Source organism: Panulirus ornatus, chromosome 11 (assembly GCF_036320965.1).
Source record: "Panulirus ornatus isolate Po-2019 chromosome 11, ASM3632096v1, whole genome shotgun sequence".
Taxonomy (NCBI): Eukaryota; Metazoa; Arthropoda; class Malacostraca; order Decapoda; family Palinuridae; genus Panulirus; species Panulirus ornatus.
Window position 1 is genome coordinate 52,318,948 of NC_092234.1, and position 60,948 is coordinate 52,379,895.

The following is a 60,948-nucleotide window of genomic DNA, read 5'->3' on the forward strand; positions in this document are numbered from 1 at the left end:
AGAGATGTGTGGAAATAAAAAGAGCGTGGTTGAGAGAGCAGAAGAGGGTGTTTTGAAATGGTTTGGGCACATGGAGAGAATGAGTGAGGAAAGATTGACCAAGAGGATATATGTGTCGGAGGTGGAGGGAACGAGGAGAAGAGGGAGACCAAATTGGAGGTGGAAAGATGGAGTGAAAAAGATTTTGTGTGATCGGGGCCTGAACATGCAGGAGGGTGAAAGGAGGGCAAGGAATAGAGTGAATTGGAGCGATGTGGTATACCGGGGTTGACGTGCTGTCAGTGGATTGAATCAAGGCATGTGAAGCGTCTGGGGTAAACCATGGAAAGCTGCGTAGGTATGTATATTTGCGTGTGTGGACGTATGTATATACATGTGTATGGGAGTGGGTTGGGCCATTTCTTTCGTCTGTTTCCTTGAGCTACCTCGCGAACGCGGGAGACAGCGACAAAGTATAATAATAATAATAAAATATATATATATATATATATTTTACTTATACATAATTGTTGTTTGCTGCATCAGCGAGGTAACACCAAAAAACAGACGATAGGGGATAGGGGAGAAAGAATACTGCCCATGTATTCCCTGTGGGTCATAGAATGTGACTAAAAGTGTTTAACTTTTCCAAGAGAAGGAACATGGTCCTTACACTACCTCGCCAATGCTGGAAATGGCAAATATGTATAAAAAAAATTATATGAAAGATGTGGACATGTACTTGGGTTGCACCACTTACACCAGGTTATTATATAATTATTGCAAGTTTTCTGCAATAAAAACAGATGTATAGATATTTTATGAATTGACTAAAGGTAAACAAAGAAAATTTTTCACCATTGACAACATTAGATGAATACTTACTCACTGAAATACTTTACCAGAAATTATTTTGTTTCATGATTTGATAAGTGTATAAAGACAATGAAAGAAGATAGACGGTTTTTAGTGTGGCATTTAAAATATGAATCAGACCTTTCTGGTTTGATTAGTCCTTAAACATTGCCTAGCCCGACTGGTTGGACATATAAAGAAAGACACAAGTTATTAAGTTATTTAGCATTGTGACACATGTATAAGAGCATAGTGTCAGATTTGTAACTCTAGTACAGGTTATGGTTATGGAGAATGGGATAGTATCTGGTATTATTCTTCAGAATACTGCATCCATCACTTGCATTTGATTTCTTTCCAGACCCATTTAACATTCTCAATTAAAAAAAAAAATCTTAATATTTTTGCACGAGTGTCATTATTGGTGTCACTGTTTTCACCAGGTAACATCATTACTGGGTAAAAAAAATCCTGATTTAGCTTGAAATAAAGAAGACATTGTTGCAAGGGTACATGTAAGTGGCAGTATGGTGTTATATTTTGTCTGATTGATGGTCTTGTTATATATAACAGAAAGGAGTGTATGGAGCACTTATGAGCCCTTTGAAAGGACAAACATTAGGTAGCAGCAAGGTTTCCATATGTGGGAAATTTCTCAGATTTTCAGCATTAATCATATCTTTGGATGTGGGGTAATAAGTTATTGTGGACTCAGGACCTGGCTATGATGGTAATACCTTGGGGTCAAGAGGTTGTTGAATATTACTTGAAGAACTTGTAAATGTTAAAATCTTAATGAGGACAGACATTAAAAGATGTAGATGAAATTTTTTGTCCAAGATTGCATTCTTTAATTTGTCACGATTTTTTTAATGCTGTTCATTAGTTTAGGTAGTATGTTAACTGAGTCTTACATTAGATCTCTGTAATGGATTTTTTTTTTTCTTTCCTTTTAAAGTAATAGCAATAATTAATTCTAGTCTGAAGTAATATTAGGAGTTGAGACTCATCAGATTTTCATGGATATGTCTGTTTCACGGCACCACAGACAAAGCAGTCATGCCTGTAGAATATCTTGTACATTTCCACTCACAAATATCTTCACACCAAGTGTTGTACACCTGACATGATTACTTAGTGTTTGTCAAGTTTTTCTCTGTTGGCTAGATCATCAAACTTATGAAGCAGTCTCCATTTGCTTGTACTGAGAAATCAAAATTTTTAATGTTGTGCTTGTAGGTAATACAAGGGAGAAATAGAAGGTAACATTCTTTTTGGAGGTATAATTTGATTTTAAGAATTTGTGGTTAACAATTAAGCGGGCTGAAATATAGAAGTTGCTAAAAGAAATTCACTGGAAGAAAAAGATATGGAGATGGATTTCAATAAAAAGTGTGATTATGAAATTTTAGATATTTTTTTCTGTGGGTGAGTGAAGTAGAATAGGTGTCAGGGCAAAGCTTCACAGGGCAAAGCTTCACTTGCAAGTTACTTCACACAGCCTGGAATATGTCTGCCAAGCCACTGTAATAAGATATTGAAATTTATTTAGAAAAAATGTCTGGTATTGAGACATATGTATAATTTTCTATAGTAGACAGAAAGTTTACAGGACCTTTATTGGCCTCTGTGTTGGAAATGTTTTCGATATTTTATTGGAACAGTTTCATTTAACTTTAGGATTAGACTTTTTATTGGAATACTGTGTGCCACTAACCAGACATAACTACATAACAAGTAAGTAGTATATTGTGTCCTTGGAAATAAATATGCATTACAGTAGCAGTCCTTCCAATCATTTTATCTTTATTATTGAACTTTTGGCTCTTTCATATATGGTACACTTGTATTCTCTTTCTACTTATGCCAAGTATGTGTAATGTATCTTAGTTTGTGTTTGATATGCATACTTTAGTGTTTCAGATGCTTATGTTGATCAGGAATTATTAAGGTGCAGACTATATTTCTTCATGGTTCATGGATTGTGTTATCAAATATGACTTTTCAGACTTTCTGGACTCAGACTTACATTCCTTTTGAGCATATCTTACAGTCTAGTAAAGCTTAGCATTCTTTTTTCTGTTCTTTCTATGACCTTATTGTTTAATTTGTTGAAGATGGAGGAAAACAGCCATCTCCCTTGACAGGTGCAACTACGGAAGGATTGCCACCGGGTGTGCTATACCGTGTGCGTGCGACCTACAAGTACACACGCGAGGATGTGGATGAAATCAGCTTCGAAATTGGTGACATCATCCAGGTGGTGGAGTATGATGATCCAGAGGAACAGGTCAGTAGAGTCTAGTCTTAAAAGGTTTTTGGGTAGTAACTTACTCCTGCAGTTAAAAGTTAAACAGAAGTTGAATACAGAGGCACCCCAGTTTATGGAAGACTCAATTGAAATGATAAGTAGCACAATGGAGGGATGCATTAGGTGGGCAGTCTCTTTCCTAAGGTGCGTGTCTTACATAAAGTGATGCTGTTATAGTAGTCCTTGAGCATCTTCGCTGCATTGTTTCAGAACCTTCGTTGACTTTTATGGTGTAAATATTGCCGGTTTCAAACTTACAATGACTTGAAAACAACCAAGTGATGATAAGAGTGGAGTACCACCTTACAAATATAAAGTGTTGGTTTAGAGATGAAAATTATAAGGAAGGCAGGGAAACACTCTTCCGTTATGCATGAACTCGGCTAGGTACCTCATCAGTGGTCTCAGTGTTAAGGACAGTGAGTGCATTTAGGAACACCTTTATATCATGTCATAACCAAGAAGCAGGCTGGTGCTATGTGTGAGTTGGAGAAAGTACTAACTTGTGTATGGAAGATCAGATTCAGTGTCATGTCTGCCAAATCTCGTGGTGATGCAAGCAAGGGCTAGAAGGAAAGTACTGTAATTTTTGGCTAGTCATGGATGGTTTTGTAGATTCAAGGCTTGTGTGCTAATTCTCACAGTAATAAGGTGAATGGTGAGTATGATTAGGGTTAAGGTAAATGGATTTTTTTTTTCAGTTTAATAACTTCCTTTTGTCTGTCTGTCTCTCTTTTTTAAGTAATTTTTTTCTCATATTTCTATTGCTCAGTGTGGTGGACTATTAAGTATGTTGGTGTTGCAGTCTGGTTTATAGGGTGTTGTAAATGTGGTGGACTACTACAGTGCAGTGTGCAGCTTACTATAGCGATAAAAAACAGGGGCCTGCATGATGTGGTACCAGAGAAAATGAGCAAGTAACCAGGGTTGGTGAAATTCTATGGTTTTTGACTTTAGGAAATTTCATCTTATGCACTGTTATTAGGAATGTAACCCTTATGCAAGTTGGGGAGCCTCTGTACAAAGAAGATAGTGAAAGTGGTCATTTTACTATTTTGCTTAGATTGTAATCATCACTTCATTACTGATGAATACCAATTATTACTGCTCAAGAGGTAAAAAAAAATCTCCAACTGGCTTTAAATCATTTTACTGAACAAGGAGTATATTATGTAAGAATTTAATTTGAATTATTCCAAACTGGAATGCTCTTTTACATTCACTTATTAATTCAGAACCCTGAAAAATCTGAACTTCAGCCAAATTTGAATTGTATATTTGATAAAACATGGTAACATAAGTGTGTAACAGAAAGGAATGATTTGAACATGTATTTTGTTACAGGAGGAAGGATGGCTTACTGGAGTCAAAGAGGCGACTTCAGAGAAAGGACTCTTCCCTGCCAACTTCACCCGCCCCATCTAAGCTTTGTTCTCCCTGAAGTACTTATGAGATAAAAATAAAGAACTGATCCCACTTGAGATTGTCTTGTCTCGAGATTCAAAGGTGAAGAGACAGGAAAACTTAAGTTTGGGTTGGCTAGCAACTAAATGCTAGTTATGTTCAGTGTGTGAGATCAAGGAAGCTGATGAATTATAGCTCTGAGGATGACCTGAACTCAGATACAAGACCTCTTATGAAAATATTGGAGCCCATGTTCATGTGATTATCAAACAACCCAACAATGAATTTTTACACCAGTCAGTGCCCTTAAAGTTTTACTGTGTTGTGAGATTTTTACCCCTCTTATCCTTGTCATTTGTCAGCACTGTAGTGAAACTTATGATCCCAGTTCTTGTAGATATGACTGCTATAGCAATATCCTGTTACAGTAGTAATTGCTCATGTATATCACAAATGAATGTTATGATATTACCCAGTCATGACTCGTTTGATAGAAAACTCTCTCCAGTGTGTTTTAAGAGCGATGGAAGTTGTGTGAATGTATATATCAGCGATCTGCTATCAGTTCATCGTAGAACTTTAAACCTTCCATCTTATACAGTTAAAGTTTTCATGCCCTATTATTGATAATATGGTTAATATGAAAGGTTTTGATTGATTGTTGATAAAAAACATAAATATGCAGCTAATTTTTTATGACTAAAAAATCCAGCAGGTAGCTTGGGTTAAGACTGACTGATGTTTTTTTTAGAAGTGTGTATGGACTTCCCTTAATGACCACTGCTTCTTTTATTTATTGATTTAATTAGTTATTAAGATATTTGTTGTGTTTGTGAATGTTTATTACATGATCTGATAGCTAAGAACTTTAATTAGCATATTGTATTGTTTGCAACTGGAAAGTTGAATTGGTAGAAAGGCCAAATCATAAAGTATTGCTTGAAGGCTACCCAGTTTGCACAGTTACCTTACTTTTTGGTTAATCTGTGCAGTCCTCATGTCTGTGCTGCATCACCATTTACTAAATTCTTTAAATTGAACCCATGAGTATCTGGAATATTTGTCAGTGTTTCATTACTGAAGTCTGTCATGCTTGGAATTTAAGATTGGATAATCAAATGAAGTTATGAATAAAAATATTTTCATCTTGCTAATTGTAATTTTATGGGTTCATCAGGATGGTTAATATCAGTGGACTGTAGTTGTAATTTGCCACTAGACTACCAAGCATGCTCTCTTGTTGCTGCAATATTTACTTGTATATTCAATCAAGATTTAGAGTTTCTCATTTGCTTCATCTCTTGCATTGCAATCATTTGGATTGTAACACTGGAGCAGTACAGTATATGTAAATACTCATGGATAAGAATAAACCTCTGTAAATAGTTTCCAGTTGTAAATAAAAAGAATGAGATGGAGTATGTCAATATGTAAAGATGAAGGTCTCTTGATTATGTATATAATTTCGATTGAGATCCAACATATATTAAAAGATCAAATTATATTATTAATTTCTGAAGCAGTGAGTTTGAAGGCAGAATGTTTTCATGCTGCCTATCACTTATATTGCACTCCAAAATCAGTAGATGTAATATACAGCATACAGATTATTATTATTATTATTTTTTTTTTTTTTAATGAAACAGGAGTTCCTGGATGGGACAGACAAATGTGCCATGAACCCACAGAGGTACTTAATTATTTACTAATAATGTATGTAGTATGTATTGACCTGATTTCAGCAGGTGTTCCCGGAAATGTGGAAATATTGCTCACCCATCATACCCCTCTGTTTTGAATGAGCTTTAGGTTATTGAAGTAAGTTCTTCCTGTCATAATTGTTCCAGTTATGGAATTTGTTAATGACTCAAAATAAGGTGCCTTTTATTAAATATAAGGCTTGTGCCTTACATAGCTGGGTAATTTTATAAGGAAGTTTTACTAATGAATGATGCCATGTTTGTGGTTATTAGTCTCATTGTCAACTACAGTAAATTTGCCACATAATGAAAAGCATGAACTCAAAAGTTAATCAGACATACAAGCACTTTTTAGTCATTTTTTCCCTGGCAGATTTAGGACTGTTAGAGAACCACAAGTAGCAAAGGCTCATAAGAGGGAGATATAAGCTTGTGTGCTTTACAGTCCGCCATAATAGGCTTTGCAGTTCTGTGCCTTGTTTAGTGTGTCACAGGCTTGAAATAAAAGAATATTTTACATCAGCCGTTACTTATGAGTCTGGCAGCATATCCGTCTTTGGGTTACAATCCTGAGACCACCACCCACCCCTTTGAAAAATTTTGGTAGAAAATTAATGTGATGACAGCCTGTGACCTTGAGGAGGATAGAGAGTATGTATGTTAAACATGCCTGGCAACAGCAGCATCTGTTATTGCTCTTATTTCCATCTTGGCCCTAATCAGGGACAGTAGAACAAAAGAGTATGTACACTTATACTTTAATACTTGTATTAACATCAGTGCTAATAAGTAAAATACAGATCCCAGGTATATCTGTTTCATAATCCTATCAAGAATAAAACAATTCCATGCTTTATATTTTGCTTATCTTCATAGATGTTACAAATTAGAAGCAAGAGTTGGAGGCATTTTTCTTTTCCTTAATCACTTACCTTTTGGTTTTATATCTTGTCTTATTACATTACAAAGGTCCCTTGCAGATCTCCATTATGTTCCTTGGAAAAAACCATGGTTGGTAAGGGGGTGGGGGGGTTAAAGGTAGTGACCCTTAAGAGGCATACCTTAGATCCTCTTCAGAATTGAAAATCAGCATTTTCTTCCTCAGAAACCATGTTAATTCCACAAAGGTATAAAGAAATGATGGATAGAATACTGTACACAACGATGGATGAACATTTCACTTGGTCTATACTAGAAAGCAACTAGTTAGCGTTTTTTGTTTTTTTTTGTTTTGTTTTGTCGCTGTCTCCCACGTTTGCGAGGTAGCGCAAGGAAACAGACGAAAGAAATGGCCCAACCCACCCCCATACACATGTATATACATACGTCCACACACGCAAATATACATACCTACACAGCTTTCCATGGTTTACCCCAGACGCTTCACATGCCCTGATTCAATCCACTGACAGCACGTCAACCCCGGTATACCACATCGCTCCAATTCACTCTATTCCTTGCCCTCCTTTCACCCTCCTGCATGTTCAGGCCCCAATCACACAAAATCTTTTTCACTCCATCTTTCCACCTCCAATTTGGTCTCCCTCTTCTCCTCATTCCCTCCACCTCCGACACATATATCCTCTTGGTCAATCTTTCCTCACTCATTCTCTCCATGTGCCCAAACCATTTCAAAACACCCTCTTCTACTCTCTCAACCACGCTCTTTTTATTTCCACACATCTCTCTTACCCTTACGTTACTCGATCAAACCACCTCACACCACACATTGTCCTCAAACATCTCATTTCCAGCACATCCATCCTCCTGCGCACAACTCTATCCATAGCCCACGCCTCGCAACCATACAACATTGTTGGAACCACTATTCCTTCAAACATACCCATTTTTGTGGAAGGAATTAAGAATATATGGTGTGGGAGGCAAGTTGTTAGAAGCAGTGAAAAGTTTTTATCGAGGATGTAAGGCATGTGTATGTGTAGGAAGAGAGGAAAGTGATTGGTTCTCAGTGAATGTAGGTTTGCGGCAGGGGTGTGTGATGTCTCCATGGTTGTTTAATTTGTTTATGGATGGGGTTGTTAGGGAGGTAAATGCAAGAGTTTTGGAAAGAGGGGCAAGTATGAAGTCTGTTGGGGATGAGAGAGCTTGGGAAGTGAGTCAGTTGTTGTTCGCTGATGATACAGCACTGGTGGCGGATTCATGTGAGAAACTGCAGAAGCTGGTGACGGAGTTTGGTAAAGTGTGTGGAAGAAGAAAGTTAAGAGTAAATGTGAATAAGAGCAAGGTTATTAGGTACAGTAGGGTTGAGGGTCAAGTCAATTGGGAGGTGAGTTTGAATGGAGAAAAACTGGAGGAAGTGAAGTGTTTTAGATATCTGGGAGTGGATCTGTCAGCGGATGGAACCATGGAAGCGGAAGTGGATCATAGGGTGGGGGAGGGGGCGAAAATTTTGGGAGCCTTGAAAAATGTGTGGAAGTCGAGAACATTATCCCGGAAAGCAAAAATGGGTATGTTTGAAGGAATAGTGGTTCCAACAATGTTGTATGGTTGCGAGGCGTGGGCTATGGATAGAGTTGTGCGCAGGAGGATGGATGTGCTGGAAATGAGATGTTTGAGGACAATGTGTGGTGTGAGGTGGTTTGATCGAGTAAGTAACGTAAGGGTAAGAGAGATGTGTGGAAATAAAAAGAGCGTGGTTGAGAGAGCAGAAGAGGGTGTTTTGAAGTGGTTTGGGCACATGGAGAGAATGAGTGAGGAAAGATTGACCAAGAGGATATATGTGTCGGAGGTGGAGGGAACGAGGAGAAGAGGGAGACCAAATTGGAGGTGGAAAGATGGAGTGAAAAGGATTTTGTGTGATCGGGGCCTGAACATGCAGGAGGGTGAAAGGAGGGCAAGAAATAGAGTGAATTGGAGCGATGTGGTATACAGGGGTTGACGTGCTGTCAGTGGATTGAATCAAGGCATGTGAAGCGTCCGGGGTAAACATGGAAAGCTGTGTAGGTATGTATATTTGCGTGTGTGGACGTGTGTATGTACATGTGTATGGGGGGGGGGGGGTTGGGCCATTTCTTTCGTCTGTTTCCTTGCGCTACCTCGCAAACGCGGGAGACAGCGACAAAGTATAAAAAAAAAAAAAAAAAAAAAAAAAAATACCCATTTTTGCTTTCCGAGATAATGTTCTTGACTTCCACACATTCTTCAAGGCTCCCAGAATTTTCGCCCCCTCCCCCATCCTATGATCCACTTCCGCTTCCATGGTTCCATTCGCTGCCAGATCCACTCCCAGATATCTAAAACACTTTACCTCCTCCAGTTTTTCTCCATTCAAACTCGCCTCCCAATTGACTTGACCCTCAACCCTACTGTACCTAATAACCTTGCTCTTATTCACATTTACTCTTAACTTTCTTCTTTCACACACTTTACCAAACTCAGTCACCAGCTTCTGCAGTTTCTCACATGAATCAGCCACCAGCGCTGTATCATCAGCGAACAACAACTGACTCACTTCCCAAGCTCTCTCATCCCCAACAGACTTCATACTTGCCCCTCTTTCCAAAACTCTTGCATTCACCTCCGTAACAACCCCATCCATAAACAAATTAAACAACCATGGAGACATCACACACCCCTGCCGCAAACCTACATTCACTGAGAACCAATCACTTTCCTCTCTTCCTACACGTACACATGCCTTACATCCTCGATAAAAACTTTTCACTGCTTCTAACAACTTGCCTCCCACACCATATATTCTTAATACCTTCCACAGAGCATCTCTATCAACTCTATCATATGCCTTCTCCAGATCCATAAATGCTACATACAAATCCATTTGCTTTTCTAAGTATTTCTCACATACATTTTTCAAAGCAAACACCTGATCCACACATCCTCTACCACTTCTGAAACCACACTGCTCTTCCCCAATCTGATGCTCTGTACATGCCTTCACCCTCTCAATCAATACCCTCCCATATAATTTACCAGGAATACTCAACAAACTTATACCTCTGTAATTTGAGCATTCACTCTTATCCCCTTTGCCTTTGTACAATGGCACTATGCACGCATTCTGCCAATCCTCAGGCACCTCACCAACCAGTCAACAATACAGTCACCCCCCTTTTTTAATAAATTCCACTGCAATACCATCCAAACCTGCTGCCTTGCCAACTTTCATCTTCCGCAAAGTTTTTACTACCTCTTCTCTGTTTACCAAATCATTTTCTCTAACCCTCTCACTTTGCATACCACCTCGACCAAAACACCCTATATCTGCCACTCTATCATCAAACACATTCAATAAACCTTCAAAATACTCGCTCCATCTCCTTCTCACATCACCACTACTTGTTATCACCTCCCCATTTGCGCCCTTCACTGAAGTTCTCATTTGCTCCCTTGTCTTACGCACTTTATTTACCTCCTTCCAGAACATCTTTTTATTCTCCCTAAAATTTAATGATACTCTCTCACCCCAACTCTCATTTGCCCTTTTTTTCACCTCTTGCACCTTTCTTTTGACCTCCTGTCTCTTTCTTTTATACATCTCCCACTCAACTGCATTTTTTCCCTGCAAAAATCGTCCAAATGCCTCTCTCTTCTCTTTCACTAATACTCTTACTTCTTCATCCCACCACTCGCTACCCTTTCTAATCAACCCATCTCCCACTCTTCTCATGCCACAAGCATCTTTTGCGCAATCCATCACTGATTCCCTAAATACATCCCATTCCTCCCCCACTCCCCTTACTTCCATTGTTCTCACCTTTTTCCATTCTGTACTCAGTCTCTCCTGGTACTTCCTCACACAAGTCTCCTTCCCAAGCTCACTTACTCTCACCACCCTCTTCACCCCAATATTCACTCTTCTTTTCTGAAAACCCATACAAATCTTCACCTTAGCCTCCACAAGATAATGATCAGACATCCCTCCAGTTGCACCTCTCAGCACATTAACATCCAAAAGTCTCTCTTTCGCGCGCCTGTCAATTAACACGAAATCCAATAACGCTCTCTGGCCATCTCTCCTACTTACATAAGTATACTTATGTATATCTCGCTTTTTAAACCAGGTATTCCCAATCATCAGTCCTTTTTCAGCACGTAAATCTACAAGCTCTTCACCATTTCCATTTACAACACTGAACACCCCATGTATACCAATTATTCCCTCAACTGCCACATTACTCACCTTTGCATTCAAATCACCCATCACTATAACCCGGTCTCGTGCATCAAAACCACTAACACACTCATTCAGCTGCTCCCAAAACACTTGCCTCTCATGATCTTTCTTCTCATGCCCAGGTGCATATGCACCAATAATCACCCATCTCTCTCCATCAACTTTCAGTTTTACCCATATTAATCGAGAATTTACTTTCTTACATTCTATCACATACTCCCACAACTCCTGTTTCAGGAGTATTGCTACTCCTTCCCTTGCTCTTGTCTTCTCACTAACCCCTGACTTTACTCCCAAGACCTTCCCAAACCACTCTTCCCCTTTACCCTTGAGCTTCGTTTCACTCAGAGCCAAAACATCCAGGTTCCTTTCCTCAAACATACTACCTATCTCTCCTTTTTTCACATCTTGGTTACATCCACACACATTTAGGCACCCCAATCTGAGCCTTCGCGGAGGATGAGCACTCCCCGCGTGACTCCTTCTTCTGTTTCCCATTTTAGAAAGTTAAAAAAGTACAAGGAGGGGAGGATTTCTGGCCCTCCGCTCCCGTCCCCTCTAGTCGCTTTCTACGACACGCGAGGAATGCGTGGGAAGTATTCTTTCACCCCTATCCCCAGGGATAATATATATATATATATATATATATATATATATACACATACACACACACACACACACACACACACGCACATATACACACACACACACACATACATATATATACATATGAAAAATGTAAGAAACAATTTAGAAAACTGAAACTTCTAGCTTGAAATGAAATGAAAAATGAATGTCACATACTGGTTCAACCTCTGGCTATGGAAAAAGGAAATGTATAATTTATTTACACAAACGTCAATAGTAGTTCTCATCAATTTAAGACTAGTTAGCTATGCCACACAAAAGGCTGCCACAATTTTCAAGGTTCACAATGATGCTTCACAAACACCAAAATGCCTGCTAATATGCACTGCACTATCATCATTAGCAATGCTAGTAAGTACAGATTGCTTTAAAGACATTTTCCTTACCTCCCTTCTTTGGGGTACAACTCAAATCACTAGGTTTATACTTAAAGGCCTTATTCAAGGGCAAAAGTACAGTAATTCTTCGAATGAAATGCATTTAGTTATGCTTTTGCTATTCAACTGTAAATAAGTTAGGTACTCATCACAAAATGTACCACATTACTGTTACTGATTAGGATTTACTGTGCTTTCCTTCCAATATGCTTAATTCTGTTACCAATGTACCCATGATCAGACTCACTCATTCAATAAACCTCAAAGTTTTACAAAAATGAAAATAAAGTGATAATATAGTAATGAAATAATGCTTGAGGCTTAAAAACAAGAAATTGATATACCTAAGTATTAAGTTAGATGCAAATGAATGGTACAAAGATAGTGAAAAAAGGATGAATATTAGCACTTAAAATTGACCAAAACATGCCCAAATAACAAAGTATACCATCAAACCTCCTAAAGCTGTGGTCATATATTATAGCCTACGAAAACAATGTTAGGTGTAAAATAATAGATTTGCAGCCACTAAAAGAAAACATTATTTTGCTGTAGTAACTTAGGAGATAGTAGGTGTTAGGAAGCCAGGGAAGTATATCAACAATATTACCTGCCTTGGTATTGGGAGGTGTAGTGATGGCTGCGTAGTAAACCAGCACCTCTCTGGTTATCAAGTTGCACTCCTCTGACTGAGGTAGCTGTCTTTTCTTTCTCTTTCATCCCCATGTGGAATGCAGGCACTCTGTCCACAAGCATGCAATCTCTCTTTTTCACACAAAACACTTAACAATACTTAATTCACACAACTCATTCCCTGTAACCTTAGATTTTCCTGTGGTGAGTGCTATGCACCATCCCTGAAGATATGCTTTTGGATATCCTGCATGGAACAGTAATCTTTGTAATTAGAATACCTGATATAGATAAAAGCAGAAACGATAGAATGGCAGGATGGTAAGGAGCTTTGCAGATGACACGAGTGAGTAAAACTGGTAAACAATGAAGACCAAGAAAAAATGCAAAGTGCATTATGGTTCATCATATACATATAGGGGAAGAAGAGAATCTAATGGAATTTAATGGAGAAATTTGAAAAAATGTCACTGAATATAAACATTTCAGCACCTGCATACAAATGGCCTTACAGGAAAGGAGAAAGTGAAATTAGTGTGAAGGATTTGGGGATAATTACAAATGCAAACCTTAAGATTAAGAAACTTTTTGATAAGATAATGTTCTCCAGCAGAATAATGAGTGGGATGACACTGAGAACATTTAAAACAAGAGAAAGAAAACTAAGGACAAAAATGTTTGATATATATATTTCTGTGTGTCGTAGAAGGCAACTCAAAGAGGTGGGAGCAGGGGCTGGAAATCCTTCCTTCCAGTTTTTACTTTTCTAAAGGAAAAGAGAAGGGGGCCATGTGAGGCTTTTTCCTCTTAGGCTCAGTCCTCCCTTCTTAATGCTACCGCGCTAAATTGGGAAATGGCAAATATGTAATAAGAAAATTATATTCCATACACATTCGCCATTAAATTTTAGTGAGAATAAAAAGATGTTTTGGTAGGAGGTAAATAAAGTGCGTAAGACAAAAAAACAAATGGGAACATTAGTGAAGGGGCTAATGGAGAAATAATACCAAGTAGTGGTGATGTGATAAGATGGAGTGAGTATTTTGAAGGTTTGTTGAATGTGTTAGATGATAAGAGTAGCAGATGTGGGGTGTTTTGGTCGAGGTGGTGTGCGAAGTGAGAGGGTCAGGGAGAGTAATTTGGTAAACAGAGAAGAGGTAGTCAAAGCTTTGCGGAAGACGAAAGCTGGCAAGGCAGCTGGTTTGGATGGTATTGCAGTGAAGTTTATGAAAAAAAGGGGAGACTGTGTTGTTGACTGGTTGGTGAGGATATTCAATGTATGTATGGCTCATGGTGAAGTGCCTGAGGATCGGCGGAATGCATGCATAGTGCCAGTGTGCAAAGGCAAAGGGGATAGAGGTGAGTCTTCTAATTATTTTATTTTATTTTGCTTTGTCGCTGTCTCCCGCATTTGCGAGGTAGCGCAAGGAAACAGAAGAAAGAAATGGCCCAACCCACCCCCATACACATGTATATACACACACGTCCACACACGCAAACCTACACACCCATACATCTCAATGTACACATATATATACACACACAGACACATACATATATACCCATGCACACAATTCACACTGCCTGCCTTTATTCATTCCCATCGCCACCTCGCCACACATGGAATACCATCCCCCTCCCCCTCATGTGTGCGAGGTAGCGCTAGGAAAAGATAACAAAGGCCCCATTCGTTCACACTCATTCTCTTCAAATTATAGAGGTATAATGTTTGTTGAGTATTCCTGGGAAATTATTATTATATTATATATTTTGCTTTGTCGCTGTCTCCCGCACTAGCGAGGTAGCGGAAGGAAACAGACGAAAGAATGGCCCAACCCACCCACATACACATGTACATACATACACGTCTACACACGCAAATATACATACCTATACATCTCAACGTATACATATATATACACATGTACATAATTCATAGTCTGCCTTTATTCATTCCCACTGCCACCTCGCCACACAAGAAATAACAACCCCCTCCCCCCTCATTTGTGCGAGGTAGCACTAGGAAAAGACAACAAAGGCCCCATTCGTTCACATTCAGTCTCTAGCTGTCATGTAATAATGCACCGAAACCACAGCTCCCTTTCCACATCCAGGACCCACAGAACTTTCCATGGTTTACCCCAGACGCTTCACAGGCCCTGGTTCAATCCATTGACAGCATGTTGACGCCGGTATACCACATCGTTCCAATTAACTCTATTCCTTGCACGCCTTTCACCCTCCTGCATGTTCAGGCCCCGACCACTCAAAATCTTTTTCACTCCATCTTTCCGCCTCCAATTAGGTCTCCCACTTCTCCTCGTTCCCTACACATCAGACACATATATCCTCTTGGTCAATCTTTCCTCACTCATTCTCTCCATGTGACCAAACCATTTCAAAACACCCTCTTCTGCTCTCTTAACCACACTCTTTTTATTTCCACACATCTCTCTTACCCTTACATTACTTACTCGATCAAACCACCTCACACCACATATTGTCCTCAAACATCTCATTTCCAGCACATTCACTCTCCTGCGCACAACTCTATCCATAGCCCACGCCTTGCAACCATACAACATTGTTGGAACCACTATTCCTTCAAACATACCCATTTTTGCTTTCCGAGATAATGTTCTCGACTTCCACACATTCTTCAAGGCTCCCAGGATTTTTGCCCCCTCCCCCTCCCTATGATTCACTTCCGCTTCCATGGTTCCATCCGCTGCCAAATCCACTCCCAGATATCTAAAACACTTCACTTTCCAGTTTTTCTCCATTCAAACTTACCTCCCAATTGACTTGACCCTCAACCCTACTGTACCTAATAACCTTGCTCTTATTCACATTTACTCTTAACTTTCTTCTTTCACACACTTTACCAAACTCAGTCACCAGCTTCTGCAGTTTCTCACATGAATCAGCCACCAGCGCTGTATCATCAGCGAACAACAACTGACTCACTTCCCAAGCTCTCTTATCCCCAACAGACTTCATACTTGCCCCTCTTTCCGATACTCTTGCATTCACCTCCCTAACAACCCCATCCATAAACAAATTAAACAACCATGGAGACATCACACACCCCTGTTGCAAACCTACATTCACTGAGAACCAATAACTTTCCTCTCTTCCTACAAGTGCACATGCCTTACATCCTCGATAAAAACTTTTCACGGCTTCTAACAACTTGCCTCCCACACCATATATTCTTAATACTTTCCGCAGAACATCTCTATCAAGTCTGTCATATGCCCTCTCCAGATCCATAAATGCTACATACAAATCAATTCGCTTTTCTAAGTATTTCTCATACATTCTTCAAAGCAAACACCTGATCCACACATCCTCTACCACTTCTGAAACCACACTGCTCCTCCCCAATCTGATGCTCTGTACATGCCTTCACCCTCTCAATCAATACCCTTCCATATAATTTACAAGGAATACTCAACAAACTTATACCTCTGTAATTTGTGCACTCACTCTTATCCCCTTTGCCTTTGTACAATGGCACTATGCAAGCATTCCGCCAATCCTCAGGCACCTCACCATGAATCATACATACATTAAATAACCTTACCAACCAGTCAACAATACAGTCACCCCCTTTCTTAATAAATTCCACTGCAATACCATCCTAACCCGCTGCCTTGCCGGCTTTCATCTTCCGCAAAGCTTTTACTACCTCTTCTCTGTTTACCAAATCATTTTCCCTAACCCTCTTACTTTGCACACCACCTCGACCAAAACACCCTATATCTGCCACTCTATCATCAAACACATTCAACAAACCTTCAAAATACTCACTCCATCTCCTTCTCACATCACCACTACTTGTTATCACCTCCCCATTAGCCCCCTTCACTGAAGTTCCCATTTGTTCCCTTGTCTTACGCACATTATTTACCTCCTTCCAAAACATCTTTTTATTCTCCCAAAAATTTAATGATACTCTCTCACCCCAACTCTCATCGTTTTCACCTCTTGCACCTTCCTCTTGACCTCCTGCCTCTTTCTTTTATACATCTCCCACTCATTTGCATTATTTCCCTGCAAAAATCGTCCAAATGCCTCTCTCTTCTCTTTCACTAATAACCTTACTTCTTTATCCCACCACTCACTACCCTTTCTAATCTGTCCACCTTCCATGCCTCTCATGCCACAAGCATCTTTTGCGCAATCCATCACTGCTTCCCTAAATACATCCCATTCCTCCCCCACTCCCATTTCGTCCTTTGTTCTCACCTTTTTCCATTCTGTACCCAGTTTCTCCTGGTACTTCATCACACAAGTCTCCTCAAGCTCACTTACTCTCACCACTCTCTTCACCCCAATATTCTCTCTTCTTTTCTGAAAACCTCTACAAAGCTTCACCTTCGCCTCCACAAGATAATGATCAGACATCCTTCCAGTTGCACCTCTCAGCACATTTACATCCAAAAGTCTCTCTTTCGTACGCCTATCAATTAACACATAATCCAATAACGCTCTCTGGCCATCTCTCCTACTTACATACGTATACTTATGTATATCTCTCTTTTTAAACCAGGTATTCCCAATCACCACTCCTTTTTCAGCACATAAATCTACAAGCTCTTCCCCATTTCCATTTACAACACTGAAGACCCCATGTATACCAATTATTCCCTCAACTGCCACATTACTCACCTTTGCATTTAAATCATCCATCACTATAACCCGGTCTCGTGCATCAAAACCACTAACACACTCATTCAGCTGCTTCCAAAACACTTGTCTCTCATGATCTTTCTTCTCATGCCCAGGTGCATATGCACCAATAATCACCCATCTCTCTTCATCAACTTTCAGGTTTACTCATATCAATCTAGAGTTTACTTTCTTACACTCTATCACATACTCCCACCACTCCTGTTTCAGGAGTAGTGCTACTCCTTCACTTGCTCTTGTCCTCTCACAAATATATATTTATTATTTATTATTTATTTTGCTTTGTTGCTGTCTCCCGCATTAGCGAGGTAGCGCAAGGAAACAGACAAAAGAATGGCCCAACCCATCCACATACACATGTACATACATACACGTCCACACACGCAAATATACATACCTATACATCTCAACATATACATGTATATACACACACAGACATATACATATATACACGTGTACATAATTCCTACTGTCTGCCTTTATTTATTCCCATCGCCACCCCGCCACACATGTAATAACAACCCCCTCCCCCCCTTGTGTGTGCGAGGTAGTGCTAGGAAAAGACAATAAAGGCCCCATTCGTTCACACTCAGTCTCTAGCTGTCATGTAATAATGCACCGAAACCACAGCTCCCTTTCCACATCCAGGCCCCACACAGCTTTCCATGGTTTACCCAAGACGCTTCACATGCCCTGGGTTCAATCCATTGACAGCACGTCGGCCCGCTATACCACAACGTTCCAATTCACTCTATTCCTTGCACGCCTTTCACCCTCCTGCATGTTCAGGCCCCGATCACTCAAAATCTTTTTCACTCCATCTTTCCACCTCCAATTTCGGCTTCCACTTCTCCTCGTTCCCTCCACCTCTGACACATATATCCTCTTGGTCAATCTTTCCTCACTCATTCTCTCCATGTGGCCGAACCATTTCAAAACACCCTCTTCTGCTCTCTCAACCACACTCTTTTTATTACCACACATCTCTCTCACCCTATTACTACTTACTTGATCAAACCACCACACACCACATATTGTCCTCAAACATCTCATTTCTAGCACATCCACCCTCCTGCGCACAACTCTATCCAACAACTCTTTTAACTTTCTAAAAGGGGAAACTAATATATATATATATATATATATATATATATATATATATATATATATATATATATATATATATATATATATATTCGCTTTGTCGCTGTCTCCCGCGTTTGCGAGGTAGCGCAAGGAAACAGACGAAAGAAATGGCCCAACCCACCCCCATACACATGTATATACATACACGTCCACACACGCAAATATACATACCTACACAGCTTTCTATGGTTTACCCCAGACGCTTCACATGCCCTGATTCAATCCACTGACGTGCTAGCACGTCAACCCCGGTATACCACATCGATCCAATTCACTCTATTCCTTGCCCTCCTTTCACCCTCCTGCATGTTCAGGCCCCGATCACACAAAATCTTTTTCACTCCATCTTTCCACCTCCAATTTGGTCTCCCACTTCTCCTCGTTCCCTCCACCTCCGACACATATCCTCTTGGTCAATCTTTCCTCACTCATTCTCTCCATGTGCCCAAATCATTTCAAAACACCCTCTTCTGCTCTCTCATCCATGCTCTTTATTTCCATACATCTCTCTTACCCTTACGTTACTTACTCGATCAAACCACCTCACACCACACAGTGTCCTCAAACATCTCATTTCCATCACATCCACCCTCCGGCGCACAACTCTATCCATAGCCCACGCCTCGCAACCATACAAAATTGCTGGAACCACTATTCCTTCAAACATACCCATTTTTGCTTTCCGATATATATATATATATATATATATATATATATATATATATATATATATATATATATATATATATATATATATATCGGAAAGCAAAAATGGGTATATATATATATATATATATATATATATATATATATATATATATATATATATATATATATATATATATATATATATATATATATTTTTTTTTTTTTTTTTTGCTTTGTCGCTGTCTCCCGCTGTCGCTGTCTCTTACTCGCGCATTTGTCCCTCTATACAAGGCTTTCACACCATCCAACAGTTGTCTCCTTATACCACATAATCTTAAAACACATCCCGCAAAGCATTCCACTCGACTCTGTCATTCACTTTCTCTAGATCCATCAAAGCTGCATACAACTTCTTACCTATCGCTAAATACTTTTCTACAGTCCTCTTTACAACAAAAATCTGATCCACACATCCCCCATCTTTCCTATAAAAAAAAAAAAAATTTCACTTAATCTGCATGCAGTCACTTCCATCACTCTGATATACTTAAGACTTATTCCACTATAACTGCTACACACATCTTTAGCACCTCCTCCTATGAATAAAAAACGATAATAGCGTTTATCCAATCCTTTGGCACAGCTGTGTCCGTGCTAAATTACGTATCAAATGCATCCGCTTCATCACACCTCTTCCACACTTGTGCACTTCAGCTGAAATCCCATCTACGCGAGGTGCCATTACTACCTTCCTTCTTGCTAAAAAGCCTTGGAATTGTATCCTCTTCCTTCCTTCCTCCATACCCATGCATGTAACAACTGCTGCCTCACCCTCTCTCCCCATTCACTAGTTCTTCAAAATACTCTTCCCATCTTCCTTTCACTTCCTCCTTTTGATTCAGCAACTCCCCTTCCTTACTTCTCACATCAGCATTTTCACTCTGACATCCACCTCTTTCTACTATAGTTTCGTATTATCCCGAAACTTTTCACTTAACTTCCTTCCAAAATCTTCACCTGGGTCTTTCTTTGCTTTCCTCTTTCAGCTTAAACATTCCGCTTACGTATTTTGCATCCTTCTCTCCCACTCCTCCTCTGCTAAACTTCCATTGGTACATTGCTATCGAGCCATCTACCATATGACCTTTTCTTCTCTTCCACAGCATTCCTAATCTCTTCTCTCCACCGACCACTGCCCTTATTATTCCTACATCCCACTACCTTATATCCAACCATCAGGGAGTACACTGGAGTACCAGTTATTAGGTAAATGATTAAAGGATTCGATCAAATTTGTTGTGTGCTTTTAAACTGAATTCTGAGTTGATAACCGGTTATTTATCACTCTAATATCATCTAAAAAAAAATCATGATTTCGTCTCTAATAAGTTTCGAACCCTTTCCCTGAAACGGAGATAAGACTGGTGGGATAAAGGTTTGAAGTACATTTTTCTACCTCATTTTTAGAAAACTGTGTGTTATAATTAGTAAAAAGGGGGAGATTGGAAGGGAAGAAGAGAGCAGGGTGGTATTCAAAAAGGTTAATAGTGGGAGGGTGTTGGTGAGGGTGGGTGGTAAGGGCTGATAGTGGAGAGAAGTGGTTATAAGGTAGGGTGGTTCGGCGCCGGGTTACAATAAGGGAGGGTGGTAATGGTGAGGGAGGGAAATGAGGAAGTGATGAGGGAAATGAAAGAAGTGAGGGAGGATGGAAGAGAGGGTTAGTGATGGATGGTGAAAATAAGGATGTAAATGTGGTAAAGATGAAGTAGTGAGGGGAAGGAACTTCGAGAGAAGGTTGTACTGAAGGCAGAAGTAATGATATGTGCATTACACTATAAGTATGGGAATGATCCGGGCGATAGGCTGAGATGTTGGACTGGATGAGGAGAAAGACGGAAGAATGGGTTGAAGTGAGGCGAGGATAGTGATGGGGGTGTGGGGGGGGGGGGGGGATGATGGAGGATGAGCGTGATGGTCGTGTCCAATAATGGAGGAATGGGTGTGATGGTACGGCAGGGTAATGGAGGAGGGGGCTGTGATGGTAAGGCGATGATGGAGGCGGAGGGTGTGATGGTACGGCAGGGTAATGGAGGAGGGGGTTGTGATGGTAAGGCGATGATGGAGGCGGGGGCGGGGTGTGAGGGTGTGACGTGAGTAATCCAGGTGCTCAAGCGAAAGCCAGAAAAATCCCGCCCAACACTTGTGTAATTCTCACGTGATATGATTAAATTATCAAACCATCCGCCAGGCAGTGACACTCGAGATAACTTGCTCTAACTAGACGACGAAGCCTCTGTCGCCTTGGATCAACTACCATGTTCCCAGGTACTTTTGTCAATCCCTTGAGTGTTTATAGCTCAATGCTCTCTAGCGTTTCCTTCTTCCAACCCATAGAGACGTCTCCACTCGCTTACACCCAGTCGTCCCTGCCTGACTTTTGAAAACAGGACAGGAGGTATGTAAACTACATCTGCCCTGGTAAAAAGTTCAGGTAAACATATATTTTTATTTTTCTTATCAACGACCCATTTATACCGCTAGTGTTGATATCTCAGTATCCATTACGATGGAAAAAAAAAAAAAAGCGTTCATTTGTAATAACAAAACAGATCACAATCAGTTTGAGGAATATATATTTGGTACGAAAACTCTTACACGATAACATGTTTTTAGCCGCCGGATACTTTGAAGTTCTATTACAATGTAATATATGCAAGGTCGTTATCCATTAGGTTAATTACATATTATTTTATAACTTCTTCAAAAGTATATATATATATATATATATATATATATATATATATATATATATATATATATATATATATATATATATATATATATATATATATATCTGGGAGTGGATTTGGCAGCGGATGGAACCATGGAAACGGAGTGAGTCACAGGCTAGGGGAGGGGGCTAAATTCTGAGGGCGCTGAAAAATGTGTGGAAGGCGAGAACATTATCTCGGAAAGCAAAAATGAATGTTTGAAGGATTAGTGGCTCCAAAATGTTATGTGGTTGCGAGGCGTGGGCTATAGATACAGTTGTGCGGAGGAGGGAGGATGTGTTGGAAATGAGATGTTTAAGGACAATATGTGGTGTGAGATGGTTTGATCGAGTAAGTAATGTAAGGGTAAGAGAGATGTGTGGTAATAAAAAGAGTGTGGTTGAGAGCAGGAGGGTGTTTGGAGATGGTTTGGTCACATGGAGAGAATGAGTGAGGAAAGATTGACAAAGAGGATAAATGTGTCAAAGGTGGAGGGAATGAGGAGAAGTGAGAGACCAAGTTGGAGGTGGAAAGATGGCGTGAAAAAGATTTTGAGCGATCGGGGCCTGAACATGCAGGAGGGTGAAAGGCGTACTGTCAATGGATTGAACCTAGGCATCTGAAGCGTCTGGGGGTAAACCATGGAAAGTTTTGTGGGGCCTGGATGTGGAAAGGGAGCTGTGGTTTCTGTGCATTATACATGACAGCTAGAGACTGAGCGTGAACGAACGTGGCCTTTGTTGTCTTTTCCTAGCACCAAAACCACAGCTCCCTATCCACATCCAAGCACCAAAGACCTTTCCATGGTTTACCCCAGACGTTTCACGTGCCCTGGTTCAGTCCATGGACAGCAAGTCGACCCTGGTATACCACATCATTCCAATTCACTCTATTCCTTGCATGCCTCTCACCCTCCTGTATGTTCAGGCCCCGATCGCTCAAAATCTTTTTCACTCCATCCTTCCACCTCCAATTTGGTCTCCCACCTCTCCTTGTTCTCTCCACCTCTGACACATATATCCTCTTTGTCAATCTTTCCACACTCATTCTCTCCATACGTCCAAATCATTTCAACATACCCTCTTCTGCTCTCTTAACTACACTTTTTTTTATATTTCCAAACACATATCTCTTACCCTTTCATTATTTACTCAATCAAACTACCTCAAACCCATATTGTCCTCACATTTCATTTCCAATATATCCACCCTCCTCCGTATAACCCTTTCAATAGCCCATGCCTTGCATGCCATTTTTGCTCTCTGTGATAATGTTCTCTCCTTCCACATATTCTTCATTGCTCCCTGAACCTTCGCCCCCTCCCCCCACCCTGTGACTCATCTGTTATTAAGTCCACTCCCTGATATCTAAAACACTTCACTTCCTCCAATTTTTCTCCATTCAAACTTACATCCCAATCAACTTGTCCCTCAACCCTAATGAACCTAATAACCTTGCTCTTATTCCCATTTTCTCACAACTTTCTCCTTTTACATACTTTTCCTAACTCAGTCACCAATTTGTGCAGTTGCGCACTTAAATTAGCCACCAGAGCTGTATCATTGGCAACTACAATTGACTCACTTCCCAGGCCCTCTCATCCCCAATGGACTGCATACTTGCCCCTCTCTCCAAAACTCCTGCATTTATCTACCTAACCACCCCATCCATAAACAAATTAAACAACCATGGGGACATCTCAAACCCCCACCACAGACCAACAATCACTCTCCTCTATTCCTACTTATACACATGGATCAGAAGAATGTTCATCAACCTCAGAGGCTTTGGCTGGGGTCTAAATGTGTAAATGTAACCAAGATGAGAAGAAAGGAGAGACAGATATTACATTTGATGAAGGAAACCTGAGTGAAACAAAGCTCAATATTACAGGGGAAGAATTGTTTGGAAAGGCATATGAGGACAAAAGCTAAGGAAGGTGTAGCCCTAATCCTGAAGCAGGAGTTGTGAGAATGAGCGAGAGGATAAAGTGTGCTCTAGACTGATGAGGGTAAAAATGAAAGTGGAAAGTGATCAATGCATGATTATTACTGCTTTATGCACCTTGTTATGACAATAAAGATCATGAAAGGCAAGTGTTTGGGAGCAACTGAGTGAGTGTCTTTATATTTGAAGCATGAGACCGGGTATTTGTGATGAGAGATTTACGTACAAAGAGGAGTAATGCGAACTCTACTACACACTTGACAGCTGCCCTTCCACTACAAGCTTGACAGATGCATCTCCACCACACTCTCGAGAGACATCTCTTCACTATACCCTCAAATAACACCTTTTTACTATACCCTTGAAAAGCATCACTACAACAACCTCTTCTCCATCTCAACCTCGACAGACAGCTCTTCACAACCATGGCAGTCCTGTTGTTCCTCTGGTACATACTGAAGGCCCTCTGGAGGAGCTGCAGGACCAGCATTATCTGTACTTAATGACCTTGAGAGCACGCCAGACTCTAGCTCTGAGGGCCAGCCAGATGGTGGATTAGACGACAACGTAGTTGACTCTCATGGCGACACTGCCTCTCGAGAAATTTACACACCTCAACCCAAGACCCAGCAAGATGGCAGACCTGAGGGCAAGGTAGTTGAACCTCAGAGCAACACTTCCAGACCCGAGAGAAGGTGGTTGACCCTCGGGGCAACACTCCTGGACTTGAGGGTGATACTACTGAACCCAAGGGCAAGACTACCAGACCCAATGGTAAGACTACCAGACCCACTGGCAAGATTACCACACACAAGCACAAAACTACCTGAACCCGAAAGCATCACTGTCAGTCTCGAGATCAAGACTACTGGACCCGAGAGCAAAACTAAAGGACCCAAGAGCAACATTTCCAGATATGAGGCCAATTCCATTGCCAAAGGCCCAAGGCAGGTTCCAAAGACAAAAGCAAAAAGTCGGCAATGGAGGACAAATTGCCAAAAGCCTCGCCTGAGGAAGAAGACTCACTGGCCCTCACAAAGGACGATGAATCAAAAGCCTCAAACTTAGAAAGCCTTGCTCAACAGTTCATGGTTCTGTTTAAAAGATGACTTGTTTCTCTTTCAATTCTCTGTATTTGTTAACATATATAACATACTATTATTTACAAACATATATAATAAACAGCATATCACTACTATACCCACCTCATCCTATGCCACATACACAACATAGACCCATAGCAACTCATATTGCAAAGTTACTCACTATCACTGTGAAACTTCGATAATTTCAAACATATGTTAAACTTTCTGTTCCCTAACATTAAGGCAACCTGATTCTTGAAACTCGATTGAGGTAAACGTTGTACCTACATAATCCTACAAATGTTGCTGGTTGCTTGGTTAAACTTTAAGTTTAATTTCAGTACAGACATTCTATAGTTACAGTCATGACTATTAATATAAATTTGTAATGGTGACACTGACATTAGCATGATTCTCTTTCAGAAAATATCAAAATTTTCTAATGTTTCTAGTTCAGGTAATTATTAATTAAAATGAAACAAATAATCATTAAAAAGAAGCAAATAATGATCAAAATGGAACAAATAATCATGATATACTTTAAAAGTATAATCATTTAAATTATTTCTTACAAGACTAAACGGCATTCAAAGAATTTTTCAAGACCAGAGTCATGTTTGGCATGAAAATTAGGTCATTTACCACTTATCAACTGAATGCTTAATACAAGACTTAATGGCCCAAAAAAACATTTTAGCCCCAAAATTGTATTCAGTATGAAAATTAAGTGCTAACTTGAGGCTCTGAAGCAAATCTGTCCTCCGAAGGGAAATAGTAAAATACTACTACAGAGGCTGGTGTCTTGAGCTTGGAAGTATGTGTGAAAGGAAAAGTTAAGAGCACATGTGAATAAAAGCAAGGTTAATATTAGGTTTAGTAGTGAAAAGACATTATTTCGAGTGAGTGTCTGAATGGAGAGAACTTGGAGGAAGTGGAATATTTCAAATACCTCTGAATGGATATAGCAACAAATGGTACCATGAGAGCTGAAGTGAGCCATAGGGTGAGTGAGGAAACAAAGGTCTTGGGTCCACTGATGAATATGTGTAACTGCTGTTAAGGACAAAGATGAATATATTTGATGATGTAATAATCCTGTGGGTATTGTATGAATGCAGTGCATGGACCTTAGAGAAAAATGTAGAAGACAGGGAGAATGTATTTAAAATGTATGAGAACAATGTATGGTGCAAGGAAGGTTGATAAAATAAGAAATGACAAGGTTAGAGAGAGGTGTGTAAGTATGAGGAGTGTGTATGAGAGAGATGAAAAGGGTGTGCTGAAATGGTTTGGACATATGGACAGCAAGAGAGAGGAAAGGATGACTAAGAAGGTACACATGTCAATAGTGGGAGGTACAAGAAAAAAAGGGGATTCCAAGGAGGACATGGAAGGATGGAGTGTGTGATACTTTGAAGGCTTGGGGCTTGAACATGCAAGAAGGTATAAGGTGTACAAGGAACAGAGAAAATTGATGAGATGCGACTTCCTGGGGGTGACATGCAGTCAATGGGAAAGCATAAATGAACTGGGGTTAAAGGCCTAGACAGGATGCTTTACAGTGCACCTTCCCCTCCTGTTCCAATTGTAACACATCTAAACCTACTCCATTGCACCCTCCTCTACTGCACTACAGTATGTGTAAGAGACACCCTTCCATACTATGCCATTTGTACTAATGTACCTTTTCCCACTGTGCTGTACAGTAATGCATCCTTTCCTAAATAAAATTACTGCACTTCCCCAACTCAGTTTTTCCTGTTATATCGCACAGAAAAAGGCATACAATACTGTGTCTGCAACATCTGTGCAAGTTAGTCCAACCTCAATGTAATAATCACTAGTTGATGCTATATTAGTACTACATCCCAAAACTATTCAAATATAAATAAGTCACCAACCAATGACTGGATATCACCTTATTCCCCATCAAATTAGAAGTGTTCCACAATCTGTTCCCTGTAGTGCAGCACAATTATCGGCAGTGGAATATAAATGGAAATTGTAAAAACATCTGTATTAAGTTCCACAGCCACTTTTCTACACGTCATCAAGCAGGTTAAGTTCTGTGTTAAACCATTTTATTAGGGGCCAATTACATCAGGCAAAGTTGGGACTAAAGTTATGAGTCTTATGCCATTCAAGTCTTTAGATGCTACAGTAAAATTCTACAATGTTCATAACTGGATAAAATTGCAAAGTTATGACTAAGGTCAACTTGCAGCTTGAGTTGTGACTCTAAATGGCAAACGGATGATGGATGATGACAATGATGGACAATGCAATCCCTAAGTCTGACAAACTATGCAGGCAACACAAAAACTAGAAGGGTGTTCCACAGAACATGTGTGTTGCCTGTATTGCTGCGTAATTATTGAAAATAAGCTGAGCTAAGAAGGATTGGAAATGTTAAGAAAATATAAATGAATTTTCATAATCTTTATGAAGTCCCACAGCCAAAGGTGTAATTTCCTTCAAGCTATGAGCCAGATTAAGTTTCCAATCAAAATTCTTTATTAGGGACCTACCTCAAGCAAAATTCAAACATGAGTTATGGGTCTCATGGTTTTTAATTTCTTAGTTGCTGGAAAATGATCAAAAGTTTCTTGACTATGTGAAATAGACTTTTCAAGCTATAAAACCAAGGTTATGTTGTAGATTATAGTATGACAGACAGACAAGTGATGAAAATGAGAAATAAAGCAATCTCTCAGTCTCTAAGGGTAAACAGATGACACAATACAAAGCACACACCTAATGAGATTAAGGTGCATAGGGATGCATGTTAACTAAGGAGGCAAGTAAAGGGTGGATTAAGGAAGGCAAATTCCCTTATATATCAAGTAAAGTAATCAAGAGATTTTTTTTCAGCTGTGTATACTTTCAACAGATATATGGTATCTCTGCATAATAATATCTCTGTTGATTTGTTCACACTTAAGCAAGGTGTAACCTAGCTGCTTCAAGACCTACGACGATTATGGTGCCCCTGGTGGTGACTATCATTTGCATCATCTACATGGTGAGTACAAATTGCATTTTACTAAAGATTATCTCTGTCAAAAACAGTCAACCTTAGATTTCCTATAGATCTCTACAATACAGCTTAGAGAAAAATTGAAATACAAGGAGGGGAGGGTTTCCAGCCCTCCGCTCCTGCTCCCTTTAGTTGCCTTCTACAACACGTGGGGAATACGTGGGAATTCTTTCTCCTCTATCCCCATACATATACATATCAACTTACACAAATATACATACACATACACAGCCATATATGCACATACAGATTCATACTTGCTTGCCTTCATCCATTCCTGGCGCCATCCTGCCCTACAGGAAATAACATCACCACTCCATGTTAGTGACTTAGCACCAGGAAAACAGAAAAAAGAGACACATTCGTTCACACTCAGTCTGTAGCTGTTATGTGTAATGCATTGAAATCACAACACCCTATCCACAATCAGGCCCCAAAGACCTGATTTAGTTTACTGTAGTTTCCATCACTCTATTCTCTGTTTCTGGCCCATTCTTAGTCAGTATTACAATCAACAATTCTTTTACATATTTACTGAAGACTATAGATACACTGAGGAAGATGGCAGAATGGTTAAACCCCCTTAAGTATGTCCAAGTACGTAAATGTAATTTCAGGCAATGAATATTGGTACATCATCTACAGATCTGCAAAGAGTGGAACAAACTTAAGTTTGGAATGGATGAGATGAAACGTCTGAGCGATCTACCCAACAAAACACATCTGCTGTCAACAAACTCCAATCCTGCGCATTCACACCTGCCACTCCAAGGTAATTCATTAATGTCTGTCCAGGATCAGCTCAGCTGCCTCTCCCGCAGATCCTGTCCAAGACCCACAAAAGATATTACCCAAAATGTTTTCCAATAATCACTTCAAAGGTCACTTACATGTTTACTAAGTCCTTAAGCTCCCAAAGTCACTACAGAATGACGCATAAAAGGCTCCAGGAGTCATCTTACAAGTGCTAAATTTCCCGGGTTTTGCATTAATCGTCTGCTAATATTATGACATCTGTATGGCTGTTAAGTGTCGATGTTTTCTTCAAAGACTCTGCAAGCCATCATGATGTGTAAATACATGGGTAACTGTAATTACTGAATTTGCATTATAGTGCTCTTACCCCCTTCCCATGCTACCCTATATGTGAATATATGTAAATATGTGTAAATACTAGTGATGCAATGGAAGTAAAATTTCAAATCTCCAGATGAGGACATCTGCTGAAGCAGGTGTGGAAGTGAATCTATCTATCTATATCTCTGACACCTGTTCCCTTCAGGGAACAGGTGTCTACTTCTCTTATCATATTGTTCCAAAACTGCTGAATAACTGTTCACTAGGAACATTAGAGGCAGTGCATCAGACTCCCCTCCAGCTACCCCTCTCATCACATTAACATCCAAAAGTCTCTCTTTAAGTGCCTATCAATTAACATGTAATTAGAGGACAAGAGCAAAGGAAGGAGTAGCACTACTGAAACAAGTTGTGGGATATGTGATGGAGTGTAAGAAAGTAAACTTTAGATTGATATGGGTAAAACTGAAAGTGGATGGAGAGATTGGTGATTATTGGTGCCTACGCACCTGGGCATGAGAAGAAAGATCATGAGAGGCAAGTGTTTTGGGAGCAGCTGAGTGAGTGTGTTAGCAGTTTTGATGCATGAGACCGGATTGGGGTGTCTAAATGGGTGTGGATGTAACCAAGATGAGAAAAAAGGAGATAGGTAGTATGTTTGAGGAAAGGAACCTGGATGTTTTGGCTCTGAGTGAGATGAAGCTCAAAGGTAAAGGGGAAGAGTGGTTTGGGAATGTCTTGGGAGTAAATTCAGGGGTTAGTGAGAGGACGAGAGCAAGGGAAGGAGTAGCACTACTCCTGAAACAGGAGTCGTGGAAGTATGTGATAGAGTGTAAGAAAGTAAACTCTAGACTGATATGGGTAAAACTGAAAGTGGATGGAAAGAGATGGGTGATTATTGGTGCATATGCACCTGGGCATGAGAAGAAAGATCATGAGAGGCAAGTGTCTTGGGAGCAGCTGAGTGAGTGTGTTAGTAGTTTTGATGCAAGAGACCGGGTTATAGTGATGGGTGATTTGAATGCAAAGGTGAGTAATGTGGCAGTTGAGGGAATAATTGGTGTTCATGGGTGGGTTGTTCAGTGTTGTAAATGGAAATGGTGAAGAGCTTGTAGATTTGTGAGCTGAAAAAGGACTGGTGATTGGGAATACCTGGTTTAAAAAAGCGAGATATACATAAGTATAAGTATGTAAGTAGGAGAGATGGCCAGAAAGCATTATTGGATTATGTGTTAATTCATAAGCATGTGAAAGTGAGACTTTTGGACGTTCATGTGCTGAGAGGTGCAACTGGAGGGATGTCTGATCATTATCTTGTGGAGGCAAAGGTGAAGATTTGTAGAGGTTTTCAGAAAAGAGGAGAGAATGTGGGGGTGAAGAGAGTGGTGAGAGTAAGTGAGCTTGGGAAGGAAGGGGAAAGGGGGAGGAATGGGCTGTATTTAGGGAAGCAGTGATGGCTTGTGCAAAAGATGCTCGTGGCATGAGAAGCATGGGAGGTAGGCAGATTAGAAAGGGTTGTGAGTGGTGGGATGAAGAAGTAAGATTATTAGTGAATGAGAAGAGAGAGGCATTTGGACGATTTTTGCAGGGAAATATCGCAAATGACTGGGAGATGTATAAAAGAAAGAGGCAGGAGGTCAAGAGAAAGGTGCAAGAGGTGAAAAAGAGGGCAAATGAGAGTTGGGGTGAGAGCATATCATTAAATTTTAGGGAGAATAAAAAGATGTTTTGGAAGGAGGTGAGTAGAGTGCATAAGACAAGAGAACAAATGGGAATATCGGTGAAGGGGGCTAATGGGTAGGTAATAACAAGTAGTGGTGATGTGAGAAGGAGATGGAATGAGTATTTTGAAGGTTTGTTGAATGTGTTAGATGATACAGTGGCAGATATAGGGTGTTTAGGTCGAGGTGGTGTGCGAAGTGAGAGGGTCAGGGAGAATGATTTGGTAAACAGAAAAGAGGTAGTGAAAGCTTTGCGAAAGATGAAAGCTGGCAAAGATGCGGGTTTGGATGGTATTGCAGTGGAATTTATTAAGAAAGGGGGTGACTGTGTTGTTAACTGGATATTCAATGTATGTATGGCTCATGGTGAAGTGCCTGAAGATTGGCAGAATGCATGCATAATGCCATTGTACAAAGGCAAAAGGGATAAAGGTGAGTGTTCAAATTACAGAGGTATAAGTTTGTTGAGTATTCCTGGGAAATTATATGGGAGGGTATTGATTGAGAGGGTGAAGGCATCAGATTGGGAAAGAGCTGTGTGGTTTCAGAAGTGGTGGAGGATGTGTGGATCAGGTGTTTGCTTTGAAGAATATATGTGAGAAATACTTAGAAAAACAAATGGATTTGTATGTAGCATTTATGGATCTGGAGAAGGCATATGACAGAGTTGATAGAGATGCTCTGTGGAAGGTATTAAGAGTATATGGTGTGGGAGGCAAGTTGCTAGAAGCAGTGAAAAGTTATTATCGAAGATGTAAGGCATATGTATGAGTAGGAAGAGAGGAAAGTGACTGGTTCTCAGTGAATGTCAGTTTGTGGCAGGGATGTGTAATGTCTCCATGGTTGTTTAATTTGTTTATGGATGGGATTGTTAGGGAGGCAAATGTAAGAGTTTTGGAAATAGGGGCAAGTATGCAGTCTGTTGTGGATGAGAGAGCTTGGGAAGTGTCAGTTGTTGTTAGCTGACTCAGGTGAGGAACTGCAGAAGTTGGTGACTGAGTTTGGTAAAGTGTGTGACAGAAGAAAGCTGAGAGTAAATGTGAATAAGAGCAAGGTTATTAGGTACAGTAGGGTTGAGGGACAAGTCAATTGGGAGGTAAGTTTGAATGGAGAAAAACTGGAGGAAGTGAAGTGTTTTAGATATCTGGGAGTGGATTTGGCAGTGGATGGAACCATGGAAGCAGAAGTGAGTCACAGAGTGGGGGAGGGTGCAAAAGTTCTGGGACTGTTCAAGAATGTGTGGAAGATGAGGACATTATCTCGGAAAACAAAAATGGGTATGTTTGAAGGAATAGTGGTTCCAACAATGTTAAATGGTTGCGAGGCGTGGGCTAAAGATAGGATTGTATGGAGGAGCGTGGATGTGTTAGAAATCAGATGTTTGAGGACAATATTTGGTGTGAGGTCGTTTGATCGAGCAAGTAATGAAAGGGTAAAAGAGATGTGTAGTAATAAAAAGAGTGTGGTTTTAAGAGCAGAAGAGGGTGCACTGAAATGGTGTGGTTACATGGAGAGAATGAGTGAGGAAAGACTGATAAAAAGGATATATGTGTCAGAGGTGGAGGGAACAAGAAGTGGGAGACCAAATTGGAGGTGGAAGGATGGAGTGAAAAAATTTTGAGTGATCAGGGCCTGAACATGCAGGAGGGTGAAAGGCGTGCAAGGAATAGAGTGAATTGGCCCAACCCACCCACATACATATGTATATACCCGAACCTGAGTTAGGAACTCATTTTATCAACAAACCCCAAGAGGAGGATGAACAGCTAGGTTGACTGAAGACAAATTGTCGCAACTAGGATTCGAACCTATGCACTTGACCGTGGGCAGCCCGTGAATGCGTCATGGTCAGGAATGCTCATTGCTACACCACAGAGGTGCAACAAAACCATTAAATTGTAACATACATCATGTGTTGGTACAACAGCAGCTGTGACATGAATCAGTACAATGGCAAATGTGGCATACATCACCTGAAACAAGATTTCTGTGCTAGTGCATTAATTTGCACTCCATGTGTAGCATATGTAAGCCACTTCACATGTCCCAGTAAGCCTTCTCACACCACTCCTGCTTTGGTCAGGTGCACTGTAGCATTTCTGTCAGCATGGAGGACTAATTCACTTCACCATCTCCTAGGGTCCCAGTACCTTCTACTTCCAATGGTACAGGTGGGTCACCATGGAAGTCTACTGCAAAGAAAAATTTTTAGTGTAGTATAAACTTCACAGTTATTCCTAGACAGACATGCTTACTCTCTTTATGTCAGTTACTCACTTTTTCTTGTGTTTGGATATCCTAGCTATGACATACATAATTTGTTGGGACAGATACTTGCTGTGGTGGTACAGGTGGTATGTGAGGGAAATGTTAGTAAAGAACAAGCTTTAAAGTAACTCTTAGATAAACTTAGATAAAATTCTATGCTGATTATCCGCTTTTTCTCCTGACTGGTTATCCCAACTGTCAGTAAATGACTAAATGTGACAAATCAAAAGAGACAAGATTTCTATGTCAGTATTTCAAAAATAACAAACCAAGTGCAATACTCTGCTCCCTGCTCCTTTCTCCTATACCTCCTCCTTGCTATGCACCGAGGTGCTTGAACGAGTGGCCTCCAGATGCTCACTTTAAAACTCCTCCATGGCAAAACAAGATAGATAAGGGATCTATTTTTCATTTTTCCTAATTCTGCATGCTTATCTTTAGTTCTACTAGAAAACTGAGTGTTTTTAAGAAATTCTCATATTTTTGCACATACAGTAGTAGCCAGGTTTTCTTGTAGCAGGAGTTTAAGGGTTAAAAGCTATTTTGTTGTACCAACATAGCATCCACCTTGATAATTTCCAATGTTAAAAGCTATTGTGTTGTACCAACATACCATCCATCTTGATAATTTCCAACATCTTCACATATAAACCACTTAAAAGCAATCTTGTCTTCTAAACTAGTATACATAGGTACAAAAACAAACAGACTTGCTCTGTATAAAGAGGTAGAAATACTAGATAAAAACATGAAGAACTGGTTGATTAAACATGACGTCATGCTAGAGAGGAAATGCAAGGAAATGAGGTTACTGTTTTACCTATTTCTGGCACCACCATGCTAAGCTGGGAAATGGCAAACAATTGTGAAAAATAACATAAAGTGCAGCACATATACATGTAGATACATACACATTCTGCTCCAAAAGTTAAGTCATGAGCAGGAAAAAAGTATAAAAATTATGGTCGAGTGGCCCAAAAAAATGTAATCAACACCCACCAACATAATAAATATTTTTCTGCATTCAACTTTCTCTTGATGCAGTCCTATAGGCTACTGGGAATGCTGTCAGCAAAATTCTTGTGTAGGGCTGGGGAAACTTTACCCCATTGCTGCTTAAGATAGATGTGTCCATATCACATAATTGTTAATTCCCAATGGACCACAGGTTTTCAAGTGGGTTTAAGTTGGGGCTATTTCCTGGCCAGTTCTTGAAATATTTCACCTGAGTTATTATTCAGCCACTGTGCAAAAGTCCTAGCAGTGTGGCAGGGAGCCCCAACCTGAATAAATATTTTTGTTTTTGCACTTTCATATGAATCAGGTCAATAATCAAAGTTAAGTACACTACCTGGTTCACTTCTATATTCTTGGGTAAAATACCAAATAACCAACACCACTGTAGTTAAAACAATCCCATTCCATAAGAGAAGGAGGGTGTTTACAGTCTTTTTTTGTGCACTGTAGCAGGTGCAGGTCAGAGTAGGGTGGCCGGCATACCCTCCCTCTGGTGTTTCCAGTCACAGTAAATGTTAACTTGTCACTCTACAATACAGTGCTCCATGTTTCCTGGCCCTAAACAATGTGTTTCTTGTAATGTTTCACTTGTTTATTCTTATGCATGGCGGTTAGTAAAGGTCTATGTCGAAAACCAAAACTATGAAATTCTAAGTCATTATGAAGTAACTTTGGAACACTTCTTTCTGAGATATATTTAAGCAAGTTAGGGGTCCTCTGCTTGATTGCATGTGCTATTAGGGATGGGTAGGCCTTCATTTGTCTTGCAATCACTTTACAGGTACTAGGAGATCTTCATCTTGGATTTCCAGACTAGGGAGGAGAAGGTGGTATAATGGACTCTCTATTTCCTTAATCTGCTTCACCACCCTCTGGACACTTTACAGGCAGAAACGTGTTTGCTCAGCATATATTTCAAACTATGCTTTACTTTAAATATATATATCACTGCTGCAATGCCCTCTTTTGCTGTAACTCTCCTGGGTATAATGACTAGGTGAGCAAATTAATACAGTGGCACAGAAATCTTCATTTCATGTGATATATGGCACAAGAGTTAGATAATTACAGAAAAATATGGGGAGAAAGTATTCAAAATGCAGAGGAACACAAAATAGACATGAGCCTCGGGTTGCTAAACATTTGATTAGTGCTCTTGATGCATGACAATATATTACACTTGCCAAGTCTCTTTAGAGACAATGGAATGATTTCCACAATGTTAATTCGAGGCCCTTTAAAACCTTGACTTTAGGTGCAGACTATGTATTCTAAAACATTGATCAAAGAATATACACAATACCTTATACTCTTCTTACACTAAATAATTCCGAGATAATGTACTCAACTTCCACACATTTTTCAATGCTCCCAGAACTGTCGCCCCATCCCCCACCCTATGATTCACTTCCACTTCCATGGTTCCATCCGCTGCCAAATCCACTCCCAGATATCTAAAACACTTCACTTCCTCCAGTTTTTCTCCATTCAAACTTACCTCCCAAGTGACTTGACCCTCAACCCTACCGTACCTAATAACCTTGCTCTTATTCACATTTACTCTCAGCTTTCTTCTTTCACACACTTTACCAAATTCAGTCACCAGCTTCTGCAGTTTCTCACATGAATCAGCCACCAGCGTTGTATCATCAGCGAACAACAACTGACTCACTTTCCAAGCTCTCTCATCCACAATAGACTGCATACTTGCCCCTCTTTCGAAAACTCTTGCATTCACCTCCATAACAACCCCATCCATAAACAAATCAAACAACCATGGAGACATCATACACCCCTGCCGCAAACCAACATTCACTGAGAACCAATCACTTTTCTCTCTTCCTACACGTACACATCTTACATCCTTGATAAAAACTTTCACTGCTTCTAAGAACTTGCCTCCAACACCATATATTCTTAATACCTTCCACAAAGCAACTCTATCAACTTTATCATATGCCTTCTCCAGATCCATAAATGCTACATACAAATCCATGTTTTTCTAAGTATTTCCCCACACACATTTTTGAAACTACACTGCTCCTCCCCAGTCTGATGCTCTGTACATGCCTTCACCCTCTCAATCAATTTTCCAGGAATACTCAACAAACTTATTTCAAAAGCTTGAAGTCTATTAAATATATCTGCTCAATATTCAAGAAATTTCATCTGTTAATAATTAAAAGAAATACTTTCTGTAATGCAAGTATACAGCCATGAAAATCATGCACAGGTACTCCACACAATGATGCCCCACAACTGGTAAACATTCTTCTCTTGAGCTCTGTGGGGCGTAGCGGTTCATCCTTCCTTGCTGAACTTCTCTTCCAACAGCCCAGCACTATCTACTTTTTTGAGCCAGAACTCTACTTCAATTTGTGAGTTTACTACTCTTTCAAACAAGGTGTCTGGTGTACATTAAACTTTGTTAGTAAGTAGAAGAAAGCGATTCACTTGCCAATACCCTTAAAATCAGTGGCAATAATCTTGTTCAACTAAAAATCTATTAGTTCAAATACATGCTATACATATATAGTCTGTACTGCATTTGACCAAGAATGATTTCCGTCAGCTATCATTACATATGGTAATTACATATGTAAGCCATTTCAGCTGCTGGTCTACATCAGAACTGTCATGATATCCTCTCATTTGCAGTAAAACCTACAAAGGAGTGACATCAAATGCAAGCAGAATCCTCCTTGACCAGCTTTATCAATGTAAACTAGACAAAGATTGGGTAGAGTGGGCACGTACGAGAAACAACGTATTTCGAGAGTACGACATTAATGAAGACTGCCAAAACAAAGACACAACTATTTTCAAACAGTGCATCGAGGATAAATGTTCTAGAAAATACAGGAAGTTGATTAAGGTATGTATTATTCAATTATACATTTACTCTTCTTTCTGTGTCTGCATGTAAATAGTTCCATACATATTTTGAAAATATTCAAAGAATGCCCTTCAAAAGGATGTCAGCAGATTTACTTAGCCTGTATCAAATCTCCCCCACCTGAATAAAGATTCATTCAATCTTTCCATTTCACTATTTGTCTCCAAATAGCAACATTATTCAGCCCATAAAATCTACTTCTTGCTCATCCCTTTGCCATACGTTTCTCTACATAACAACAATTCATGTTCATTTAAGATACTGCCCAATGCTTTGGTGATAATCATGATCTTTCACATATACTATTTATTTAACTATTGTGACCTTTTTCTAAGCATGCAATTTGCCTTTTGTTAAGATGGCTGCATTAGCAATCACAGACATATACATATATACACGTACATATTCATACTTGCTTGCCTTCATCCATTCCTGTCGCTACCTCACCACACAGGAGAAAGAATACATCCTACTTATACCCTGCATGTCATAGAAGGCGACTAAAAGGGGAGGGAGTGGGAGAGTAGAAATCCTCCTTCCCGTTTTTTGATTTTCCAAAAGAAGGAACAGAGAAGGGGGCCAAGTGAGGATATTCCCTCTAAGGTTCAGTCTTCTGTACTTAACGCTACCTTGCTAATGCGGGAAATAGTGAATATGTATGAAAAAATAATATATATATATACATGTGTGTGTATATATGTATATGTCTGTGTGTATATACATGTATACATTGAGATGTATAGGTATGTATATATGCGTGTGTGGACGTGTATGTATATACATGTGTATGTGGGTGGGTTGAGCCATTCTTTCGTCTGTTTCCTTGCGCTACCTCGCTAACGCGGGAGACAGCAACAAAGCAAAATGTGTATATAAGTGGATAAGCCACTTCATCTGTTTCCTGGCACTACCTAGCTGGCACAGGAAACAGCAATTAAACATAATATATAAATAAAAAAATATATAAATATTCATCGATATTATTATACCTAACCACTGTTTCTTGCATCAGCGAGGTAGTGCAAGGAAACAGACGAAGAATAGCCCGACCACTAATATACACATACATATATACATAAAAGCCCATACACCCACATATACATACATATACATATTAATGTATACATACATATACATACACAGACACATACATACATACACATGTATATATTCATACTTGCTGCCTTCACCCATTTCTGTCACTACCCTGCCACACAGGAAATAGCCCCCCATAGCAAGGTAGCATCAGGAAAAGACAAAAAAGGCCACATTCACTCACACTCAATCTCTAGCTGTCATATGTAATGCACTGAAACCACAGCTCCCTTTCCACATCCAGGCCCCACAGACACTTCACATGCCCTGGTTCAGTCCAATGATAGTACATCGATCCTGGTATACCAGATTGTTTCAATTCACTCTGTTCTTTGCACTCCTTTCATCCTCCTGTATGTTCTGACTCTGATCACTCAAAATCTTTTTCACTCCATCCTTCCATCTCCAATTTGGTCTCCCACTTCTTCCCTCAACCTCTGAAACTTATATCCTCTTTGTCAATATTTCCTCATTCATTCTCTCCATATGTCCAAACCATTTCAACACACCCTCTTCTGCTCTCTCAACCACACTCTTTTTATTACCCCACATCCCTCATACCCTTTCATTACTTACTCGATCAAACCACCTCACACCACATACTGTCCACAAACATTTCATTTCCAACACATCCACCCACCCTCCTCTGCACAGCCCTATCTAAAGCCCATGCCTCACAACCATACAACATACCCATTTTTGTTCTCTGAGATAATGTTCTCACCTTCCACACATTTTTCAATGCTCCTAAAACCTTTGCCCCCTTCCCCCACCCTGTGACACTTCTGCTTTCATGGTTCCGTCCACCGATAAGTCCACTCCCAGATATCAAAAACACTTCACTTCCTCCAGTTCTTCTCCAATCAAACCTACCTCCCAACTAACTTGCCCCTCAACCCTACTGAACCTAATAACCTTACTCTTATTCACATTTACTCTGAACTTTCTCCTTTCACACACTTTGCCAAACTCAGTCACCAACATCTGCAGTTTCTCACCCAAATCAGGTAGGCTGGTCCCTATACTAGATTCATGAATAATTTCATATTTGAGTAAGAGATGAAGGAGATTCTGGAAACTAATACCAGTGAAAGGAAAAAAGGGCCAATAATGTGGAAGAAAAAGAATCTAAGGCCCCAAAGCTGTTCAGCTTAATGCCAGCACACAAAAAAATTATGAATCACTTCATATAGGAAAAAGGGGCCAATAATGTAGAAGAAAAAAATCTAGGGCCCAAAGCTGTTCAGCTTAATGCCAGCACTCATAAAAAAATTATGAATAACTCCATATAGATTGAAAAATATTTTAGTGATTCTTTTTTTTTTTTTTTTTTTTTGCTTTGTCGCTGTCTCCCGCGTTTGCGAGGTAGCGCAAGGAAACAGACGAAAGAAATGGCCCAACCCACCCCCATACACATGTATATACATACGTCCACACACGCAAATATACATACCTACACAGCTTTCCATGGTTTACCCCAGACGCTTCACATGACTTGATTCAATCCACTGACAGCACGTCAACCCCGGTATACCACATCGCTCCAATTCACTCTATTCCTTGCCCTCCTTTCACCCTCCTGCATGTTCAGGCCCCGATCACACAAAATCTTTTTCACTCCATCTTTCCACCTCCAATTTGGTCTCCCTCTTCTCCTCGTTCCCTCCACCTCCGACACGTATATTCTCTTGGTCAATCTTTCCTCACTCATTCTCTCCATGTGACCAAACCATTTCAAAACACCCTCTTCTGCTCTCTCAACCACGCTCTTTTTATTTCCACACATCTCTCTTACCCTTACGTTACTTACTCGATCAAACCACCTCACACCACACATTGTCCTCAAACATCTCATTTCCAGCACATCCATCCTCCTGCGCACAACTCTATCCATAGTCCACGCCTCGCAACCATACAACATTGTTGGAACCACTATTCCTTCAAACATACCCATTTTTGCTTTCCGAGATAATGTTCTCGACTTCCACACATTCTTCAAGGCTCCCAGAATTTTCGCCCCCTCCCCCACCCTATGATCCACTTCCGCTTCCATGGTTCCATCTGCTGCCAGATCCACTCCCAGATATCTAAAACACTTCACTTCCTCCAGTTTTTCTCCATTCAAACTCACCTCCCAATTGACTTGACCCTCAACCCTACTGTACCTAATAACCTTGCTCTTATTCACATTTACTCTTAACTTTCTTCTTTCACACACTTTACCAAACTCAGTCACCAGCTTCTGCAGTTTCTCACATGAATCAGCCACCAGCTCTGTATCATCAGCGAACAACAACTGACTCACTTCCCAAGCTCTCTCATCCCCAACAGACTTCATACTTGCCCCTCTTTCCAAAACTCTTGCATTCACCTCCCTAACAACCCCATCCATAAACAAATTAAACAACCATGGAGACATCACACACCCCTGCCGCAAACCTACATAGATCAAAAATACTTTGCAAAAAAGTTTCACAAACTGCACCTAACCACCATGGTCATTCTTGTTATATATATAGGCCTGAGGGCCAATGCCATGCAACTTAGTCCGAAACCAAGTAATGGAGTGGAAAGAAGTCCCAAAAACCTAGGTAACAAAACAGATCACCCCTAAAATCTAGGTGACAAAATAGATCAATCAGATTACCTGTCAAACCACAACTCCGTTCCTATATAATGCTTTTTTCCCACTATCGTCTCTAATATTGGTCACTCTTCTACCCTTGTAATCCAAAATTAGGTACAAAATGAAACTACTGGTTATTAAATATTTCCTCCTTTACAATGTACCTTTGTCTTTTTTTTTTGCCAATTGCCTCAAGCTACAAATGAACTCTGACAAATGACTGTTATATTTTTCTCTGGGGATAGGGGAGAAAGAAAACTTCCCACACATTCCTCACGTGTCGTAGAAGGCGACTAAAGGGGACGGGAGTGGGGGTCTAGAAACTCTCCCCTCCTTGTATTTCAACTTTCTAAAAAGGGAAACAGAAGAAGGAGTCATGCGGGGAGTGCTCATCCTCCTCGAAGGCTCAGATTGGGGTGTCTAAATGTGTGTGGATGTAACCAAGATGAGAAAAAAGGAGAGACAGGGAGTATGTTTGAGGAAAGGAACCTGGATGTTTTGGCTCTCAGTGAAATGAAGCTCAAGGGTAAAGGGGAAGAGTGGTTTGGGAATGTCTTGGGAGTAAAGTCAGGGGTTAGTGAGAGGACGAGCAAGGGAAGGAGTAGCACTACTCCTGAAACAGTAGTGGTGGGAGTATGTGATAGAGTGTAAGAAAGTAAACTCTAGATTGATACGGGTAAAATTGAAAGATGATGGAGAGAGATGGGTGATTATTGGTGCATATGCACCTGGGCATGAGAAGAAAGATCATGAGAGGCAAGTGTTTTGGGAGCAGCTGAATGAGTGTGTTAGTGATTTTGATGCATGAGACTGGGTTATAATGATGGTTGATTTGAATGCAAAGGTGAGTAATGTGGCAGTTGAGGGAATAATTGGTGTTCATGGGTGGGTTGTTCAGTGTTGTAAATGGAAATGGTGAAGAGCTTGTAGATTTATGTGCTGAAAAAAGGACTGGTGATTGGGAATACCTGGTTTAAAAGAGAGATATACATAAGTATACGTATGTAAGTAGAAGAGATGGCCAGAGAGCGTTATTGGATTACATGTTAATTGACAAGCGTGCGAAAGAGAGACTTTTGGATGTTAATGTGCTGAGAGGTGCAACTGGAGAGATGTCAGATCATTAGCTTGTGGAGGCGAAGGTGAAGATTTGTAGAGGTTTTCAGAAAAGAGGAGAGAATGTTGGGTTGAAGAGAGTGGTGAGAGTAAGTGAGCTTAGGAAGAAGAATTGTGTGAGGAAGTACCAGGAGAGACTGAGTACAGAATGAACAAATGAGGTAAGGGGAGTGGGGGAGGAATGGGATGTATTTAAGGAAGCAGTGATGGCTTGCGCAAAAGATGCTTGTGGCATGAGAAGCATGGGAGGTGGGCAGATTAGAAAGGGTAGTGAGTGGTGGGATGAAGAAGTAAGATTATTAGTGGAAGAGAAGAGAGAGGCCTTTGGACGATTTTTGCAGGGAAATAATGCAAATGAGTAGGAGATGTATAAAAGAAAGAGGCAGGAGGTCAAGAGAAAGGTGCAAGAGGTGAAAAAGAGGGCAAATGGGAGTTGGGGTGAGAGAGTATCATTAAATTTTAGGGAGAATAAAAAGATGTTTTAGAAGGAGGTAAATAAAGTGTGTAAGACAAGGGAACAAATGGGAACTTCAGTGAAGGGGGCTAATGGGGAGGTGATAACAAGTAGTGGTGATGTGAGAAGGAGATGGAGTGAGTATTTTGAAGGTATGTTGAATGTGTTTGATGATAGAGTGGCAGATATAGTGTGTTTTGGTTGAGGTGGTGTGCAAAGTGAGAGGGTTAAGGAGGATGATTTGGTAAATAGAGAAGAGGTAGTAAAAGCTTTGCGGAAAATGAAAGCTGGCAAGGCAGCGGGTTTGGATGGCATTGCAGTGGAATTTATTAAAAAGGGGGATGACTGTATTGTTGACTGATTGGTAAGGTTATTTAATGTATGTATGATTCATGGTGAGGTGCCTGAGGATTGGCAGAATGCTTGCATAGTGCCATTGTACAAAGGCAAAGGGGACAAAGGTGAGTGCTCAAATTACAGAGGAATAAGTTTGTTGAGTATTCCTGGGAAATTATATGGGAGGGTATTAATTGAGAGGGTGAAGGCATGTACAGAGCATCAGACTGGGGAAGAGCAGTGTGGTTTCAGAAGCAGTAGAGGATGTGTGGATCAGGTGTTTGCTTTGAAGAATGTTTGTGAGAAATATTTAGAAAAGTAAATGGATTTATAAGAAGCATTTATGGATCTGGAGAAGGCATATGATAAAGTTGATAGAGATGGTGTGGGAGGCAAGTTGTTAGAAGCAGTGAAAAGTTTTTATCGAGGATGTAAGGCATGTGTATGTGTAGGAAGAGAGGAAAGTGATTGGTTCTCAGTGAATGTAGGTTTGCGGCAGGGGTGTGTGATGTCTCCATGGTTGTTGAATTTGTTTATGGATGGGGTTGTTAGGGAGGTGAATGCAAGGGTTTTGGAAAGAGGGGCAAGTATGCAGTCTGTTGTGGATGAGAGAGCTTGGGAAGTGAGTCAGTTGTTGTTCGCTGATGATACAACACTGGTGGTTGATTCATGTGAGAAACTGCAGAAGCTGATGACTGAGTTTGGTAAAGTGTGTGAAAGAAGAAAGTTGAGAGTAAATGTGAATAAGAGCAAGGTTATTAGGTACAGTAGGGTTGAGGGTCAAGTCAGTTGGGAGGTAAGTTTGAATGGAGAAAAACTGGAGGAAGTGAAGTGTTGTAGATATCTGGGAGTGGATTTGGCAGCGGATGGAACCATGGAAGCGGAAGTGAATCATAGGGTGGGGGAGGGGGCGAAAATCCTGGGAGCCTTGAAGAGTGTGTGGAAGTCAAGAACATTAACTCGGAAAGCAAAAATGGGTATGTTTGAAGGAATAGTGGTTCCAACAATGTTGTATGGTTGCGAGGCGTGGGCTATGGATAGAGTTGTGCGCAGGAGGGTGGATGTGCTGGAAATGAGATGTTTGAGGACAATATGTGGTGTGAGGTGGTTTAAGCGAGTAAGTAATAACAGGGTAAGAGAGATGTATGGTAATAAAAAGAGTGTGGTTGAGAGAGCAGAAGAGGGTGTTTTGAAATGGTTTGGTCACATGGAGAGAAGGAGTGAGGAAAGATTGACCAAGAGGATCTCTGTGTCAGAGGTGGAGGGAACGAGAAGTGGGAGACCAAATTGGAGGTGGAAAGATGGAGTGAAAAAGATTTTGAGTGATCGGGGCCTGAACATGCAGGAGGGTGAAAGGCGTGCAAGGAACAGAGTGAATTGGAACGATGTGGTATACTGGGGTCGACGTGCTGTCAATGGATTGAACCAGGGCATGTGAAGCATCTGGGGTAAACCATGGAAAGTTCTGTGGGGCCTGGATGTGGAAAGGAAGCTGTGGTTTCGGTGCATTATTACATGACAGCTAGAGACTGAGTGTGAACGAATGGGGCCTTTGTTGTCTTCCTAGCGCTACCTCGCACACATGAGGGGGGAGGGGGTTTTTATTTCATGTGTGGTGGGGTGGTGATGGGAATGAATTAAGGCAGACAGTATGAATTATGTACATGTGTATATATGTATATGTCTGTGTGTGTATATATATGTATACGTTGAGATGTATAGGTATGTATATTTGCGTGTGTGGACGTGTATGTATATAGATGTGTATGACGGTGGGGTGTGCCATTCTTTCGTCTGTTTCCTTGCGCTACCTCGCTAACACAGGAGACAGCGACAAAGCAAAATAAATAATAAAAATAATTTTTCTTATCTAAATTTGTATTTATAACTGTGCATATGTGTACGTGTAGGAAGAGAGGAAAGTGATTGGTTCTCAGTGAATGTAGGTTTGCAGCAGGGGTGTGTGATGTCTCCATGGTTGTTTAATTTGTTTAGGGATGGGGTTGTTAGGGAGGTAAATGCAAGAGTTTTGGAAAGAGGGGCAAGTATGAAGTCTGTTGTGGATGAGAGAGCTTGGGAAGTGAGTCAGTTGTTGTTCGCTGATGATACAGCGCTGGTGGCTGATTCATGTGAGAAACTGCAGAAGCTGGTGACTGAGTTTGGTAAAGTGTGTGGAAGAAGAAAGTTAAGAGTAAATGTGAATAAGAGCAAGGTTATTAGGTACAGTAGGGTTGAGGGTCAAGTCAATTGGGAGGTGAGTTTGAATGGAGAAAAACTGGAGGAAGTGAAGTGTTTTAGATATCTGGGAGTGGATCTGGCAGCGGATGGAACCATGGAAGCGGAAGTGGATCATAGGGTGGGGGAGGGGCAAAAATTCTGGGGGCCTTGAAGAATGTGTGGAAGTCGAGAACACTATCTCGGAAAGCAAAAATGGGTATGTTTGAAGGAATAGTGGTTCCAACAATGTTGTATGGTTGCGAGGCGTGGGCTATGGATAGAGTTGTGCGCAGGAGGATGGATGTGCTGGAAATGAGATGTTTGAGGACAATGTGTGGTGTGAAGTGGTTTGATCGAGTGAGTAACATAAGGGTAAGAGAGATGTGTGGAAATAAAAAGAGCGTGGTTGAGAGAGCAGAAGAGGGTGTTTTGAAGTGGTTTGGGCACATGGAGAGAATGAGTGAGGGAAGATTGACCAAGAGGATATATGTGTCGGGGGTGGAGGGAACGAGGAGAAGAGGGAGACTAAATTGGAGGTGGAAAGATGGAGTGAAAAAGATTTTGTGTGATCGGGGCCTGAACATGCAGGAGGGTGAAAGGAGGGCAAGGAATAGAGTGAATTGGAGCGATGTGGTATACCGGGGTTGACGTGCTGTCAGTGGATTGAATCAAGGCATGTGAAGCGTCTGGGGTAAACCATGGAAAGCTGTGTAGGTATGTATATTTGCGTGTGTGGATGTATGTATATACATGTGTATGGGGGGGGTTGGGCCATTTCTTTCATCTGTTTCCTTGTGCTACCTCGCAAACGCGGGAGACAGCGACAAAGTATAATAAATATAAATAAATATAACTGTGCATATCATGGTTGTACAAATTTTTCAATTAAAAAACGTGTGTTCTTCATTAATGATTTTTATGGAAATATTAATACTTTCAAGTGCTATATTCTACTTTCAGCTTCTCATGTCTGATGATATTTCTCTGTAAGACAAATGAGATTCTAGTCCAGGGCAAGGGATATTAGTAAGCAACCATAAATATATATCATGTAAAGCACTTCCATTGGGAAACCTGGGCTTTGAAACAGTTAATGCTGAGGTGGTCAAACTGTAAATGATTTTATATTCAAGCATATCAAAGGATGTTCTTTGTCTAATTTTTTGCTCCAGATGTATGCTTTATCCTCCCAAATTTTTTTTACCCTATTGTCTCAATTTTTCATGACACGTCTCCTTTCTTATCACTCTAGAAATTGTTTCTTCTTTTATCTTTAGCTCTATTCCCATTTACATGAGATGGATTGGGTGCATACGCTCAATTCACATTAGTGACAGAACTTATGATCTTAAATGTCCAACAGGTGATTAAGATTCGCTTGTCTTGGGTGGCAGAGATGCTAGTAAACCCTGAAAATCCCTTAAAGGTTATCTACTTGGTTCGTGATCCACGAGGATCCTTCACCTCCCTCAGAAAAGCTAACATGCTCCAAAAAGATTTCAAGATTTGGTGTCCACGTATTCTGGAAGTAAGTACAAGGTGAGGCTGTTATGTGGAGGTATGTACAAAGTATGTACAAAGTGAATTTATAACAGCTTTTCAACAGATGAGTGTCATTTCAGAAAAAGATTATGGGAAAAAAGAGCATGGGTTGAAGAGAAAAAGTAGGAAAAGATAACTCAGTATTTGTGACGATACTGATGAATGGATATCATAGGAGTACCATGAAAAGAAAAAAATATGCAAATGAATAGAAGGATAATATATGAGGCTCTTGGGAGGATGAATGAAAACCAGGAGAATGACAAGCTACAGGTGCAGATGGAAGATCAATATGAAAAGCATAATGGTATTAAAAGTTGGTTGAGGAGAAAAAGTCTGAAAGGATATACCCAGTCTTGATGATGGTACCAATGAATAGAGGGCAAAAAGATTCCTGGAAAAAAAATGTATATGAATACAACTGTTAGGATTGAAAAGGAATAAGTCTCCTTAGCACAGCTGGAAAAGCATGTTATGATTGTGACTGATTGTATTAAACAGAAAACTTAATCCCCCTCATGTGAAGAACAAGATTGACTTCAGAAAGAAGGATGTGTTGATCAGATTTTGCACTAATGCAAATACTGACAAAAATCTTAAAGAAGACATACAAAAAAGTGAACAAAAACAAAGTGGGAAGCTTTCACTGTATGAGAGAGTGGACAACTTACGGATTCTATTTATTCATAGTGGAATTAGCTCTTACAGAAAAGTAAATCCATCTATTTATCTATATCTCTGATGCCCATTCCCTCTGAGAATTCCCAACAAAGGGGTGGGCACATCAAAAGTCTCCATTTATCCCTGTCTTTACATGCTTCCCTCACATTCATCCCCATCTCCCTCTCTTTGGTACTCTTCCACTCTATTTCCCCATGTCACAGGGGGTCTTCCTCTCACACCTTTAATTGTACTACCATACACTCTCTTTGTAAACACTGTCTTGCATTTTCTCCCCATGCCAAACCCACCTCAAAGTATTAGGGTTCACCCACTCAACCACACCATAATGCATTCCCTGACATACTAATTCTTTCATATACTCCCTCATTAATTCCTTCATTCCATCTAATTATGTCATATGCTCCGCTCAAATTACTTTTTTCCACGGCCTAGATTTATGACCTCTGTGACTCATCTCCTGTCCATGTTCTGGTTACACAGGTCAGAATCAGGACTATGCTGTCCCTTAATCCTTTCTTCACTTCCATACTTACACCACTACCTTTCATTATTCTGGTAAGGGAGCCAATGACTCTTCTACCATGTACTGCTCTCTCCCAAATCTCTCCTTCCACATCACCAGGCTTACCATAGTTAGTTCCCAAATACTTCAATTCAGTCGCCTCTTCTAGTCTTCCTGCCCCCATACGTATAGCACAAGTGCACTTTCTTGTCTCATATTACAAGGCATAGCAAAATCTATATTTTCGCTTCATTTACTGTCAAACATCATGACGCTACTTTTATTCATTTATATATTCATCATACTTTGTCGCTGTCTCCCGCGTTAGCGAGGTAGCGCAAGGAAACATACGAAAGAATGGCCCAACCCACCTACATACACATGTATATACATACACATCCACACACGCACATACACATACCTATACATTTCAATGTATACATATACATACATACACAGGCACATACATATATACACATGTACAATATTCATACTTGCTGCCTTTATTCATTCCCGTCGCCACCGCGCCACACATGAAATGACACCCCCTCCCCCCTCATGTGTGCAAGGTATCGCTAGAAAAAGACAACAAAGGCCACATTCATTCACATTCAGTCTCTAGCTGTCATGCATAATGCACTGAAAACACAGCTCCCTTTCCACATCCAGGCCCCACAGAACTTTCCATGGTTTACCCCAGACACTTCACATGCCCTGGTTCAATCCATTACCAGCACATCGACCCCAGTATACAACATTGTTCCAATTCACTCAATTCCTTGCACGCCTTTCACCCTCCTGCAAGTTCAGGCCCCGATTACTCAAAATCTTTTTCACTTCATCCTTCCACCTCCAATTTGGTCTCACTTCTCGTTACCTCCACCTCTGACACTTATATCTTCTTTGTCAATCTTTTCTCAATCATTCTCTCCATGTGACCAAACCATTTCAATACACCCTCTTCTGCTCTCTCAACTACACTCTTTTTATTACCTCGCATCTCTCTTACCCTTTCATTACTTACTCCATCAAACCACCTCACACCACATATTGTCCTCAAACATCTCATTTCCAACACATCTATCCTCCTCCGCACAACCCTATCCATATAAAATTGTTGGAACCACTATTCCTTCAAACATACCCATTTTTGCTTTGCGAGATAATGTTCTTGCCTACTTTTACTCACATTCATCTTCAATCACCCATGTTCACAAACATCATAAAACACATTCACATCCTTCTGCAACTCTTCTTCACTCTCAGCAAACATCACATTATCATCCACAAACAGGCTTGTCACTAGCCACCATACCTCACCACCACACTCTATCTCTACATCCCTTTTCTAGATCTAGTTTTGTTTTGTCTCTCTTATCATTTCAATCATATATAACATGTTAAATGTTACAAATGCATTTACTCCTCTATAGAAGACTTTCACACTATCAAACAGTTGTCTCCCTAATCCATACATTCCACTCGACTCTGTGATATGCTTTCTCAAGATCCATAAAAGCTGCATACATCTTCTTACCTTTTGATAGATTTTTTTTTTTTTTTTTTTTTTTGCTTTGTCGCTGTCTCCCGCGTTTGCGAGGTAGCGCAAGGAAACAGACGAAAGAAATGGCCCAACCCCCCCCATACACATGTATATACATACATCCACACACGCAAATATACATACCTACACAGCTTTCCATGGTTTACCCCAGGCGGGATGGCAATGGGAATGGATGAAGGCAGCAAGTATGGACATGTACATGTGCATATATGTGTGTCTGTCTGTGTATGTAAATGTATGTATATGTTGAAATGTATATGTATGTATATGTGCGTGTGTGATCGTTTATGTATATACATGTGTATGTGGGTGAATTGGGCCATTTCTCCTCTGTTTCCTTGCACTACCTTGCTAACGTGGGAGACAGCGGTTAAGTATAACAGAAAATAAACTAAAAAGGTATGTTTTGTGAAATATTCATGAAAGAATCACAAGGATAAAAGTACTTTTGGGAGGGCATGATTATGCATAATCCAGGTGATGGGCTGGATTAGAAGATAGCAAAGCTGAAGAAGCAATGAGCAGAAACAGGCCACAAGAGATGGACAAATATCCTGTCTACACTGTTCTGGCACAGTTATCTAAGATGAAGTTACCAAAGGAATGACATCTGATCATGTATTAACTGGGTCCTGCGTTTGTGAAAGCGTAAGTGTAAATGTAAACATCAGTTTCACATCATGAATCAATTTTGTAAGCACAGTGATAAATCAATCAGCATCCACATTAGTGTGGAAACCTACACTTACTTTAGCAAACTGAAAATAACCTGATAATATAAATATAGAGGCTATATACACATGTCCCATGAAGTGTAAATGGAAGTGAAATTAATGATAAAATACAAATACAATGGAGACAGTCTAGCACTTTCAATAGTAGTCTTTCAATAAAATAAGTGCAGCACCATTCTAAGCACAGTGATAAATCAATCAGCATCCACATTAGTGTGGAAACCTACACACACTTTAGCAAACTGAAAATAACCTGAAAATATAAATATAGAGGCTATATACACATGTCCCATGAAGTGTAAATGGAAGTGAAATTAATGATAAAATACAAATACAATGAAGACAGTCTAGCACTTTCAATAGTAGTCTTTCAATAAAATAAGTGCAGCACCATTCTAAGAATATAAGATGATCAATTAATTACCTTAGTCTGAGTTTACAAAAAAAATCATACAATCACATAAGGCTTTACTCTGTGAAAATAATGTAAAACAGTAACAATACATGAAGTTCCAAGCAATATGAAAAAAAATTCAGGTTCTGCTTACTTTGCCTGAAAGTCACTTGAATCTAAAATTTGGTAATCAATGCTTTCTAAACTTTTATGAATACCATTTTGCAAGTAACTTTATGTGCAACACAGTATGCAGTATGGCAAAATATTATGAGTCACTGACATAACTTTTTCTTACAGGATCTGGAATTGGTAAACACTTTCAAGGCCCTCTTTCCAAGAGACTTCTTCTTTGTCCGATACGAGGACCTGTGTTTTGATCCCTGGGGTAAAGTACATAAGATGCATAAGTAGAGCTTCATAATATATATCTCACTCGTATGTGCCCAGCTACTATGTGATAAAAGTGGGAACACATTTTCACATCTGGCACATTTTGTAGTTTGGGATAAATTACATATTTTCTGCTCACAAAAAAAAAAGGTTATCCACACCTGGGCCAAATTTTTTTTAGTGACAGTAAAAGTGGCCAATGGGTGACTGCTCTGAATCTAATATTAATTTGGTATACACTACATTTCTAACATACCTCAAACCTTAACAATATCTGAGGCCTGCATGGTTACTTTTGTAAGTGGCTGGTTACACACATATCAGAGACATTAATATGAAGATGGACTAAGAAAAGTTCATCCTTCCTCTAAGTACCTATCTGGAAAAATGTGAGCTCAATCAAAACATTCCACCCTTGAGAACACAAAATCTTTTGTTGACTGGTAATCACTGAAGTTCCTGACAAATTTCCTGACATTCAAACTTATATACCTCTTACATGACTTTATAACTTCCTCTCACAAAACTTTTTATCTCTCATCTTTTAACCCTTAAACATAAGGAATTATCACTGACAACTTATGCAGTAGGTACCAGGAGTTATCACATGAGCAATAATGTATATGGGCTTCTTTCTAAACCTCTTAATATTTTCACATCTGTATGGCTGCTCAGAGTTTCCTTGATCACAAGTGGGCTACCATTCTCTGGAAGCACTGCTAACATGTGAATATATATATATATATATATATATATATATATATTTTTTTTTTTGCTTTGTCGCTGTCTCCCGCGTTTGCAAGGTAGTGCAAGGAGACAGACGAAAGAAATGGCCCAACCCACCCCCATACACATGTATATACATACGTTCACACATGCAAATATACATACCTACACAGCTTTCCATGGTTTACCCCAGACGCTTCACATGCCCTGATTCAACCCACTGACAGCACGTCAACCCCGGTATACCACATCGATCCAATTCACTCTATTCCTTGCCCTCCTTTCACCCTCCTGCATGTTCAGGCCCCGATCACACAAAATCTTTTTCACTCCATCTTTCCACCTCCAATTTGGTCTCCCACTTCTCCTTGTTCCCTCCACCTCCGACACATATATCCTCTTGGTCAATCTTTCCTCACTCATTCTCTCCATGTGCCCAAACCATTTCAAAACACCCTCTTCTGCTCTCTCAACTACGCTCTTTTTATTTCCACACATCTCTCTTACCCTTACGTTACTTATTTGATCAAACCACCTCACACCACACATTGTCCTCAAACATCTCATTTCCAGCACATCCATCCTCCTGCACACAACTCTATCCATAGCCCACGCCTTGCAACCATACAACATTGTTGGAACCACTGTTCCTTCAAACATACCCATTTTTGCTTCCCAAGATAATGTTCTCGACTTCCACACATTCTTCAAGGCTCCCAGAATTTTCGCCCCCTCCCCCACCCTATGATCCACTTCCGCTTCCATGGTTCCATCCGCTGCCAGATCCACTCCCAGATATCTAAAACACTTTACTTCCTCCAGTTTTTCTCCTTTCAAACTTACCTCCCAATTGACTTGACCCTCAACCCTACTGTACCTAATAACCTTGCTCTTATTCACATTTACTCTTTAACTTTCTTCTTTCACACACTTTACCAAACTCAGTCATCAGCTTCTGCAGTTTCTCACACGAATCAGCCACCAGCGCTGTATCATCAGCGAACAACAACTGACTCACTTCCCAAGCTCTCTCATCCCCAACAGACTTCATACTTGCCCCTCTTTCCAAAACTCTTGCATTCACCTCCCTAACAACCCCATCCATAAACAAATTAAACAACCATGGAGACATCACACACCCCTGCCGCAAACCTACATTCACTGAGAACCAATCACTTTCCTCTCTTCCTACACGTACACATGCCTTACATCCTCGATAAAAACTTTTCACTGCTTCTAACAACATGCCTCCCACACCATATATTCTTAATACCTTCCACAGTGCATCTCTATCAACTCTATCATATGCCTTCTCCAGATCCATAAATGCTACATACAAATCCATTTGCTTTTCTAAGTATTTCTCACATACATTCTTCAAAGCAAACACCTGATCCACACATCCTCTACCACCTCTGAAACCACACTGTTCTTCCCCAATCTGATGCTCTGTACATGTCTTCACCCTCTCAATCAATACCCTCCCATATAATTTACCAGGAATACTCAACAAACATATACCTCTGTAATTTGAGCACTCACTCCTATCCCCTTTGCCTTTGTACAGTGGCACTATGCACGCATTCCGCCAATCCTCAGGCACCTCACCATGAGTCATACATACATTAAATAACCTTACCAACCAGTCAATAATACAGTCACCTCCTTTTTTAATAAATTCCACTGCAATACCATCCAAACCTGCTGCCTTGCCGGCTTTCATCTTCCGCAAAGCTTTTACTACCTCTTCTCTGTTTACCAAATCATTTTCCCTAACCCTCTAACTTTGCACACCACCTCGACCAAAACACCCTATATCTGCCACTCTATCATCAAACACATTCAACAAACCTTCAAAATACTCACTCCATCTCCTCACATCACCACTCTTTGTTATCACCTCCCCATTTGCGCATTTCACTGAAGTTCCCATTTGCTCCCTTGTCTTACGCACTTTATTTACCTCCTTCCAGAACATCTTTTTATTCTCCCTAAAATTTAATGATACTCTCTCACCCCAACTCACATTTGCCCTCTTTTTCACCTCTTGCACCTTTCTCTTGACCTCCTGTCTCTTTCTTTTATACATCTCCCACTCAATTGCACTTTTTCCCTGCAAAAATCGTCCAAATGCCTCTCTCTTCTCTTTCACTAATAATCTTACTTCTTCATCCCACCACTCACTACCCTTTCTAATCAACCCACCTCCCACTCTTCTCATGCCACAAGCATCTTTTGCGCAATCCATCACTGATTCCCTAAATACATCCCATTCCTCCCCCACTCCCCTTACTTCCATTGTTCTCACCTTTTTCCATTCTGTAATCAGTCTCTCCTGGTACTTCCTCACACAGGTCTCCTTCCCAAGCTCACTTACTCTCACCACCCTCTTCACCTCAACATATATATATATATATATATATATATATATATATATATATATATATATATATATATATATATATATATATATATATATAAATGTAAATATTGTAAATATGTGTGGAGTAACTATAAATTGTCATTTAGCAAATGAGTCTCAAGGTTCATTTCCTCACTATACCTTCTTCCTCCACCCCTGGTGATAGAACTATTCCTGACATAGGCTTCACTGTGAGTGAGTGTTTGAGCATTCATACACACGAGTAAAGATATGGTACATACATATTGTAAAACTCTCTCTCTGTAACACACAAACAGTAACATACAATAATCACCATGGCCATTCAAGGTAGGTTATATCCCTCTTTTCCATGTATGCTTTACTTTTAAATGTATTTCGTACAATAATATAGCTATATGTCATTACTGATAGTGCATTATGAGAATCACTCACCCAGTCTACCCTTCCTCCGCCACCTGTGAAGCACATCCACCGGGGTATTTATGCATGTTAGCTCAATTCTTTATATGTATCCTTTACTTTCAAGTGTATTTCTTTCAATTCATAGTGGGAAACAAAACATTTGAAGATTTCTTTTTATCTATAATGTGAATTAAAAGTGTTTGAAGTCATTTAGCATTTAAGAGTGAAGGGGATGAGACGATTTAAATAAAATAATCCAAGTCACTGATTTAAATCAATCTATACAGAAAACCTTTTTCTTTTTCGCAAACTTTCCACATAACAATGAAGGTAACAGAATTCTGTAATTCTATGCATTACCTACAAAGGTACAAATACAGTATAAGATAACCTTCCTCTTTTCCTGTGACATTTCACCAAAACTGGAATATGATAAGTGATGATGGTAAAGGTCATAAATTCTATGCCATTACAACAAATATTTTTCCTACTTTGATGCACAAGTGATCTTTTGGCTACCAAGAGTGCAAAAAACAGCAAAATAACAGCAAAAGGTGCACAAATAAAAATTTGCATTAATAAAACCATTCCTAGCTTTAGAAAGACTCATTATTTATTGGACTGGACAATCACTCTTATGAAAAAAAATCTATTTATACTAGAACAAAAAAACTATCAGATCTTTCTTTTCATGAATAAAATATCATACATTCCTGATTTATTTATTGGATGATACTGACCGATCTAAGGTAAGACAGTGGTGCTACAGACAGTTCTGGTCACCATGAACAAGGCAAGTTTCTAGAAAGGTGCATGAATGTCCATCATAATCATTAGTGGGTTACTGAAACATTTAGGTAGCCCCAGTGACTCATCAGCTGTTTGGCTTGCTATCTACGGCCAGCCAAGAAAGCCTATGATGTGTTTATAATTCAACTTGTTGCATGGTATTAAGCTGTAAACTGAAATCCAGAGCACCCTGCTATGTAAAAGTGGAATTGATGTCCATATCATCGAAAGGGTTAATATGTACAGTGAGTTATTACATATGAATTACTGGAAATAGTACAGACATTCAGTATCCATAATTCAGTTATATCATTCAATTTGGATCAACCTGATATTCTTTTATGTTAGCTGAGACAGCACAGACAAGTGAGATCCAAATCAAGTACAGACTGGAAATAGTAGACAATCAGCTTCCATAATTCATTCATGCCATTCAATTTGGTTCAAGTTGATATTCTTTTTAGTTAGCCAATATGGCATAGGCAACCGAGTCTGTAATCAAAGCCATCTTAATAACCAGGATACCAAATTGGAGATGAAAAGATGGAGTGAGAAGGATTTTGAATGACTGGAGCCTGAACATGCAGTATGGTGAAAGGCATGCATGAAGCAGTGAATTGGAATGAAGTGGTATACTGAAGTCAAAATACCATCATTAGACTGAACCAGGGCAAGTGGAACGTCCACGGTAAACCATGGAAAGGTCTGTGGGGTCTGGATGTGGATAGGGAGCTTTGGTGTTGGTGCATTACACATGACAGCTAGAAAATAAGCATGAGTGGATATGGCCTTTCTTCATCTTTTTCCTTGTGCTACCTTGCTGACATGGGGAAGTGATTGGGTGTGTGGTTGGAGATAAGAATGTATATGTTATCTCTTTCTTTACCCTCATGCATTTGTCCTGTTTCCTGTGGGGCAGAGTTGCATTGGGAATAGACAAAGGCGAGCAAGTATTAATAAGTATATCTAAATTCATGTATATGTATGCATATGTATGTATAATAAATGTATACAAATATTCATGTACATATGCATGTATTTCATTCACATTTTATCATACTTAATCGCCGTCTCCCGCGTCAGCAAGGTAGCGCAAGGAAACAGATGAACGAATGGCACAACCCACCCACATACACACGTATATACATAAACGCCCACACGCACACATATACATACCTATAAATTTCAACGTATACATACATATACATACAAAGACATATACATATATACACAAGTACATATTCATACTTGCTGCCTTCATCCATTCCCGTTGCCACCCCACCACACATGAAATAGCATCCCCCCCGGACGATGTAGCACTAGGAAGACAAAAAAGGTCAAATTCGTTCACACTCAGTCTCTTTCCACATCCAGGCCCCACAAAACTTTCCATGGTTTACCCCAGATGCTTCATATGCCCTGGTTCAATCCATTGACAGCACGTCCACCCCAGTATACCACATCATTCCAATTCACTCTATTCCTTGCATGCCTTTCACCCTCCTGTATATTTAGCCCCGAATTGCTCAAAATTTTTCATTCCATCTTTCTACCTCCAATTTGGTCTCCCACTTCTTGTTCCCTCTACCTCTGACACATATATCTTCTTTGTCAATCTTTCCTCACTCATTTGCTGCATGAGACCAAACCATTTCAATACACTTTCTTCTGCTCTCTCAGCCACACTCTTTTTATTACTCTTTCATTACTTATTCGATCAAACCACCTCACACCACATGTTGTCGTCAAACATTTCATTTCCAACACATCCACCCTCCTCCGCACAACCCTATCTATTGAGCAAGAAAAAGAACCTCTTAAAATCATATACAAGCAATTCATTTGCTCCATTTAAATTATGCCCCACCTGCCTGGTCCTGCACCCTCTAAAAGGCATATATAACAAAGTTGCTAACCACACAAAATAGTGCCTAGCAACAACAAACACTTAACACTTTCACACTTAAAAACAAATCCCCCCAATACAATCCCATCTCAACATGCTCAGGACTCAATTCTATGCTAGAGCCCTAGACCCATCCCATCTTAACAATCCTATAACAAAATTCCACACCCAAACAGAAATAAAATGCTTACCCTTGCCTCACACTTCAGTAACCTTGACTCAAAAAATCCCCCTTCCCCTCCTCCAACAAACTGAACACTGACAAAACACACAAACATTCACATACCCTAGCAAGCAATAAACAACCATCCTCACACCTCAGTCTTAAGCTCCATAACTCCAAACATACACCCATCAAAAGCCACATTACCCAGACAAGCACAAGTTATACTCTCTTGCTTATGCTCTGGACATCACTTATACCCCAAGACTCTTCATGCCCACACTTCAACTTCTACTGACACTAAAGGCACCAAACACTTACTGAAAACAACCATGCACACAACACCACAGCACTTTATGACCTGTGGTCCCATCTGGTGGATGTGGCCAGTTTCCTGAGTGCTGAAGGAGCCTCATAGAGGAGACTCCTGGTGCAAGAGGGTAAGGTAAGGGTACAGTATTGTAACCATTTTTGTACTTTGGAGATTTGTTTCTGTATAATGGCAAATGGAAGCCAAGGAGACAGACAATTGTTGCTGATTTTTTTTCTTTTTGGGTAGTGGAGTGTGGTGGGGATGAGATGATCTTTCACATGCTAAGTATGACAGCTGCCCAGTGAAGCAACATGAGCTTGCTGTAACATCACTGCTGCAAAGAAAAGCAGGATAACTGCTTGTTTGCTTTGACAAAGTTCAGCAGCAGCCAGCTACTTGATGTTTTAAGTTGGGTGGTTAATCAATCTTACTGATCTGGCTTTATCTGATCAGCTTTCTGTCCATCTTAGCATGTTGACAAAAGCATGTATCCATAGCTCACATCTGTCAAATTACAGAAACAAGCTTGATGCATATGAAAGCAATAAATTGATAATGTAACCAGAATTCATCATATCAAATAAGAATCACTAGCATTGTAATGTAGCTATATAACAAAGCTATATAATGACTTAACTGTCTGTTAGACACACTGTTATGACTGAATCTTGTAAGATAAAAGTGAATAAAATATCTTTTTTCTCCTGCCTATCAGGTACTGCAACAAAACTGTGGCAATTCGTATCTGACTCCAAGTTGCTGCCTGAGTCTTGGTCAACATACCTGCACAAACATACAAACTCTGAACAGTACAAAGAATAAAACTTTCTTTGGAACTGTGAGGGATACAAGAAATGAAGCAGATGCATGGCGTTAAAGAGATCAAAACAAAACACTGGTAAAAATCGAACACCACTGTGAGGATATCATTAAAATATTGCATTATACCAAGTTTGGTACTCTAAAGAATGCACTAAATTTTTCTATCCCTCTTATCAAATAGATTTTCCTGTTAATTTTCTCTTCAGAAAAGTTAAATTTTTTGTAAAAATCTCTCTATGACAAAATATATATCTAAAGTAAGCACAATCTTTTTCTCCTTAGTCTAGCTCTCCCTTCAGTTATGGCATTTCTTTAAGATGCTAATAAACAAGAGATGATTCGGAACCCAACATTTTCCACACCAGGCTCTGCTTGACAGACATCTGTCAGCACAAAGCCAATGAACCTATCTATTATATTATTATTATTATACTTTGTCGCTGTCTCCCGCGTTTGCGAGGTAGCGCAAGGAAACAGACGAAAGAAATGGCCCAACCCCCCCCCATACACATGTATATACATACGTCCACACACGCAAATATACATACCTACACAGCTTTCCATGGTTTACCCCAGACGCTTCACATGCCCTGATTCAATCCACTGACAGCTCGTCAACCCCGGTATACCACATCGCTCCAATTCACTCTATTCCTTGCCCTCCTTTCACCCTCCTGCATGTTCAGGCCCCGATCACACAAAATCTTTTTCACTCCATCTTTCCACCTCCAATTTGGTCTCCCTCTTCTCCTCGTTCCCTCCACCTCCGACACATATATCCTCTTGGTCAATCTTTCCTCACTCATTCTCTCCATGTGCCCAAACCACTTCAAAACACCCTCTTCTGCTCTCTCAACCACGCTCTTTTTATTTCCACACATCTCTCTTACCCTTACGTTACTCACTCGATCAAACCACCTCACACCACACATTGTCCTCAAACATCTCATTTCCAGCACATCCATCCTCCTGCGTACAACTCTATCCATAGCCCACGCCTCGCAACCATACAACATTGTTGGAACCACTATTCCTTCAAACATACCCATTTTTGCTTTCCGAGATAATGTTCTCGACTTCCACACATTCTTCAAGGCTCCCAGAATTTTCGCCCCTCCCCCACCCTATGATCCACTTCCGCTTCCATGGTTCCATCCGCTGCCAGATCCACTCCCAGATATCTAAAACACTTCACTTCCTCCAGTTTTTCTCCATTCAAACTCACCTCCCAATTGACTTGACCCTCAACCCTACTGTACCGAATAACCTTGCTCTTATTCACATTTACTCTTAACTTTCTTCTTCACACACTTTACCAAACTCAGTCACCAGATTCTGCAGTTTCTCACATGAATCAGCCACCAGCGCTGTATCATCAGCGAACAACAACTGACTCACTTCCCAAGCTCTCTCATCCCCAACAGACTTCATACTTGCCCCTCTTTCCAAAACTCTTGCATTCACCTCCCTAACAACCCCATCCATAAACAAATTAAACAACCATGGAGACATCACACACCCCTGCCGCAAACCTACATTCACTGAGAACCAATCACTTTCCTCTCTTCCTACACGTACACATGCCTTACATCCTCGATAAAAACTTTTCACTGCTTCTAACAACTTGCCTCCCACACCATATATTCTTAATACCTTCCACAGAGCATCTCTATCAACTCTATCATATGCCTTCTCCAGATCCATAAATGCTACATACAAATCCATTTGCTTTTCTAAGTATTTCTCACATACATTCTTCAAAGCAAACACCTGATCCACACATCCTCTACCACTTCTGAAACCACACTGCTCTTCCCCAATCTGATGCTCTGTACCTGCCTTCACCCTCTCAATCAATACCCTCCCATATAATTTACCAGGAATACTCAACAAACTTATACCTCTGTAATTTGAGCACTCACTCTTATCCCCTTTGCCTTTGTACAATGGCACTATGCACGCATTCCGCCAATCCTCAGGCCCTCACCATGAGTCATACATACATTAAATAACCTTACCAACCAGTCAACAATTTACAGTCACCCCTTTTTTATAAATTCCACTGCAATACCATCCAAACCTGCTGCCTTGCGGCTTTCATCTTCCGCAAAGTTTTTCACTACATCTTCTCTGTTTACCAAATCATTTTCCCCAACCCTCTAACTTTGCACACCACCTCGACCAAAACACCCTATATCAGCCACTCTATCATCAACACATATCAACCAACCTTCAAAATACTCACATCCATCCCCACATCACCACTCTTTGTTATCACTCCCCATTTGCGCATTTCACTGAAGTTCCATTTGCTCCTTTGTCTTACGCAACTTATATTTACCTCCTACCAGAACATCTATTTATTCTCCCTAAAATTTTTAATGATACACTCTCTA

General features: G+C 40.1%; 2 protein-coding genes across 19 annotated transcripts in view; both read left to right on the forward strand.

Moving 5' to 3' along the window:
* Amph (amphiphysin) overlaps positions 1 to 7,059 on the forward strand; it is a 271,862-nt gene extending 264,803 nt beyond the window's left edge. For 8 of the 14 annotated variants that reach the window (XM_071667035.1, XM_071667027.1, XM_071667031.1 and 5 more), the window contains 2 exons: positions 2,952 to 3,124; positions 4,490 to 7,059. In XM_071667035.1, coding sequence (XP_071523136.1) covers positions 2,952 to 3,124; positions 4,490 to 4,570 — 254 coding nt within the window. In that variant the 3' untranslated portion in view covers positions 4,571 to 7,059. The remainder of the gene's footprint in view (positions 1 to 2,951; positions 3,125 to 4,489) is intronic. The other 6 variants (XM_071667028.1, XM_071667032.1, XM_071667034.1 and 3 more) reach the window with 1 other exon arrangement.
* A 14,229-nt stretch (positions 7,060 to 21,288) lies between these two features.
* LOC139751531 (carbohydrate sulfotransferase 4-like) lies at positions 21,289 to 58,601 on the forward strand. Of its 5 annotated transcripts, none has more exons than XR_011713361.1 (8): positions 21,289 to 21,876; positions 28,297 to 28,376; positions 29,037 to 29,163; positions 36,708 to 36,852; positions 37,133 to 37,349; positions 46,578 to 46,753; positions 50,935 to 51,022; positions 58,446 to 58,584. XR_011713361.1 is itself a non-coding variant. In XM_071667043.1 (8 exons), exons 1-8 carry the CDS (start codon positions 21,867 to 21,869, stop codon positions 58,550 to 58,552), a joined length of 939 nt encoding a protein of 312 aa, XP_071523144.1. In that variant the 5' UTR covers positions 21,292 to 21,866; the 3' UTR covers positions 58,553 to 58,601. The 5 variants fall into 5 exon arrangements, 4 of the variants coding, with proteins under 4 accessions (XP_071523147.1, XP_071523144.1, XP_071523145.1 ...); XM_071667043.1 differs by having other exon boundaries at positions 21,292 to 21,876; positions 46,578 to 46,742; positions 58,446 to 58,601; XM_071667044.1 differs by having other exon boundaries at positions 21,862 to 22,006; positions 46,578 to 46,742; positions 58,446 to 58,601.
* The last annotated feature ends 2,347 nt before the right edge of the window (positions 58,602 to 60,948 follow it).

Excerpts from the sequence above, each read along its gene's own strand:
- LOC139751531 (XM_071667043.1), top strand. Across the intron at positions 36,853-37,132 it reads CCAGAACTCTACTTCAATTT|TAAAACCTACAAAGGAGTGA; the intron begins GTGAGTTTACTA and ends TCTCATTTGCAG. Across the intron at positions 37,350-46,577 it reads AATACAGGAAGTTGATTAAG|GTGATTAAGATTCGCTTGTC; the intron begins GTATGTATTATT and ends AATGTCCAACAG.